Source organism: Magnolia sinica, chromosome 6 (genome assembly GCF_029962835.1).
Source record: "Magnolia sinica isolate HGM2019 chromosome 6, MsV1, whole genome shotgun sequence".
NCBI classification, from domain to species: Eukaryota; Viridiplantae; Streptophyta; class Magnoliopsida; order Magnoliales; family Magnoliaceae; genus Magnolia; species Magnolia sinica.
This window is the reverse complement of record NC_080578.1, coordinates 88,545,140-88,617,228: the sequence shown is the minus strand read 5'-3', so window position 1 is coordinate 88,617,228 and position 72,089 is coordinate 88,545,140. Positions and strand designations below refer to the sequence as shown.

The window sequence follows — 72,089 nt, the reverse complement described above, 5'->3', positions numbered from 1 at the left end:
AGGTGTGGGTAGTGTTTAGGATGGGTAGTGTTTATTCCATGGGAATTGTAGTGTGTGTGGGTGGTGTGCATGGGAACTTGTGCCTGAGAGTGGTCCATATGCTTTTGTACAAAAAGTGGGCCACATGATGAAATGCTCACAACTTTTGATCTATAAGTCGGATGAATGCACAAGACGCGTCGTTGGAATCGCAACGACGATGCGGTCACAATGGTATAGGTCTCAACTCGATCCGAGTCGGGTCTTCATGACTGGGCTCACGGATGACCGCAAACACTATCCAAGGGTCACGGGTCGCCGGGATTCGACCGGTAGGACCGCGGGATCAAGATGGACGGAATGCATACTCACACACACACATGCACACATGCGAACTCGGGTCGGGTCTCACATATGTTTAGGTTTAGGTTATAGGTTTTGGTTAAGGTTTAGGTTTAGGTTATAGGTTTTGGTTAAGGTTTAGGTTTAGGTTATATGTTATAGGTTTAGGGAATTGAGAATAGGTTAAGGTTTAGGTTTAGGAAATTAAGTTCGGGTTCGGGTTTAGGTTTGGGTTTTGAAGTTTATATTTAGGCTAAGGAGTTGAGATTAGGATTAGGTGTATGTTTAGGTTTAGGGATTTGAGTATACATTTAGGTTTTAAGTTTAGGTTTAGGTTTTAGATTGTAGGTTATAAGTGTCGGTTATAGGTTTAGGTTTAAGTTAGGTTATAGGTTAAGGTTTAGGAAAATGGAGAATAGGTTAAGGTTTAGGTTTTGGAAATCGGGTTCTGGACTAGGTTTAGGTTTGGGTTTTCAAGTCTAGGTTTAGGTTAAGGAGTTGAGATTAGGATTAGGTGTAGGTTTAGGTTTAGGGATTTGAGAATACATTTAGGTTTTAGGTTATAAGTGTAGGTTACAAGTTTAGGTTTAAGTTTGGTTATAAGTTAAGGTTTAGGGAATTGAGAATAGATTAAGGTTTAGGTTTAGAGATTTGAGAATACATTTAGGTTCTAGGTTTAGGTTTAGGTTTAGGTTTTAGGTTTAGGTTAAGGTTATAGGTTTAGGTTATAAGTATAGGTTTAGGGAAATGTTAGGTTTAGGTTATAGGTTTTGGGATTTGAGAATAGGTTTAGGTTATAAGTATAGGTTTAGGTTGGGTTATAGGTTAAGGTTTAGGGATTTGAGTTTAGGTTAAGGTTTAGGTTTAGGTTTAGGTTAAGGTTGTAAGTTTAGGTTAAGGTTATAAGTAGAGGTTATAGGTTAAGGTTAAGGTCTAGGTTTAGGTTATAAGTATTGGGATTTGAGAATAGGTTTAGGTTTAGGTTATAAGTATAGGTTTAGGTTTAGGTTATAGGCATAGGTTTAGGTTATAGGTTATAAGTATAGGTTATATTTTATAAGTATAGGTCTAGTTTAAGGCTATAAGTATAGGTTAAGTATAGGTTATAAGTTTAGGTAATAGGATAAGGTTTTGGGATTTGAGAATAGGTTTAGGTTAAGGTTATAAGTATGGGTTGTAGGTTAAGGTTTAGGTTTAGGAAATCGGGTTCAGGTTCGGGATTGAGTTTAGGTTTGGGTTTAGGTTTTAGGTTATAGGTTATAGGTTTGGGTTTAGGTTTATGTTATAAGTATAGGTTTTGGGATTTGAGAATAGATTTAGGCTAAGGTTATAAGTTGAGGTTAAGGATATAAGTATAGGTTATAGGTATAGGTTTAGGTTATAGGTTACAAGTATAGGTTATAGGTTAAGGTTAAGGTCAAGGTCTAGGTTTAGGTTATACGTATAGGCTTTGGGATTTGAGAATAGGTTTAGGTTAAGGTTATAAGTCTAGGTTTAGGTTTAGGTCTATGTTATAAGAATAGGTCTAGGTTTAGGTTTATGTTATAAGTATAGGTTGTAAGTTTAGGTTAAGGTTGTAAGTAAAGGTTATAGGTTAAGGTTAAGGTTTAGGATTAGGGTTAGGTTATAGGTTATATATAGCTTTAGGGAATTGAGAATGGGTTTAGGTTATAGGTTATAGGTTTTGGTTAAGTTTTAGGTTTAGGTTTAGGTTATAGCTTTAGGGAATTGAGAATAGGTTAAGGTTTAGGTTTAGGAAATCGGGTTCGGGTTCGGGTCGGGTTTAGGTTTGGGTTTTCAAGTTTAGGTTTAGGTTTAGGTTAGGGAGTTGAGAATGGGATTAGGTGTAGGTTTAGGTCTAGGGATTTGAGAAAACATTTAGGTTTTAGGTTTAGGTTTAGGTTTAGGTTATAGGTTTAGGTTTTGGTTTTAGCTTTAGGTTAAGGTTATAAGTTTAGGTTATAGGTTAAGGTTTAGGTTATAGGTTTTGGTTTAGGTTAAGGTTATATGTTTTGGTTTAGGTTATAGGTTTAGGTTTAGGTTTTAGTTTATAGGTTTAGGTTATAGGTTTCGGTTTTGGTTTTAGGTTTAGGTTATAGGTTATAGTTTATAGGTTATAGGTTAAGGTTTAGGTTATAAGTTTTGGTTTAGGTTAAGGTTATAGGTTTTGATTTAGGTTAAGGTTTGGTGTTCACTCCCCAAGTATAGGGTTGTGATGTAGTAATAAACTTGGTGAGACCGAGGTCGAATCCCAAGGGACTGATATCTGTACGTTATCTAAAACTAGGTAGAATTAGAACTAGACTAAGGTGAAATCTAAATTGATTGTAATTTGAGGAATAATGGTGAAATATTAATGTAAAACTTGAGAAATTTAAAGGTAGGAAACTAGGGATTCAGAGGATCCACTTGTAGAGATCAGGGAGATCTTAGGCCTATTTCAAGAACTCAACTGGACTTAGAGTCCCATCTTCATCCAATTAAAGGGTGTAACCATGAAAATCAACTGAACTTTCTTTGATATAGTTTTCAAGAGATGAAAGGTATATGAATTGGAATGGATTCCATCACCAAACCATGCCCAGGAGACAAAGTAAACAATAGAATTAAACTAGTTACCAACCAATCAACAATGCATGAAGGTTAGGAAGGGTACCATCATCCGAACATGCCCAGGGGACGATGGTGAACAACAGGGCTTCCTGACGTTATAAACATTAAGAGGAGAAAGAAATACTTAAAGCCATCTGAAATCTATTGTAATTTCAGTCACAACAAACCATTAAAACTGAAAGTATTCCTATTAATCAAACTGAAAGCAACATAAGTTCAGTCTAGCATAAATCAAAGCCATAGAGTTAGTCCCATCACGCCACAAGCTTCACCTCTTAGCCCTAGCTAAGAGGTTTAGCCTGACATGATTAGGCTAAACATAAAACGAAACAACAAAAATAAATAAAAATAAATATTACTCTCTCTCCCTCTTCTGTGCTCCACGGCTGCACACCTGCAAAGACTTGGATAGCAATTCGATTCCCACTCTTCTCTCTCTCTTTTCCCTTTTATCACAGCAGCAAGTCGGCTAGAAGAATCGAGGGCGTTGCTATGTCAGTCGGCTAGGAGTGCGAAAGGTAGAGAGTCTCTGCAGCGGTGAAGGACCTATGCAGTTGAGTTGATGCGGGACTTCTTTACGCAGCGAAACGCAATTCAGACAACCCATTTCCCTTGCTTTCCTTCTAAAGAACAAACATCCCCTGGGACAGTTTTTGACGGCCCACACAATGTACGGTTTAGATTTATCATACGGACCGTGATGGTGGCCCATCTAGATTGTCAGATCTGGTCTGTGAAACAAGGCTCGCACAATAGAGCTTGCGCAAGCATGCTCCACTACGTTTGGTGGGACCCATGGTCAGTGTCACATAGAAAATTCAGTTCGTCCACTAGATTCCCCTCGAAAAACCAGTTAGATATGGGTGATTTAAATCCGTTTCGGTGTGGCCCACATAACTTTTCTTGCTGTCGTTCGTTCCATGTTTGAACGGCTGAAAACCGGATGCTCGTTGCTTCTTGTAAATTGTCCACCTAGGTCCTGTTCAGTGGGCCTGTAAGACTCTAATGGACGGTCCGGATCGTGAAAAAGGATGATGAATGGGGCCCACTGTCAAAACCCAATCGAAAGCACGTCCGTCACGGGACATTTTTAGCACTATTTGGGTGTTTTGTACAAAAAATAGGTGGGGCTCACTTCTGATGGCATTCTCGGAGATCTACCTCGTTCATCCTCTTCTTAGTTACATGTAAGCCCATAAGTCAAAGTATGAAGTAGATCTGAACACTAGGTGGGCCACACAATCTATATGTGATGATTCACTACCCATCGTTGCAGCAAGCCTCTTCTAAGTTACGTGCATGTATGCATATAGATTTCATTATATTTACAGAATTGCCACTCTACCTTCTAGAAACGTCCATCGTTCATTCCTCCCTACTGCACCATCCAAAAGAAGTGAAATTTGACAAATATCCACCATTTTTCGTGCTCTTTCCATCAGTTCAGTTTGGGTCCAGATCTCCCAAGGATGTCCAAGATGCTTTCTTAATGGTTATTGTCTGATCTTATCCATCGGGTCACTTACACACTGATCCAAGAGCTAAATTTTGACGTGTATGATTAATTTATAGTCCTCAGGCCATATATGAAGTTTCGAGCTAATCGGATGGCGTGAACCCTATGATCTTGCATTCTGCGCCAGTTTTAGGCCTCTTTAACGTGAACGACTTTATTTTCTCGAATCCTTGGTGTGTAAATCCTTCCGTCTTAGTCCTCTGGAGTCCGTCCCCTGCTCTGATGACTTTAGAGTGTCAAATCCATGCTTTTAATATCCTTTTTCAATTAACACTCCTGATTTCATCCTTTAACAAAAATACAATAAAATACTCCATTAAGCATTATCATATACGTAAAATCTGGCAATAATCAAGGTCTGATATGCAATATTTGACCTCATCACAACCCCCGACCAGCATTTTGCTAGTCCCGAGCAAAGCATGCGAAAAATAAGTTGAGAGTTATAAGACAATCTCTAAAAACTTGAGTGATTTTTTTTTTTTTTTTTGAAACAATCAAGATACTAGAAGTCTAAGATTCATGAATGTTGGGCTTTGCATTCCCTATACTCAAGCACTCTGTAGATTTCATAACCAAGATCAAATATTAATCCAACAATCAGAAAAATTCTAAACATTGAGTTCCATGGGTGTATCGTGTAATCTCAGCTTATCATTAAGGTTCACTTCTTAATTTCATGATATTATCGGTAACCAATAAGATAATTCATGATAACCAAAACTTTCCTCACAGATCATCTTTTCATTAATCGACCTTTGATATATTTTTTTTCATTAAAATACCGCCAAGGGGAGGAATCAAATCTTCACCTATAAGGAGCAAACCTATGATGAAGACCATTGCCCACCCCTTTCCGACTGGCTACTTTGGGAAATCAAACCTTCACCTGTAGGGAGCAAACCTATGGTGGAGACTATTTGCTCAATCCTTTCAAGCTTAGTGATTACCAATTTACACATTCCATATCAAACTGAAATCTTAATGTGCAAGTGAGATGTGTCTTGTGAAATTATGACTCAATCAATGCTTAAAATTTCTAATCATAGATTAACAATTTAAACTTAATTGTGAAATCTAAAAGATACTGAATCCAAGAGTCATAAATTACCAACATTACGTATCTTGAAATTCACAAGGAATTCCAAAAAAAATTAAAAATTTTCACAATTTTTTGCTCAAGACCGAGAAAACACTGATCAGATAACCTAATCTCCCACCCCCAACCTAAAATCAACATTGTCCTCAATGTAAAAGAAATGAGCATGCAATGCACATGGGACAATGAAAGTAAAGTGATGGGAAGATAGTACCTGGATAATGAATCAAGGGAGATACTTTCCAAAGATATCTACATAAGAGCGGGTCAACACAAGAGAAAAACTAATAAGAATAAAATCCTACTTATACCACTTTCGCAGGTGCTCTCGATTGCATTTATCATATGCAACAAGCCTTTAAACCCCTAGGTTGCCCCTAGTGGACAAGTTGTAGTCTCGTGAGGGTTTGCAGCAATGTTACCCACGAACATTGAACTAACTAACTAGGAAAATGAAATAGAATGAAAATCTGGGTTGGCTCCTAGGAGCGCTAAGTTTACCGTCTATCCTAAAATAGCAAAAAGGAAACTATCCTAGTCCTATGAAAACAGGAAACCTACCTATACCTCCATCAGACTAGGAGATCAATCCTGGTAAATAGGATCAGTCAGAGGTATGGACATGTCCTCTGAATCAAATTTTTCGACAAATGGCTTTAAGCAATGTCCATTTACTTTAAACTCCTTGCCATTGTCGATGTCTGTTATCTCAACGGCCCCATGAGGATACGCAGTGACCACAATGTAAGGGCCAGTCCAATGAGATCGAAGCTTACCTGGAAAGAGATGTAATCGAGAATTATACAAAAGGACTTTCTAACCAGGTGTGAATGATTTTCCTAGAATACGTTGGTCATAAAACGCCTTCATTTTGTCTTTGTAAATTCTCGAGTTCTCGTACGCATCGTTTCGGATTTCTTCAATTTCATTTAATTGAAGTTTACGTAGCGAGCCAGCGTTGTTTAGATTGAAATTCAGATTTTTAATCGCCCAGTATGCTTTAGGTTCCAACTCTACAGGCAAGTGACAAGCTTTCTCATAGACAAGTCTAAAGGGAGACGTTCTAATAGGGGCTTTAAAAGCAGTACGGTATGCCCATAAGGCATCAGTCAATCAGATTGACCAATCCTTACGATCAGGGTTAACCGTTTTCTCTAGGATATGTTTGATCTCCCTATTGGAAATCTCAGCTTGTCCACTTGTCTGTGGATGGTATGGGGTGCTCACCTTATGAGAGATACCGTATTTCTTCATTAAGCTCTCGAATGGTCTATTACAAAAGTGTGAGCCCCCATCACTAATGATGGCTCGAGGCATCCCAAACCGCGAAAGGATGTTTTCTTTTAAGAATTTAATGACCATGCGATGGTCATTATTTCGGCACGAAATTGCTTCGACCCATTTAGTGACATAATCTACAGTAAGCAAAATATATAGATTTTCAAAAGATTGGGGGAATGGTCCCATGAAATCAATGCCCCAGCAATCAAATGCCTTGATGATAAGAATGGGATTCAAGGGCATTATATTTCGACGGGACAATGCTCCCAATTTCTGACAACACTCACAAGCTTTGCAAAACTCATGAGTGTCCCTGAACATAGTGGGCCAGTAAAAACCACACTGCAAAATCTTGGCTATGGTCTTTTTAGCATAAAAGTGACCACCACAGGCCTGTGAGTGACAAAAGGAGATGACACTCTGATGCTCATCGTCTGGCACACATCTCCTTAGGATCTGGTCTGGGAAATATTTAAACAAATATGGATCGTCCCAGAAAAAGTTGCGCACCTCGGTAAAGAATTTCTTCTTATCTTGTGCAGTCCACTGTGTCAGCATGGAACCTGTGGTAAGATAATTAGCAATATCAGCGAACCAAGGTGAATGAGAAACTCTAAACAGTTGTTCATCAGGGAACATGTCATTAATATGGGTCACCTCAAGGGAATCAGAGGTATTAAGGTGAGAAAGGGGGTTGGCCACTACGTTCTCTACTCCCTTTTTATCTTTAATCTCCAAATCAAACTCTTGGAGTAGAAGGATCCATCGTATCAAGCGAGGCTTAGAATCATTCTTAGAAAGAAGATACTTAAGTGCCGCATGATCTGTGTAGATAATGATCTTAGATCCGATCAAGTAGGACCTAAATTTATCCAAAGCGAACACTACGGCTAGGAGTTCCTTTTCCGTAGTCGAGTAATTTACTTGGGCAGAATTTAAAGTTCTACTTGCGTAATGAATGACGTAGGGCCTCTTATCTTTTCTCTGGCCTATAACCGCTCCAAGAGCATAATCAGAAGCGTCACACATAAGCTCAAAAGGAAGGCTCCAATCGGGTGGCTACATGATAGGTGCAGTGGTTAACATGCCCTTAAGCTTGGTGAAAGCTTCCTGGCATTGCTCAGTCCACTCGTATGGTGCATCCTTTTGCAGAAGATTACATAAGGGACGAGAGAGGAGACTAAAGTCTTTTATGAATCGTCTGTAAAACCCTGCGTGTCCTAAGAAGGATCGCACATCTCTGATGTTCTTGGGTGGAGGTAGGTTAGAGATAAGATCGATTTTTACCTTATCCACCTCGATTCCTTTGGACGAGATAATATGTCCAAGGACAATTCCCTTATGAACCATGAAATGACACTTCTCCCAATTAAGTACCAAGTTCTTCTCTTCACATCTTTTCAACACACATTTAAGACTTTCTAAACACTTGCTGAAAGATGAACCGAAAACTGAGAAATTGTTCATGAAGACCTCTAGATATTTCTCCACTATGTCAGAAAAGATACTCATCATACATCGCTGAAAGGTGGTAGGGGCATTACATAATCCAAATGGCATCCTTCTGTAGGCAAAGGTGTCATAGGGACATATAAATGTGGTCTTTTCCTGGTCCTCAGGGGCAATCTCAATCTGATTGTAACCCGAATACCCGTCAAGGAAACAGTAATAGGAATGACCAGCTAGCTTTTCTAAGATTTGATCAATGAAGGGCAAAGGAAAGTGGTCCTTCCTCGTGACGGTATTCAGTTTCCTGTAGTAAATGCACATTCTCCAACCAGTAGTAACTCTAGTTGGCATGAGTTCATTATTGGCATTGGCTATGATGGTGATCCCGGACTTCTTAGGAACCACCTGAGTTGGACTCACCCATTGACTATCGGATATGGGGTATATGATACCCACATCTAATAGTTTAAGAACCTCAGCCTTAACCACTTCCCTCATGTTTGGATTTAGTCTACGTTGTGATTACTGAGCAGTCTTTCGCATTATCCTTAAGATATATGTGGTGAGTACAAATCGAGGGGTCGATTCCCTTGAGGTCTACTATTGTCCATCCAAGGGCTCCCTTATGCTCAATGAGAGTAGATATGAGCATACTCTCCTGTTCTTTCTCCAGGTGGGCAGAGATCACCACCGGGTATGTCTCATCTTGACCCAAATAGACATATTTCAAATCAAAGGGCAAAGGTTTTAGGTCAAGCTTCGACGGCTTAAGGTTAGACGGTAGAGGCACTACATCAGTTTGGGGCAACTTTTCAAACTGTGGCCTCCACCGGTTAACTTCAAGTACCGGTGTAGTATCAAGCAAGGTACACGTCTCCTTAATCATGTCATCATCAAAATCATGGGAGTGGGCCAAGCATGTCTCTAGAGGGTCAGAGGTGTCGTATCTTCCACTAAAGAGTCAATCATGTTAATGTCGTGGAAATCGTCATCATCCTCTAAGTTTCTGTCGTTATTGAAAAAGATGTTTGACTCCAATGTCATATTCCCGAAGGACATAGTCATGACACCATTTCTGCAATTGATAATTGCATTTGAAGTGGCAAGGAATGAGTGACCAAGAATAATGGGAATCTGAGTGCTCATGTTATTGATGGGTTCGGTGTTCAGGATGATAAAATCTACAGGGTAGTAAAATCTATCAACTTGGACCAACACATCCTCAATTATCCCTCTTGGTACACGAACAGAGCGATCAGCATGTTGTAGTGTGGATAGGGTGGGTTTTAATTCACCCAAACCTAACTGTTTGTATACTGAGTAGGGAATCAGATTGACGCTCGCTCCTAAGTCAAGAAGTGCATGATCAATTCGATGGTCCCCGATTACACATGATATGGTTGGGCTACTGGGATCCTTGAATTTCTGTGGCACGTCTTGCTTTCAGATGACACTTATTTTCTCGGTCAAGAAGATCTTCTTTTGAATACTCTACCGTCGTTTGGTCGTGCATAGGTCTTTCAGGAATTTGGCATATGAAGGTATCTGTTTTACGACATCAAATAGAAGAATGTTGACTTTCACTTATTTCAACACCTCTAGGATATCCTGAGAGTTAGAGAGAAGTTTTGGTGCGACCAACCGTTGAGGAAATGGAGCAACTGGCTTTTCTAGAAGTTTCGGTTCTAATTTTTGTGGGGCCTCACTCGATCCATTATTGTTGTCCTCTCCTGGTTCTTGAGGCATTTTGGGCCTAACTGGAAGGGTTTTATCAATGCTCTTCCCACTCCTTAGAGTGGTGATGGATTTAGCGTGCCCCATTTGATTTGAAGAGCTGGGATCACTTATCTCGTAATGCAGTTTAAGATTGGGGAGCGGTTGTGCAGGAAGCATCCCCTTTTCTATAACTGGCATACGTGAGTCCATCTTTTGTATAAAATCTTGCATTACCTAGGTCAGCTCTTTCATGGAATTTTGAACCGGTTCTTCTTTGAGGTTTCCCCTGATTTGGATTTTGATTGAAGAAACCTTGAGTAGGAGCAGTTTGTCTATTTCTCCAACTAAAGTTTGAATGATTTTTCCAACTAGGATTGTACGTATTGGAGGTTGGTCCATTGAAAAGTCTTTGATAACTATTTACGGCATTGGATTGTTCATTCAACACTTCTCGAAAGGCGGGTATCGTAGGACAATTTTTAGTTGTATGAATGTTGCAATCACATATGCCGCAAACACTTTCATTAACCTTATCCTTCTTTCCTTCCATGGCCTCAACTTTTCTTATGAGTGTAGTCACTTTATACTTGAGATCATCCTCTTCTTTCAAGAGATACAATCCACCTTTCTCCTTAGATTGAGTCGGCCTAGACGTGGTGTTCGATTTTGGGTAATAGTCCCATGATTGTGTTTTTTTAGCAAGACTATCGAGGTAATCCCATACCTCGTCAACATTTTTATTAATGAATTCTCCATTACACATTATCTCGACCATTTGGCGCATGAAAGATGTCAGTCCATCGTAGAAAAAATTTGTGATGCGCCACGTTTCAAAGCCGTGTTGTGGGCATGAACTGACCAAATCCTTGAACCTTTCCCAACATTGGTAAAATGTTTCATCCTTCTTTTAGGTGAAGTTCATGATTGCTTTTCTAAGGGTAATCGTTTTATGATGTGAAAAGAATTTCTTTATAAATTCCCTTTGCATATCATTCCATGTGCCAATGAATCTAGGACGCAGTGAATTTAACCACGTCTTAGCCTTCTCTTTTAAGGAAAAAGGAAAGAGTCTCAGCCTGACTGTGTCCTCAGACACATTTTGAAAATATAAAGTGGCTCTGATCTCATCAAACTCTTTCAAATGTAGATATGGTTCTTCAAGCCCATGGAACTTAGGAAGGAGTTGGATAACCCCTGGCTTGATGTCCATATGTCCTGTATTTTCAGAAAAAATCATGCATGAGGGCGTACTCACCCCCGCTGGTTGTAAATAATCTCGTAAAGTATGTGGCGGGGGTGCTTGATGCACCTCATTCTCATCCTGAATGTCCTCCACCCTAGGTTGGGGTAGAAGAGGTTGGTTTTCAGCCATCACTTCAATTAACTCAGGGGATTTCGAGTGGTGTTTAGTCCTGCGATGGATAGTTAACCCCTCAACCAATCCTCCTTTAGTCAAGAGACGTCGATTGTTGTCACGGGCCCACTTGGGCATGAAACACTCACAGCCCTCAATCAAATTCGAAACCTAATCCTAAAAAGAAAGAGAGGGTTGGAAAGAAGTTACCAAATTGGAGTCCCTAAGTTAAAAAGACCTGCAAAATAAAACAAAATAGGTTAGATTCTAAAAAGAGAAGAAAAATCCTTTAAAAAGAAAGATAGCAGTAAACTGACTTCTAAAAGAAGGAATTCCTAAGAGAAAGTGAAAATTTCTAAAATAAATTAGGAAAGTCCTAAAATAAAAAGTAAGTTACTAAAAGGGATCTGAAAAATAGAAAGTAGAGAAAGAGCTTACCGAATTAGAAATTTCTATCTTAAAAGCCTACAAAATAGGAAAGTTAGTTTCTAAACAAAAATTCTACAAGTAAAAAATTTCTAAAAATAAATTAGGAAACAAAGTTAGATTCTAAAAGAGTTAGAATTAGAAAGTTACTAAAAATAAAATCTAAACTTAGAATTAGAAAGTTTCTAAAAATAAAATAAAGGAAAGATGAGTTAGTTTCTAAAATTAGAAAGAGTTTCTAAAAAGGGAAATAACTAACCTATTTTCTAAAAACAGAGGAAAGTTTCTAAAAATAAACTATTTCCTAAAAATAGAAAAAGTAAAGGAATTAGAAAGGGATTACCAATTTAAAAGTTTATATCAGGATCCTACAAAACAGAAAAACAGGTTAGTTTCTAGAAATCAGAAAAACCTAAACCTAAAGTTACAAAAACTCTAATCTTAAACTAATCCTAAAACTAGTTAATTTCAGAAAACGAAACCGTCAATCCCCAGCAACGGCGCCAAAAACTTGTTCACTCCCCAAGTATAGGGTTGTGATATAGTAATAAACTCGGTGAGACAGAGTTCGAATCCCAAGAGACTGATATCTGTACGTTATCTGAAATTAGGTAGAATTAGAACCAAACTAAGATGAAATCCAAATTGATTGTAATTTGAGGAATAATGGTGAAATATTAATGTAAAACTTAACAAATTTAAAGGTAGGAAACTAGGGATTCAGAGGATCCACTTGTAGAGATCAGGGAGATCATAGGCCTATTTCAAGAACTCAACTGGTCTTAGAGTCTCATCTTCATCCAATTGAAGGGTGTAACCATGAAAATCAACTAAACTTTCTTTGATATAGTTTTCAAGAGATGAAAGGTATATGAATTGGAATGGATTCCATCACCAAACCATGCCCAGGAGACAAAGTAAACAATAGAATTAAACTAATTACCAACCAATCAACAATTCATGAAGGTTAGGAAGGGTACCGTCATCCGACCATGCCCAGGGGACGATGGTGAACAACAGGGCTTCCTGACGTCATAAACATCAAGAGGAGAAAGAAATACTTAAAGCCATCGCAAATCTATTGTAATTTCAGTCACAACAAACCATTAAAACTGAAAGTATTCCTATTAATCAAACTAAAATCAACATAAGTTCAGTCTAGCATAAATCAAAGCCATAGAGTCAGTCCCATCACGCCACAAGCTTCACCTCTTAGCCCTAGCTAAGAGGTTTTAGCCTGACATGATTAGGCTAAACATAAAACGAAACAATAGAAATAAATAAAAATAAATATTACTCTCTCTCCCTCTTCTGTGCTCCACGGCTGCACACCTGCAAAGACTTGGATAACAATTCGATTCCCACTCTTCTCTCTCTCTTTTCCCTTTTATCACAGCAGCAAGTCGGCTAGAAGAATCGAGGGCGTTGCTATGTCGGTCGGCTAGGAGTGCGAAAGGTAGAGAGTCTCCACAGCGGTGAAGGACCTATGCAGTTGAGTTGATGCGGGACTTCTTTACGCAGCGAAACGCAATTCAGACAACCCCTTTTCCCTTGCTTTCCTTCTAAAGAACAAACATCCCCTAGGACAGTTTTTGACGGCCCACACAATGTACAGTTTAGATTTATCATACAGACCGTGATGGTGGCCCATCTAGATTGTCAGATCCGGTCTGTGAAACAAGGCTCACGCAATAGAGCTTGCGCAAGCATGCTCTGCTACGTTTGGTGGGACCCATGGTCAGTGTCACATAGAAAATCCAGTTTGTCCACTAGATTCCCCTCGAAAAACCAGTGGGATATGGGTGATTTAGATCCGTTTCGGTGTGGCCCACATAACTTTTCTTACTGTCGTTTGTTCCATGTTTGAACAGTTGAAAACCGGATGCTCACTGCTTCTTGGAAATTATCCACCTAGGTCCTGTTCAGTGGGCCTGTAGGACTCTGATGGATGGTCCGGATCGTGAAAAAGGATGATGAATGGGGCCCACTGTCAAAACCCAATCAAAAGCTTGTCCGTCACGGGACGTTTTTGGCACTATTTGGGTGTTTTGTACAAAAAATAGGTGGGGCTCACTTTTGATGGCATTCTCGGAGATCTACCCCGTTCATCCTCTTCTTAGTTATATGTAAGCCCATAAGTCAAAGTATGAAGTAGATCTGAACACTACGTGGGCCACACAATCCACATGTGATGAGTCACTACCCATCGTTGCAGCAAGCCTCTTCTAAGTTACGTGCATGCATGCATATGGATTTCGTTATATTTACAGAATTGTCACTCTGCCTTCTAGAAACGTCCGTCGTTCGTTCCTCCCTACTGTACCATCCAAAAGAAGTGAAATTTGGCAAATATCCACTGTTTTTCGTGCTCTTTTCATCAGTTCAGTTTGGGTCCAGATCTCCCATGGATGTCCAAGATGCTTTCTTAATGGTTATTGTCTGATCTTATCCATCGGGTCACTTACACACTAATCCAAGGGCTAAATTTTGATGTGTACTGTTTATTTATGGTCCTCAGGCCATATATGAAGTTTCGAGCCAATCGGATGGCGAGAACCCTATGATATTGCATTCTGCACCAGTTTCGGGCCTCTTTAACGTGAACGACTTTATTTCCTCGGATCTCTAGTGTGTAAATCCTTCAGTCTTAGTCCTCTGGAGTCCTTCCCCTGCTCTGATGACTTTAGAGTGTCAAATCCATGCTTTTAATATCCTTTTTCAATCAATGCTCCTGATTTCGTCCTTCAACAAAAATACAATTAAAATACTCCATTAAGCATTATGATATATGTAAAATCTGGCAATATCAAGATCTGATATGTAATATTTGACCTTCATCATTTGGTTTTGGTTATAGGTTTAGGTTTTGGTTTAGGTTAGGTTAAGGTTATAAGTTTAGGTTATAGGTTAAGGTTGTAGGTTTTGGTTAGGTTTAGGTTTTGGTTATAGGTTATAGGTTTAGGTTTAGGAAATCAGGTACGGGTTCAGGTTCGGATTCGGGTTTGGGAATGGGATCGGGTTTAGGTTTGGGTTTTCAAGTTTAGGTTTAGGTTTAGGTTAGGGAGTTGAGATTAGGATTAGGTATAGGTTTAGGTTTAGGGATTTGAGAATAGGTTAAGGTTTAAGTTTAGGAAATCAGTTTCGGGTTCGGGATCGGGTTTAGGCTTGGGTTTTCAAGTTTAGGTTTAATTTTAGGTTAGGGAGTTGAGATTGGGATTAGATGTAGGTTTAGGTTTAGGGATTTGAGAATACATTTAGGTTTTAGGTTTAGGTTTAGGTTTAGGTTTTAACTTATAGGTTTAGGTTATAGGTTTAGGTTTTGGTTTAGGTTTAGGTTAAGCTTATCGGTTATAGGTTAAGGTTTAGGTTATAGGTTTTGGTTTAGGTTAAGGTTATAGGTTTTGGTTTAGGTTATCGTTTTAGGTTTATGTTTAGGTTTAGGTTTATGTTTTAGTTTTTAGGTTTATGTTATAGGTTTAGGTTTTGGTTTTAGGTTTAGGTTAAGGTTTTAAGTTTAGGTTATAGGTTATAGGTTAGAGGTTAAGGTTTAGGTTATATCTTTTAGTTTAGGTTAAGGTTATAGGTTTTGGTTTAGGTTAAGGTTTAGGTTTAAAGTTAAGGTTATAGGTTTAGGTTAGGTTTAGGTTTAGGTTATAGGTTATAGGTTATAAATTTGGGAATTGAGAATAGGTTAAGGTTTAGGTTTAGGAAATCGGGTTCAGGTTCGGGATTGGGTTTAGGTTTGGGTTTTCAAGTTTAGGTTTAGGTTTAGGTTAGGGAGTTGAGATTATGATTAGGTGGAGGTTTAAGTTTAGAGATTTCCGAATACATTTAGATTTTAGGTTTTAGTTTATAGGTTTAGGTTTTAGGTTTTAGGTCTAGGTTAAGGTTTAGGTTTTAGGTTTAGGTTTAGGTTTAGGTTTAGGTTTTAGGCTTTAGGTTTGGGTTTAGGTTTAGGTTTAGGTTTTAGGTTATAGGTTAAGGTTTAGGTTATAGGTTTTGGTTAAGGTTTATGTTTAGGTTTAGGTTATAGCTTTAGGGAATTGAGAATAGGTTAAGGTTTAGGTTTAGGAAACTGGGTTCGGGTTCAGGATCGGGTTTAGGTTTGGGTTTTCAAGTTTAGGTTTAGGTTTAGGTTAGGGAGTTGAGATTAGGATTAGGTGTAGGTTTAAGTTTAGGGATTTGAGAATACATTTAGGTTTTATGTTTAGGTTTAGGTTTAGGTTTTAGTTTATAGGTTTAGGTTATAGGTTTAGGTTTTGGTTTTAAGTTTAAGTTATGGGTTATAGGTTATGCGTTATAAGTTTTGGTTTAGGTTAAGGTTATAGGTTTAGGTTTTAGGTTTAGGTTAAGGTTATAGATTTAGGTTATAGGTTTTCGTTAGGTTTAGGTTTAGGTTATAGGTTATGGTTATACGCTATATAGCTTTAAGGAATTGAAAATAGGTTAAGGTATAGTTTATAGGTTTAGGTTTAACTTAAGGTTAGGTTAGGTTATAAGTTATAAGTTTAGGTTATAGGTTATAGGTTTTAAGTTAAGGTTTAGGTTATAGGTTTTGGTTTAGGTTAAGGTTATAGGTTTTGCTTTAGGTTTAGGTTTAGGTTTTAGGTTTAAGTTAAGGTTATAGGTTTAGGTTAGGTTTAGGTTTAGGTTTAGATTATAGGTTATAGCTTTAGGGAATTGAGAATAGGTCATGGTTTTGTTGTGGGTCAAATATTGCATATCAGACCCAGTTATTGCATGAATTTACAAGCATGATACCGTTTAATGGCCTGATTTAATTGTGTTTGTGATGCAGAGTGTATTTACGAGCATGGACTGAAAATGGATACTTAAAGCATGAATTTAACGCTCTGATGACACCAAAGCATGGGATGGACTCCAGGGGACGAAGATCAACGGAATTACACGCCAGGGATCCGCGGAAATCGAGAAACTAAAGCTCAAGCGGCCTAAAAGTCAGCCAGAATGAAAGATCACGAGGTTCCCACCACCCGTTCAGCTCAAAACTCCATACATGGCCAAGGGCCCACAAATTAACCATACATGGCGAATTTCAACCTTTAGATCCCTTCAGAAGTGGCCCAACGGACAGATCAGCCCCTAAAATCTTGATTTGGGGCCCGCCTGATATCTGGATATACTCCAATTTTGGTCTCAACGCCTTAAACCACGTGTTAAAGCGGATGGACGGAGCGGATTTCTCACGATCATCACAGTGGACTCCGCATGTACAGCACGTGTACATAAGGTACCACTACCCGCGCCGCACCGGACGGTCAGCCCGATCAAAGACGGGCTGACCCATCTTCTTCTTCCGCATCAACAGTGGACGGACGTTGTCCGTCCATTTTTCATTGGTGGAGCCCATCCATCATCCATTTGGGAGATCTAAACCATCCGTACTCTCCTCAGGGTGGGCATAACCTCATCCTAGCTATCCTTATAGTCCCATGCACGTAAACACACGCAGATTTCATGAAAACGCAGGTATGGACGGTGGGAGAAAAGATCGCATGGGCCACATCGAATCCAGCATGAAACCAGCCAAATCTTAGTGGTTTTCCGACGAGAATCGAATGGTCGGAGGGGATTCTACACTGAGCATCAAAAAATGGTCAGCCAACCATCACAGCGCCGCAACGCGCAGGCTCTGTTTCACAACAGAGCCTGCGGTGGATTGTTATGGGCCACCCTTAGAAGTGATCGGTCCGATCTGGACCGTCCAGTGGACTCCCACGGGCCCTACCTCCCTCGCCTAGGTGGTGGACTTGCAGAAGAGAGCTTTAATTGGATTTCAACCGTCCAATCGGAAGACTGACGGTGAACTGAACTAATTCGTGGTTCACCACAAAGCAGATCCAAAACCAATCAGGTTTCACTGGGTTTTCGAGGGGAAACTGATGGACGGGTCGGATTTCTCGTCCAACATCAATCCAAGGCCCACCAGTCATCACAGATGCAAGACTTTAATCCTTTTTGGAGTAAACAGGGAGTCCGACTCCATTGCAAACAGGCTGCGTCAGGACTGTCGCCGCAACCCATCTCTGGTAGGACTCTGCAGCAGTTCTCGGAAGATAGCTCTATAAAGAGAGGAGGCTGGAACGTGGGGAGGGGATTCAATTTGGAAGGCTGGACGTGAAAGGGAGAGCTGAAGATCGGTTTTGGTTTTAGGCAGAAGAAAAGCTGAGGAAAAAAGAAGAAACGTGAAGCACGAGAGCAGACAGAGGAAGAGAGAGAGTATTATTTTATTTGAATTTATTTATTCAGATTACTATTTTTTTTATTTGAAGATGATGTTTATTCTTGGCTAAACCTCTTAGCTGGGGCTAAGAGGTGAAGCTTGTAGCCTGATGGGAGTTTTTTTTTACTTATGTTTTTTTTTCTGTTTAAACTGACTGATGATGTTTCTAGTTTAATCAAAGGAATGTTTATTTTGTCTTTAATGGTCTGTTGTGACTAAAATTACAATGGATCTGCAATGGCCTTGAGTATTCCTTTCCCCTTTTTATGTTTATGAAGTCAAGAAGCCCTGTTGTTCGCCATCGTCTCCTAGGCATGGTCGGATGATGATACCCTTCCTAACTTCCCTATATTATTGATTGGTTGGTAATTAGTTTAATTCTGTTGTTTATTTTGCCTCCTGGGCATGTATTGATGATGGAATCCATTCTAATTCATATACCTTTCATCTCTTTAAAAACTATATTTTCAGTCTAGTTTAGATGATGATGGCATAAGATCTCCCTGATCTCTACAGGTGAATCCTCTGAATCCCCAGTTTCCCTTCCTCTGAATTCCTTAAGTTTAGATTAATCTTTCACCATTATTCATCAATTTACATTGGATTTAGATTCCATCTTTTGCTAGTACTATATCTAGTTAGTTTCAGATCACGTACAAGTTTCAGTCCCTGTGGATTCGACCTCGGTCTTACCGAGTTTATTACTACATCACAACCCTATACTTGGGGAGTGAACAAGTTTTTTTGGCGCCGTTGCCGGGGACTGACGGTTACGATTCTCTGAAATTAATTGGTTTTAGGATTAGTTTAAGATTAGGATTTCACTAACCTTAGTTTTTTATTTATTTTTATTTGAGTTCAAAACTAACTTGTTTCCTGTTTTATAGGATCTTGACATAAGTTTCTCAATTGGTAATTCCTTCCTAATCTCTCTACTTTTCCTATTTTTAGAATTAAGGTTTAATTTTTTTTTTCTAATTCTAGTATCCTCCCTTCTGTAGGAAATAGTTTATTTTTAGAAATTAGGTTATTTCTTTCCCTTTTTAGAAATTAACTTTCTATTTTTATTTTAGTAACTTTCTAATTTTAACTCTTTTAAAATCTAATTTATTTCCTAATTTATTTTTAGAATTTTTGTTTAGAAACTAACCTTCCTATTTTGTAGGCCTTTAAGATAGAAATTTCTAATTCGGTAAGCTTCTTCTCTACTTCCTATTTTTCAGTTCTCTTTTAGTGATTTACTTTCTAGTTTAGGACTTGCCTAATTTATTTTAGAAATTTCCACTTTCTTTTAGGAATTAATTTACTGCTATTTTTCTTTTAAAGGATCGTTCTTCTCTTTTTAGAATCTAACTTATTTTGTTTTATTTTGCAGGTCCTTAACTTAGGGGCTTCAATTTGGTAATTTCCTTCCAACTCTCCCTCTCTTTCTTTTTAGATTTTCTTTTCCTTTCTTAGGATTAGGCTTTAAATTTGATTAAGGGCTGCGAGTGTTTCATGCCCAAGTGGGTCCGTGACAACACTCGACGTCTCTTGACTGAAGGAGGATTGGTTGAGGGGTTGACTATCCATCGCAGGACTAGACACCACTCGAAATCCCCTGAGTTAACTGAAGTTATGGCTGAAGACCAACCTCCTCTACTTCCACCTAGGGTGGAGGATACCCAAGATGAAAATGAGGTGCAACAGGCACCCCCGCCTCGTACTTTACGAGATTATCTACAACCGGCGGGAGTGAGTATGCCCTCATGCATGATTTTTCCTGAAAATACAGGACAAATGGACATCAAGCCAGGAGTTATCCAACTCCTTCCCAAATTCCATGGACTTGAATCAGAAAGTCCATATTTACATTTGAAAGAGTTCGATGAGATTATAGCTACATTATGTTTTCCTAATGTATCTGAGGATACAATTAGGCTGAAACTCTTTCCTTTTTCCTTAAAAGAGAAAGCTAAGACGTAGTTACATTCACTGCGTCTTAGATCCATTGGCACGTGGAACGACATATAGAGGGAATTCATAAAAAAATTCTTCCCACATCATAAAATGATTACCCTCAGAAAAGCGATCATAAACTTTGCCCCAAAGGAAGATGAAACATTCTTCCAATGTTGGGAAAGGTTCAAAGATTTGGTCAGTTCATGCCCACAACACGGATTTGAAACGTGGCGCATTACAAATTTTTTCTATGATGGACTGACATCTTCCATGCGCCAAATGGTCGAGACAATGTGTAATGGAGAGTTCATTAATAAAGATGTCGACGAGGTATGGGATTACCTCGATAGTCTCGCTGAAAAAACACAATCATGGGACTATTACCCAATGGCGAACACCACGTCTAGGCCGACTCAATTAAAGGAGAAAGGTGGATTATATCTCTTGAAAGAAGAGGATGATCTCAAGTGTAAAGTGACTACGCTCATAAGGAAAGTTGAGGCCATGGAAGGAAAGAAGGATAAGGTTAATGAAATTGTTTGCGGCATCTGTGATTGCAACATTCATACAACTGAAAATTATCCTACAATACCCGCCTTTCGAGGAGTGTTGAATGAACAAGCCAATGCCGTAAACAACTATCAAAGACCTTTTACTGGACCTAACTCCAATACATACAATCCTGGCTGGAAAAATCATCCAAACTTTAGTTGGAGGAACGGACAAACGGCTACTCCTCCAGGTTTCTTCAATCAAAATCCAAATCAAGTGAAACCTCAAGAGGAACCGGTTCAAAATTCCATACAAGAGCTGGCTCAGGCAATGCGGGGAATTACAGATTTTATGCAAAAGATAGATTCTCGTATGACGGTTATAGAAAAGGGGATGCTTCCTGCACAACCTCTCCCCAATCCTAAACCGCAGTACGAGATTAATGATCCCAGCTCTTCAAATCAGATGGGGCACGCTAAATCCATCACCACTCTTAGGAGTGGAAAGATCATTGATAAAACTCTTCCGGTTAGGTCCGAAAAGCCTCAAGAACCAGAAGAGGACAACAATGATGGATCCAGTGATGCCCCACAAAAATTAGAACCGGAACTTCTAGAGAAGCCAGTTGCTCCATTCCCCCAACGGTTGGTTTCACCAAAACCTCTCTCTAACTCTCAGGATATCCTAGAGGTGTTGAAACAAGTGAAAGTCAACATTCCTCTACTTGATGTCGTGAAACAGATACCTTCATATGCCAAATTCCTGAAAGATTTATGCACGACCAAAAGACGGAAAATTATTCAAAAGAAAATCTTCTTGACTGAGAAAGTGAGTGCCATCCTGAAACAAGACGTGCCGCAGAAATTCAAGGATCCCGGTAGCCCAACCATATCATGTGTAATTGGGAACCATCGAATTGATCACGCACTTCTTGACTTAGGAGCAAGCGTCAATTTGATTCCCTACTCGGTATATAAACAGTTAGGTTTGGGTGAATTAAAACCCACCCTAACCACACTACAACTTGCTGATCGCTCTGTTCGTGTACCAAGAGGGATAATTGAGGATGTGTTAGTCCAGGTCGATAGATTTTACTACCCTGTAGATTTTATCATCCTGGACACCGAACCCATCAATAACATGAGCACTCAGATTCCCGTCATTCTTGGTCGCCCATTCCTTACCACGTCAAATGCAATTATCAATTGCAGGAATGGTGTCATGACTATGTCTTTTGGAAATTTGACATTGGAGTCAAACATTTTTTTCAATAAGGCAGCAACTCAGAGGATGATGACGATTTCCACGACATTAACATGATTGACTCTTTCGTGGAAGATACGACACCGCTGACCTTATCCTCCGACCATCTGGAGAGTGCCTGGCCCACTCCCATGATTTTGATGATGACATGATTAGGGAGACGTGTGCCTTGCTTGATACTGCACTGATACTTGAAGTTAACCAGTGGAGGCCACAATTTGAAGAATTGTCACAAACCGATGTAGTGCCTCTACCGTCTAACCTCAAGCCGCCGAAGCTTGACCTAAAACCTTTGCCCTCTGATTTGAAATATGCCTATTTAGGTCAAGATGAGACATACCCGGTGGTGATCTCTGCCCACCTGGAGAAAGAACAGGAGAGTATGCTCATATCTACTCTCATTGAGCATAAAGGAGCCCTGGGATGGACGATAGCGGACCTCAAGGGAATCGATCCCTCGATTTGTACTCACCACATATATCTTGAGGATAATGCAAAAATCGCTCGGCAACCACAACGTAGACTAAATCCAAACATGAAGGAAGTGGTTAAGGCCGAGGTTCTTAAACTATTGGATGTGGGTATTATATACCCTATATCTGATAGTCAATGGGTGAGTCCAACTCAAGTGGTCCCTAAGAAGTCCGGAATCACCATCGTAGCCAATGCTAATAATGAACTCGTGCCAACTAGAGTCACTACTGGTTGGAGAATGTGCATTAACTACAGGAAGTTGAATACCGTCACGAGGAAAGACCACTTTCCTTTACCATTCATTGATCAGATCCTGGAAAGGTTAGCTGGTCATTCCTATTACAGTTTCCTTGACGGGTATTCGGGCTACAACCAGATAGAGATAGCCCCTGAAGACCATGAAAAGACTACATTTACAAGTCCCTACGACACCTTTGCCTACCGAAGGATGCCATTCGGACTATGTAATGCCCCTGCCACCTTTCAGCGATGTATGCTTAGTATCTTTTCTAATATGGTGGGGCAATATCTAGAGGTCTTCATGGACGATTTCTCTGTTTACGGTCCATCTTTCAGTAAGTGCTTGGAAAGTCTTAAATGTGTGCTGAAAAGATGTGAAGAAAGAACTTGATACTTAATTGGGAGAAGTGTCATTTCATGGTTCAGAAGGGAATTGTCCTTGGGCATATCATCTCGTCCAAAGGAATCAAGATAGATAAGGCAAAAATCGATCTTATCTCTAACCTACCTTCACCCAAGAATATCAGAGACGTGCGATCCTTCTTAGGACACGCAGGATTTTACAGGCGATTCATAAAGGACTTTAGTCTCCTCTCTCGTCCTTTATGTAATCTTCTTCAAAAGGATGCTCCATACGAGTGGACTGAGCAATGCCAAGAAGCTTTCACCAAGCTTAAGGGCACATTAACCACTGCACCTATCATGCAGCCACCCGACTGGAGCCTTCCTTTTGAACTTATGTGCGACGCTTCTGATTATGCTCTTGGGGAAGTCCTAGGCCAGAGAAAAGATAAGAGGCCCTACGTCATTCATTACGTAAGTAGAACTTTAAATTCTGCCCAGGTGAACTACTCGACTACGGAAAAGGAACTCTTAGCTGTAGTGTTCGCCTTGGACAAATTTAGGTCCTACTTGATCGGATCCAAGATCATTATCTACACAGATCATGCGGCACTTAAGTATCTTCTTTCTAAGAATGATTCTAAGCCCCGTTTGATATGATGGATCCTTCTACTCCAAGAATTTGATTTGGAAATTAAAGATAAAAAGGGAGTAGAGAACGTAGTGGCCGATCACCTTTCTCGCCTTAATACCTCTGATTCCCTTGAGGTGACCCATATCAATGATATGTTCCCTGATGAACAACTGTTCAGAGTCTCCCATTCACCTTGGTTCGCTGATATTGCTAATTATCTTGCTACAGGTGCCATACCGACACAGTGGACTGCGCAAGATAAGAAGAAATTCTTCACCGAGGTGCGCAACTTTTTCTGGGATGATCCTTACTTATTTAAATATTGCCCAGACCAAATTCTAAGGAGATGTGTACCAGACGATGAGCATCAGAGCGTCATCTCCTTCTGTCATTCACAGGCCTGTGGTGGTCACTTTTCTGCTAAAAAGACCACGGCCAAGATTCTGCAGTGTGGCTTTTACTGGCCCACTATGTTTAGGGACACTCATGAGTTTTGCAAAGCTTGTGAGAGTTGTCAGAAATTGGGAGCATTGTCCCATCGAAATATGATGCCTTTGAATCCCATCCTTATCATTGAAGCATTTGATTACTAGGGCATCGATTTCATGGGACCATTCCCCCAATCATTTGGAAATCTGTATATTTTGCTCGCCGTGGATTATGTCACCAAATGGGTCGAAGCGATTCCGTGTCGAACTAATGATCATCGCACGGTCATTAAATTCCTAAAAGAAAACATCCTTTCTCGATTTGGAACGCCTCGAGCCATCATTAGTGATGGGGGCTCACATTTTTGTAATAGACCATTCGAGAGCTTAATGAAGAAATACGGTATTTCTCATAAGGTGAGCACCCCGTACCACCCACAGACAAGTGGGCAAGCCGAGATTTCTAATAGGAAAATCAAACACATTTTGGAGAAAATGGTTAACCCTGATCGTAAGGATTGGTCAATTCGATTGACCGATTCCTTATGGGCATACCGTATTGCTTTTAAAACCCTTATTGGAATGTCTCCCTTTAGACTTGTCTATGGGAAAGCTTGTCACTTGCCTGTGGAGCTGGAACATAAAGCGTACTAGGCGATCAAAAATCTTAATTTCAATCTGGACAACGCTGGCTCGCTACGCAAACTTCAATTGAATGAACTTGAGGAAATCCAGAATGATGCGTACGATAATTCAAGAATTTACAAGGACAAGATGAAAGCATTTCATGACCAACACATTTTGCGAAAATCATTCACGCCTGGTCAGAAGGTCCTTTTGTACAATTCTCGATTACATCTCTTTCCGGGTAAGCTTCGATCTCGTTGGACCGGCCCTTACATTATTGTCACTATTTTTCCGCATGGGGCCGTTGAGATAAGAGATCCCGACAATGGCAAGGAGTTTAAAGTCAATGGACATCGATTGAAACCATTTGTCGAGAAATTTGATTCAGAGGACATGTCCATGCCTCTGATTGATTTACCAAGATTGATCTCCTAGTCCTGATGGAGGTATAGGTAGGTTTATCGCTTTCATAGGACTAAGGTAGTTTGCTTTATTTGTCTGGCTGAAGACGGTAAACTTAGCACTCCTGGGAGCCAACCCAGCTTTTCATTCTATTTCATTTTCCTAGTTAGTTAGTTCAATGTTTGTGGGTAACATTGTCGCAAACCCTCACGAGACTACAACTCGTCCACTAGGGGCAACCTAGGGGTTTAAAGGCTTGTTGCATACGCTAAATGCAATCGAGAGCACCTACGAAAGTGGTATAGGTAGGATTTTATTTTTGTTATTTTATTTTACTTTTGTTGGTTTCTCTCTTGTGCTGACCTGCTCTTACGTAGAAATCTTTAGAAAGCCTCTTGATTCTTTCATCTAGGTATTATCTTTCCATCACTTCTCATTTACTTATTTTGTCCCATGTGCATCGCATGCTTATTTCTTTTACATTGAGGACAATGTAGATTTTATGTTGGGGGTGGGAGATTAGGTCACCTAATCAACATTTTCTTGGTCTTGAACAAAAGTTGTGAAAATTTTAAAAATTTTCTGACATTTTGTTGAATTTGAAGTGATTTTGACAACCATCTTGGATTTAAAATTACAAGATAAGTGAAGTTGGTAATTTATGACTCTTAGATTCAGTTATCTATTATATTAGATTTCACAGTTAAGTTTGAAGTGTTAATCTATAATTAGAAGTTTTAAACATTGATTGAGTTATGATTTCACATGTCACATCTCGCTTTCACATTAAGATTTCAGTTTGATATTAAAGGGTTAACTTGGTAATCACTAAACATGTAAGGAACCAGCTTGGAAATCTTGCCCGTCATGATCACTTAAAAAAAAAGAAAAGAAAGAGAGATACCTTTGGAAAAGGTTAGGCGAATAATCTTCACCATAGGTTTGCTCCCTATAGGTGCGGATTCGATTCTCCTCTCCCTCAATAAATGAAAAAAAAAAAAACAAAAAGAAGAACTGAAAGGCAAATTCTGGTTTAAGTTTTGAGTGTCCCAAATACTGTTTTGATTATCAATGTTATCATAGAAATTATCCATTGGATTTCTTAATGATGATAAGCCGAGATTTTATTATACACCCATGATACTCATTGTTTAGAATTGTTTTAATTAATGCATAAATACTTTAAAGTTGATTAGGAAATTTATTGTGCACTTGATTCCAGGAGGAAGTAATATCCAACATTCATGCATCTTAGAATTTTCAAATCTAGATTGCTTTTTCGCTTGAGTTCATAAAAATTGTCCTGTATTTCTCAACTTATTTTTCGCATACCTTGCTCGAGACTAGCAAGATGCTGGTTGGGGGTTGTGTTGTGGGTCAAATATTGCATATCAGACCCAGTTATTGCATGAATTTACAAGCATGATACCGTTTAATGGCCTGATTTAATTGTGTTTATGATGCAGAGTGTATTTACGAGCATGGACTGAAAATGGATGCTTAAAGCATGGATTTAACGCTCTGATGACACCAAAGCATGGGATGGACTCCAGGGGACGAAGATCAATGGAATTACATGCCAGGGATCTGCGGAAATCGAGAAACTAAAGCTCAAGCGGCTTGAAAGTCAGCCAGAATGCAAGATCATGAGGTTCCCACCACCCGTTCAGCTCAAAACTCCATACATGGCCAAGGGCCCACAAATTAACCGTACATGGCGAATTTCAACCTTCAGATCCCTCCAGAAGTGGCCCAACGGACAGATCAGCCCCTAAAATCTTGATTTGGGGCCCGCCTGATATCTGGATATACTCCAATTTTGGTCCAACGCCTTAAACCACGTGTCAAAGCGGATGGACGGAGCGGATTTCTCACGATCATCACAGTGGACTCTGCATGTACAGCGCGTGTACATAAGGTACCGCTGCCCGCGCCGCACCGGACGGTCAGCTCGGTCAAAGACGGGCTGACCCGTCTTCTTCTTCCGCATCAACAGCGGACGGACGCTATCCGTCCGTTTTTCATTAGTGGAGCCCATCCATCATCCATTTGGGAGATCTGAACCATCCGTACTCTCCTCAGGGTGGGCATAACCTCATCCTAGCTGTCCTTATAGTCCCATGCACACAAACACACGCAGATTTCATGAAAACGCAGGTATGGACGGTGGGAGAAAAGATCGCATGGGCCACACCGAATCCACCATGAAACCAGCCAAATCTTAGTGGTTTTCCAACGAGAATCGAATGGTCGGAGGGGATTCTACACTGGGCATCAAAAAAATGGTCCGCCGACCATCACAGCGCCGCAACGCGCAGGCTCTGTTTCGCAATAGAGCCTGCGGTGGATTGTTGTGGGCCACCCTTTGAAGTGATCGGTCCGATCTGGACCGTCCAGTGGACTCCCACGGGCCCTACCTCCCTCGCCTAGGTGGTGGACTTGCAGAAGAGAGCTTTAATTGGATTTCGACCGTCCAATCGGAAGACTGACGGTGAACTGAACTAATTCGTGGTTCACCACAAAGCAGATCCAAAACCAATCAGGTTTCACTGGGTTTTCGAGGGGAAACTGATGGACGGGTCGGATTTCTCGTCCAACATCAATCTAAGGCCCACCAGTCATCACAGATGCAAGACTTTAATCCTTTTTGGAGTAAACAGGGAGTCCGGCTCCATTGCAAACAGGCTGCGTAAGGACTGTCTCCGCAACCCATCTCTGGTAGGACTCTGCAGCAGTTCTCGGAAGACAGCTCTATAAAGAGAGGAGGCTGGAACGTGGGGAGGGGATTCAATTTGGAAGGCTGGACGTGAAAGGGAGAGCTGAAGATCGATTTTGGTTTTATGCAGAAGAAAAGCTGAGGAAAAAAGAAGAAACGTGAAGCACGAGAGCAGACAGAGGAAGAGAGAGAGTATTATTTTATTTGAATTTATTTATTCAGATTACTGTTTTTTTATTTGAAGATGATGTTTATTCTTGGCTAAACCTCTTAGCTGGGGCTAAGAGGTGAAGCTTGTAGCCTGATGGGAGTTTTTTTTTACTTATGTTTTTTTTTCTGTTTAAACTGACTGATGATGTTTCTAGTTTAATCAAAGGAATGTTTTTTTTGTCTTTAATGGTCTGTTGTGACTAAAATTACAATGGATCTGCAATGGCCTTGAGTATTCCTTTCCCCTTTTTATGTTTATGAAGTCAGGAAGCCCTATTGTTCGCTATCGTCTCCTGGGCATGGTCGGATGATGATACCCTTCCTAACTTCCCTGCATTATTGATTGGTTGGTAATTAGTTTAATTCTGTTGTTTACTTTGCCTCCTGGGCATGGATTGATGATGGAATCCATTCTAATTCATATACCTTTCATCTCTTTAAAAACTATATTTTCAGTCTAGTTTAGATGATGATGGCATAAGATCTCCCTGATCTCTACAAGTGGATCCTCTGAATCCCCAGTTTCCCTTCCTCTGAATTCCTTAAGTTTAGATTAATCTCTCACCATTATTCATCAATTTACATTGGATTTAGATTCCATCTTTTGCTAGTACTATATCTAGTTAGTTTCAGATCACGTACAAGTTTCAGTCCCTGTGGATTCGACCTCGGTCTTACCGAGTTTATTACTACATCACAACCCTATACTTGGGGAGTGAACAGGTTTAGGTTTAGGAAATCGGGTTCGGGTTTAGGTTTCGATTTTCAATTTTAGGTTTAGGTTAGGGAGTTGAGATTAGGATTAGGTGTAGGTTTAGGTTTAGGGATTTGAGAATTCATTTAGGTTTTAGGTTTAGGTTTAGGTTTTAGTTTATAGGTTTAGTTTAGCTTAAGGTTAGGTTATAAGTTTAGGTTATATGTTATAAGTTATAGGTTAAGGTTTAGGTTATAGGTCTAGGTTATAGGTCATAGCTTTAGGGAATTGAGAATATGTCAAGGTTTAGTTTTAGGAAATCGGGTTCGGGTTCAGGATCGAGTTTAAGTTTGGGTTTTCAAGTTTAGGTTTAGGTTTAGGTTAGGGAGTTGAGATTAGGGTTAGGTGTAGGTTTAAGTTTAGGGATTTCAGAATACATTTAGGTTTTAGGTTAGGTTCACTGAAATGAGAATAGGTTTAGCTTTAGGTTTAGGTTTTAGGTTTAGGTTAAGGTTAGGTTATAGGTTATAAGTTATAGGTTAAGGTTTAGGTTATAGGTTTTGGTTTAGGTTTCGGTTTAAGTTTAGGTTATAGGTTATAGGTTTTGGTTTAGGTTAAGGTTGTAGGTTTTGGTTTAGGTCTAGGTCTAGGTTTTAGGTTTAGGTTTAGGTTATAGGTTTAAGTTATAGGTTTTGGTTTAGGTTTTGGTTATAGGTTTTGGTTTAGGTTAAGGTTATAGGTTTTGGCTTAGGTTTAGGTTTAGGTTTAGGTTTAGGTTATAGGTTTAAGTTATAGGTTTAGGTTAGGTTTAGGTTATAGTTTGTAGCTTTAGGGAATTGAGAATAAGTTAAGTTTTAGGTTTAGGACATCGGGTTGGGGTTCGGGATCGGGTTTAGGTTTAGGTTTTCAAGTTTAGGTTTAGGTTTAGGTTAGGGAGTTGAGATTAGGATTAGGTGTAGGTTTACGTTTAGGTATTTGAGAATATATTTAGGTTTTAAGTTTTGGTTTAGGTTTTAGTTTATAGGTTTAAGTTTAGGTTTTAGGTTTAGGTTAAGGTTAGTTTATATGTTATAAGTTTAGGTTATAGGTTATAGGTTATAGGTTAAGATTTATGTTATAGGTTTTGGTTTAGGTTAAGGTTATAGGTTTTGCTTTAGGTTTAGGTTTAGGTTTTAGGTTTAAGTTAAGGTAATAGGTTTAGGTTAGGTTTTGGTTTAGGTTTAGGTTATTGGTTATTGCTTTAGGGATTTGAGAATAGGTCAAGGTTTAGGTTTAGGAAATCAGGTTCAGGTTCGGGCTCAGGTTTAGGTTTAGGTTTTCAAGTTTAGGTTTAGGTTAGGGTGTTGAGATTAGGATTAGGTGTAGGTTTAAGTTAAGGGATTTGATAATACATTTAGGTTTTAGGTTTTAGTTTATATGTTTAGGTTTTAGGTTTTAGGTTTAGGTTAAGGTTTAGGTTTTAGGTTTATGTTTAGATTTTAGGTTTAAGTTTAGGTTTTAGGTTTAAGTAAAGGTTATAGGTTTAGGTTAGGTTTAGGTTTAGGTTATAGGTTATAGCTTTTGAGATTTGAGAATAGGTCAAGGTTTAGGTTTAGGAAATCGGGTTCGGGTTTAGTTTTGGGTTTTCAAGTTTAGGTTTAAGTTAGGGAGTTGAGATTAGGATTAGGCGTAGGTTTAGTTTTAGGGATTTCAGAATACATTTAGGTTTTAGGTTTAGGTTTTAGTTTGTAGGTTTAGTTTATAGGTTTAGGTTTAGCTTAAGGTTAGGTTATAAGTTTAGGTTATAGGTTATAGGTTATAGATTAAGGTTTAGGTTATAGGTTTAGGTTAGGTTTAGGTTATAGGTCATAGCTTTAGGGAATTGAGAATAGGTCAAGGTTTAGGTTTTGGAAATCGGGTTCGGGTTCGGGATCGAATTTAGGTTTGGGTTTTCAAGTTTAGGTTTAGGTTTAGGTTAGGGAGTTGAGATTAAGATTAAGTGTAAGTTTAAGTTTTGGGATTTCAGAATACATTTAGGTTTTAGGTTTAGGTTTAGAGATTTGTGAATAGGTTTTGGTTATAGGTTTAGGTTTAGGTTTTAGGTTTAGGTTAAGGTTAGGTTTTGGGTTATAAGTTTTAGTTATAGGTTATAAGTTATAGGTTAAGGTTTAGGTTATAGGTTTTGGTTTTGGTTTAGGTTTAGGTAATAGGTTATATGTTATAGGTTATAGCTTTAGGGAATTGAGAATAGGTTAAGGTTTAGGTTTAGGAAATCGGGTTCGATATCGGAATCGAGTATTGGCTTGGGTTTTCAAGTTTAGGTTTAGGTTTAGGTTAGAGAGTTGAGATTGGGATTAGGTGTAGGTTTAGGTTTAGGGATTTGAGAATAGGTTAAGGTTTAGGTTTAGGTTTTAGCTTATAGGTTTAGGTTATAGGTTTAGGTTTTGGTTTTAGGTTTAGGTTTAAGTTAAGGTTATAATTTTAGGTTATAGGCTTTGGTTTAGGTTAAGGTTATAGGTTTTGGTTTAGGTTAAGGTTATAGGTTTTGGTTTAGGTTTTAGGTTTATGTTAAGGTTATAGGTTTTGGTTTAGGTTAAGGTTATAGGTTTTGGTTTAGGTTTTGGGTTTATGTTAAAGTTATAGGTTTAGGTTTATTGGTTAAGGTTATAGGTTTAGGTTGGGTTTAGGTTTAGGTTATAGGTTATAGGTTATAGCTTTGGGAATTGAGAATAGGTTAAGGTTTAGGTTTAGGAAATCGGGTTCAGGTTCGGGATTGGGTTTAGGTTTGGGTTTTCAAGTTTAGGTTTAGGTTTAGGTTAGGGAGATGAGATTAGGATTTAGTGTAGGTTTAGCTTTAGGGAATTGAGAATAAGTTAAGGTTTAGGTTTAGGAAATCGAGATTGGGTTCGAGATCAGGTTTAGGCTTGGGTTTCCATGTTTAGGTTTAGGTTTAAGTTAGGGAGTTGTGATTAGGATTTGATGTAGGTTTAGATTTAGGGATTTGAGAATAGGTTAAGGTTTAGGTTTAGGAAATCGGGTTCAGGTTTGGGTTCGGGTTTAGGCTTGAGTTTTCAAGTTTAGGTTTAGGTTTAGGTTAGGGAGTTGAGATTGGGATTAGGTGTAGGTTTAAGTTAAGGGATTTGAGAATACATTTAGGTTTTAAGTTTAGGTTTAGGATTTAGCTTATAGTTTTAGGTTATAGGTTTAGGTTTAGGTTTAGGTTTTAGTTTATAGGTTTAGGTTTAGGTTATAGGTATAGGTTAAGGTTATAAGTTTAGGATATAGGTTATAGGTTATAGGTTAAGGTTTAGGTTATAGGTTTTGGTTTAGGTTAAGGTTATAGGTTTTGGTATAGGTTAAGGTTTAGGTTTTGGGTTTAGGTTATGGTTAAGGTTATAGGTTTAGGTTAGGTTTAGGTTTAGGTTGTAGGTTATAGCTTTGGAAATTGAGAATAGGTTAAGGTTTAGGTTTAGGAAATCGGGTTCAGGTTCGGGATCGGGTTTAGGTTTAGGTTTTCAAGTTTAGGTTTAGATTTAGGTTAGGGAGTTTAGATTAGGATTAGGTGTAGTTTTAGGTTTAGGGATTTGAGAATACATTAGGTTTTAGGTTTAGGTTATAGGTTATAGGTTTAGGTTTAGGTTTAGGTTAAGGTATAGGTTTAGGTTTCGATTTCGGTTTAGGTTATAAGCTATAGGTTTAGGGAATTAAGAATAGGTTAAGGTTAAGGTTTAGGAAATTGGGTTCGGGTTTGGGAACGGGTTTAGGTTTGGGTTTTCAAGTTTTGGTTTAGGTTTAGGTTAGGGAGATGAGATTAGGATTTGGTGTAGGTTTAGCTTTAGGGAATTGAGAATAGGTTAAGGTTTAGGTTTAGGAAATCGGGTTTGGGTTCGAGATCAGGTTTAGGCTTGGGTTTCCATGTTTAGGTTTAGGTTTAGGTTAGGGAGTTGAGATTAGGATTTGGTGTAGGTTTAGATTTAGGGATTTGAGAATAGGATAAGGTTTAGGTTGAGGAAATCAGGTTCGGGTTCGGGTTTAGGCTTGAGTTTTCAAGTTTAGGTTTAAGTTTAGGTTAGGGAGTTGAGATTGGGGTTAGGTGTAGGTTTAAGTTCAGGGATTTAAGAATACATTTAGATTTTAGGTTTAGGTTTAGGTTTTAGCTTATAGTTTTAGGTTATAGGTTTAGGCTTTGGTTTTAAGTTTAGGTTAAGGTTATAAGTTTAGGTTATAGGTTATAACTTAAGGTTTAAGTTATAGGTTTTAGTTTAGGTTAAGGTTATAGGTTTTGGTTTTGGTTTAGGTTTAGGTTTAGGATTTAGTTTATAGGTTTAGGTTATAGGTTTAGGTTTAGGTTATAGGTTTAGGTTAAGGTTATAAGTTTAGGTTATATGTTATAGGTTATAGGTTAAGGTTTAGGTTATAGGTTTTGGTTTAGGTTAAGGTTTAGGTTTTGGGTTTAGGTTAAGGTTAACGTTATAGGTTTAGGTTAGGTTTAGGTTTAGGTTATAGGTTATAGCTTTGGAAATTGAGAATAGGTTAAGGTTTAGGTTTAGGAAATCGGGTTCGGGTTCGGGATCGGGTTTAGGTTTTCAAGTTTAGGTTTAGGTTTAGGTTAGTGAGTTTAGATTAGGATTAGGTGTAGGTTTAGGTTTAGGGATTTGATAATACATTAGGTTTTAGGTTTAGGTTATAGGTTATAGGTTTAGGTTAAGGTATAGGTTTAGGTTATAAGCTATAGGTTTAGGGAATTGAGAATAGGTTAAGGTTAAGGTTTAGGAAATCGGGTTCGGGTTCGGGATCGGGTTTAGGTTTGGGTTTTCAAGTTTAGGTTTTGGTTTAGGTTAGGTAGTTGAGATTAGGTTTAGGTGTAGGTTTAAGTTTAGAGATTTCAGAATACATTTAGGTTTTAGGTTTAGGTTTAGGTTTTAGTTTATAGGTTTAGTTTATAGGTTTAGGTTTAGGTTAGGTTATAGGTTTTTGGTTAAGGTTTAGATTATAGTTATAGGTTTTGGGATTTAAGAATAGGTTTAGTTTAGGGTTATAACTATAGGTTTAGGTTAGGTTATAGGTTAAGGTTTAGGGAATTGAGTTTAGGTTATAGGTTCAGGTTATAGGTTTTATGTTATAGGTTTAGGTTATGGTATAGGTTATAGGTTTTGGGATTTGAGAATAGGTTTAGGTTATAAGTATATGTTTAGGTTAGGTTGTAGGTTAAAGTTTAGGAAATTGAGTTTAGGTTATGGGCTTAGGTTATAGTTTATAGGTTTAGGTTATAGGTTTAGGTTGTGGTTATAGGTTTTGAGATTTGAGAATAAGTTTAGGTTATAGGTTAAGGGTGTGGTCCCTGTAAATACAGATATAAACACGGCCTGCTCCAATTGGCCAGGCCCTTCCAATGCTGTCCATAGGAAATGGATAGCTCCATCATAGTCATAACAGCAGTTTCCATCTTCGAAGGACCCTCGCTTAACATCTGGATAGCTCTGATGTACATCCGGGTCTACTCCATTAATTTCAAGCAAATACAGATATAAACACGACCTGCTTCAATTGGCCAGGCCTCTCCAATGTTGTCCATTGAAAACGGACAGCTTCATCATGGTCATTACAGCAGTTCCCACCTTCCAGGGACCCCCGCTCATTCGGATAGCTCCAACGCACATTCGGGTCTTCTCCATTAATTTCAAGCAAATACAGATATAAACACGGCCTGCTCCAATTGGCCAGGCCCCTCCAATGCTGTCCATAGGAAACGGACAGCTTCATCATAATCATAACAGCGGTTCCCACCTTCCAGGGACCCCCGCTCTTCCGAATAGCTCCGATGCACATCCGGGTCTTCTCCATTAATTTCAAGCAAATACATAAACACGGCCTTTACATGAGTGAGACAAGATAACGTTACCTTTGCATAGGTAGTCAACTTACACTATGCGGTGGAGAAGGAACAGTTGAACATTTTGAATTACCAGATGCTAACTTGATCTCCACTTCTTTCATATCATAGACACCTTATTCTTTTTATTCATGCAAGCATTGATTGAGCTCTGCTCTGTTGCCAACACATGTACGGATGATCCCACAACTTAATAAGACTACAAGAATCAATTAATTAAACACAGTACTGAAAAGAATAAATTTTCTAAGCCCATACACACTTCAATCCCTTTGCCAACCACTTGCAAACATATTTGAGATCTAACGTTAACATAGGATGGGCCACATGCTTTGTATCTTCGGGCATGATAAATTACCATATAGACTTAGTAATTGAAATGATTAAATCATACAAAACATTGCACTCCATCCTAATCAAATTCCTCTTAGGAATTTCATCAAACACACCATGTGCACACCCAATCTCTTCATCCCTTGTACTGTCCTAGTACATTAGTCTTGTATAAAACAATCATCATGAGAAAATTGAATAATATAAGAATCATCAATGCATCTTTTAAATGAAAAATACTTACAGTTTGTCCACAAATCAAAAGTTCAAAAGTAGAGATTGACTAGTATATCCAAAATGAGTTCATTTAGATCTCTTTTTTTTTCAAAGGAAAGGAAAACTTAATAAGAATTTATACATCGAACTATTTTTCTTTATCAAAATTCACTAGTGGAATCTATACATTCTTCTTCTTGCAACTCATCAATCTCAACATCTTCATTTCAGACACTTAAATTAAATATGGTGGCCATCAGATATAAATGCTAAAGAATCTTTAGATCAAATGCATTACTAATCCAATCCTATGTATTACAAAATGCAGTATTTTGGTGTAATACAAGCTGAGCTTCATCAGTGAAAACAGAAACATGTAAACTGGATATGGATGTCCATCTAGGTGTAAGGCATGGCTACTAGATGTAAAACATGGAGACTCATGCAGGCATCTAGGTTAAGGTTTAGGGATTTGAGAATACATTTAGGTTTTAGGTTTAGGTTTAGGTTTAGGTTATAGGTTAAGGTTTAGGTTAAGGTTGTAAGTTTAGGTTAAGGTTGTAAGTATAGGTTATAGGTTAAGGTTAAGGTTTAGGTTTCGGCTATAAGTATAGGTTTTGGGATTTGAGAATAGGTTAAGGTTAAGGTTATAAGTTTAGGTTAAGGTTATAGGTTATAGGTTTAGGTTAAGGTTTAGGTTTAGGTTTAGGTTATAGGTTATACGTATAGGTTTACGTTTAGGTTAAGGTCTAGGTTTAGGTTATAGGTGTAGGTTTTGGGATTTGAGAATAGGTTTAGGTTAATGTTATAAATTTAGGTTAAGGTTATAAGTTTAGGTTATAGGTTTAGGTTAAGGTTTTGGTTTTGGTTTAGGTTTAGGTTATAGGTTATAAGTATAGGTTTATGTGAAGGAGATAGAGAAGGGTATATGATGATTGGAATGATAACCATACATTTCACAGCCAAACAAAAAAGAAAAATATAACTATTAATATGCAGTTCTGGCTTTTTTATTTAAGCAGCACAAGGAATAACAATAATACCTCTACGTGGTATATGGACCCTCTTGTAGGCGTTTCCCTTCCTTCATGCAATTCTCAAACCAAAGCTGGTTAACTATTTTTGTTCTCAAATCCTTAGCCAGACTATATTTCCTGAGAAAGTAACTCATCAATCTCATCACTCAAACCAGTACTATAATTGATTCCTTCATTTCAAAACCTATAAATGTGTTGTCGATTTAGACATTGTCCTAACATAACTAGCACCGGTTTGATTAATGAGCTTGATGAGTTTAAACTTCACTAATCCATGGTAGCCGCTGCTGTAGCAATAACAAATTCCATGCCCCGAAGAGGTTATCTTTTTATCACTAAAATAACAAGAAAATGTATAAGGGATAAGCTTCACCAAAAACAAATTATTGTTGCTTCTGCTTTGTAGAAACCTAAAGTTCAAAATATTAGGAGTCATGCAAATATGGTGGCCATTGTGGAACAGCAAAGTGCAAAAGCTATGATAATGGATGATTCAAAATAGTAATAATAAGTTAAAAACCATGACTATACATGCAAATATCTTGGTTTTGGTTTAGGTTTAGGTTATAGGTTATAGGTTTTGGTTTAGGTTAATGTTATAGGTTTTGGCTTTGGTTTAGGTCTAGGTTTTAGGTTTAGGTTAAGGTTATAGGTTTTGGTTTAGGTTAAGGTTATAGGTTTTGGTTTAGGTTTAGGCTTAGGTTTTAGGTTAAGGTTATAGGTTTAAGTTATAGGTTTAGGTTAGGTTTAGGTTTAGGTTATAGGTTATAGGTTATAGGTTGTAGCTTTAGGGAATTGAGAATTGGTTAAGGTTTAGGTTTAGGACATCGGGTTGGGGTTCGTAATCGGGTTTAGGTTTGGGTTTTCAAGTTTAGGTTTAGGTTTAGGTTAGGGAGTTGAGATTGGGATTAAGAGTAGGTTTAGGTTTATGGATTTGAGAATACATTTAGGTTTTAGGTTTAGGTTTAGGTTTTAGCTTATAGGTTTAGGTTATAGGTTTAGGTTTTGGTTTTAAGTTTAGGTTAAGGTTATAAGTTTAGGTTATAGGTTATAGGTTATAGGTTATAAGTTAAGGTTTAGGTTTAGGTTTTGGTTTAGGTTAAGGTTATAGGTTTTGGTTTAGGTTATAGGTTTAGGTTTAGGTTTAGGTTTAGGTTTTCATTTATAGGTTTAGGTTATAGGTTTAGGTTTTGGTTTTAGGTTTAGGTTAAGGTTATAAGTTTAGGTTATAGATCAGAATGAAAATATCGGAAGAATCAAAAGTGAAAACCCAATCAAATCAACAGATCCAAGGAAGTTTATTCAATTAAGAATCCAATGCTAACCATCTCAACAAAATTCAAGTAAAAATAAACTAAAAATGAAAGAAATTCCAACCACTATTCAAATCACATATGCAGATTTGAAGAGAAATATCATGAAATGGATCTAAGATTGAAGAAATTCCAACCACTATTCAAATCACATATGCTCAAGAAGACTACACCACATAAATAGTGAGGATTGATTGCCTACTGCTTAAAACTGCTTGACGTCATCAAGCTAATATTTATTTATTTTTCCTTCATTCACTTCTATGTGACCATATCATATTTCATCATCTATCATCCAAAAAACAAAAAGCATGTCGTTCTAGTTCAAAAACAAAAATTTCATCCTATCTACATGTCATGTTCGTTGCCAAGATATATATATTCATTTATTGTGCTGTAGCTCACCCTAAAGTTGCAAAAAAATCTTCTACCATTTTTTCTTGCTTCATAATCTTACAATTCCTACAAACTTTGGGCTTGAAAATGGTTATTTACTACTAGTTTCTGCATCCACTCCCACACCCACTTCCTACTATTTTTAGCAGCTAAGGTTCAACTTGAGTGATTAAGACCCCAATTCCATCATGATGTATCTAATTTATATCCACAATGTCCATCCATTTTTCCAGCTCAGTTCATAGCATGAGCCAAAAGATGAGTCAAATCCAAATCTTAACTGACAATTTGAATCCAAGGTCATATTTCAATGATCCAAGCTGTTCATATAACAGTCCTGTTTATAGCTGTGGGATTTTTTATTTATTTTTTTAAATCATTTACAATGAGATTGTTAACTTGTTAATCATTTAAATCATTTTGTTTTGGTTATGGACTCCAACAATTTGAATCATATATGATACCACTTTTATAAAAACATAAATGGACAATCCAGCCTACAATCCCACGCCACAAGAATCAGTGAAAATGATAATATTCACTCTCTAGAAACATTTCCAGGACCCACGGTGAAGTTTGCTTATCATCCAAACCATTCATATTATCACAAAGGCATGAACAAAAGAAAAACACGCATATCAGCTTGATCCAAGACTTCTAGGGCCCACAAGAAGTTTTTCAACGGTAGAGGATCATTTCACACTGTTACTTGTGGTGTGGTCCACTTGAGCTTTGAATATGATTCATTTTTGGGCTTAAGCCATAAAATTATCTTGTAAAATGGATGGACAGGGATGATAAAATACATAAATCAAGGTGGACCTCACAGAGATTACTCAGTACACAATACGATTCTCATCCAAAACTCCTGTGGCCCACAGGAAGTTCTCATTGGTGGGGATTCAATCTCCACTGTTTCCTGTAGTGCAATGGGCTTCATTTTCAAGGCCATTACCTAAAATGGGCTGGCAAAACAGAGATGGCATGGATATACAACACATACATCAAGGTGGACTGCATGAAATAGTGGAGATAGAAATGCCCACCTAAATCCCCAAATCCCTAAATCCCTAAATCCCCAAATCGTTTCAATTGGTATTGAGATTGACAGAGATTGAGAGAGAGAGACAGATACCTGTTGGAGTTGGAGCCCCGATCACGGTCCACCGAGAGAGACAGAGAGAGAGGATGCGCGAGAGAGAGAGAGCACCGAGAGAGACAGAGAGACGGAGAGAGAGAGAGAGAGAGAGGGGCTGCGAGAGAGACTGAGAGGACAGGGTGGAGAGATCAGAGAGAGATAGAGAGCGAGAGGAGGGGGAGAGTGAGAGAGAGAGAGAGAGAGAGAGAGTTCTCAGCTCTCTCACAGGCGCGGGCGCGGCTTATTACCAGGTTGAGTAGCGAGTTGGCTACTGAAGTGACGTTGCCAAGTTATGTGGGCCCCACCATGATGTATGTGTTGTATCCACACTATCCATCCATTTTGAGATATTATTTTAGGGCATGAGTTAGAGAATGAGGCAGATGAGAAGATGTAGTGGACCTCACCACATAAAACATTGGGGAAAGTGATTCCCACCATTGAAACTATCCTAAGGATGACCATAATTTTTTTTTGAAATCCAACCTGTTCAAAAGTTAAAAAAGACATAAAATAAGGTAAAACACAAATATAAGCTTGATCTAAAACTTTCATAGCCGTTAGAAATTTTTAACGATGGGTGTCACTGTCCCCACCGTTTTCTGTGTTGGGTCCACTGGAGCTTTGGATTTATCTTTCGATATTGTCCTAAAATGATCTCTCCGAGTAGATGGAAGGTGTGGATATTAAAAACACATCATAGTGGGGCCTAAAAATGATAGGTATATAAATATCAGGTGGACCACACCACATAAAAACCTTAACCTTGGATATCCATCATTAATATTTCATAGATACTTTGAAAATCTTATTCATTTAATGGCCCATAGTCTTATCAAAGACGAGCGGATTCCGTTAGGTATCTGTGAGTTCTGACTATGATTGTGGGGCCCACCTTGATGTATGTACATGTTTTCTATACGTTTTGTCAGCTTAATTTAAGTGTATAAGCTTAAAAATAAAGCATATTCAAATCTTAAGTAGACCATGCCATAACTCTCACTATTAAAAACTTTCTAAGCTTCACTGAAATGTTCATTTGCCACTTAACATGATGATAAGGTTATACGAGCTTAGATAAAGGAAAAATAAAAATAAAAATCAGCTTAATGTAAAACTTTCGTGGTCCACAAGAAATAATTTTTAATGGTCCATCATCATTGTTCATGTGATGCAGTTCACTTTAGATTTTTGGATCTATTTCATTCATGGACCCATAACTTAATATAAGCCGGAAAAATAGATTAACAGGCTTCAACATACAACAGATGCATCAAGATGGCCCCAAATCATGGCCTAAAGGAAAAAACGTGTTACGTAGATTTGATCGAATCGGCTACCATCAAGACATGCTGTTTGCAGCCAGTAAAACACCCCAACTCTGTAAGGCCCATAGAGCATGTGCTATCCACTCCGATCATCAGGTCCTCATGTTTACCACCCCCAAAAACTAGTATGATCCAAAATTCAGGTCCCGATGAGGCCCACCTGATGAACAGATAGGATGTGGTGTTCTTGATGGACACTGGTGTAGCACAAAAACATGGTGGACCATGGAGCTTTGATGTACGATGAGAATTGTTAAGGATTTAGAAACTGGTTCTGTCGGTCATGCGTGGCAACTATGAATGATTCCATTTTCATTCAGGGATTCATTTTCTGCTATACCTCATTGTTGATTCTCTCTCCTGCAGGGGTTGGGTACAAGTACAACTAACAATTTGATGTGTCTAAAACTTCTACAAGGAGTTACAAAACAGATTGGCGGGACGATGCATGAACTAGCTGCAAAAGTTGACGAGTATGCTCGTGAAATGATTAGTGGGTTTGGTTCAACCTTGTTTGAGGAGCTCATGGGAACTCCTCATGAGGTCGAGCTGTGTTGGCCCCACCATGATGTGTGTCAAACATCAACACCATGCATTTGATGGGTCCCCTTTAAATTACAGGATATCCCAAAAATCAACCGTGCACTTGGTGGGGCCCCACCTGAAATTTGGATGCATCTAAAACTTGGTATGAACCCTCATCCAAGGGGCACACACATAATGGATGCACTAGATTTGTGAACCATATCTATGTGGGCCCCAAAAATAATTATGAATGTTTTAATGGAGGGTAACCCCTCTAAACTTTTGTATGTGGTCTGGCCCACCATGGGATGGTGCATCTGACTGATAGGGTAGATGTTTTCTACGCATCATGGTGGGGCCCACAGAGCCATACCAAACCCCGACCGAAATTTAGGGCATGAACCAAAAAAAATGAGCCAGATTTAAAGTTCAAGTGGACCACGTCACAGGAAAAAGGGAATCATGATGAATGTGTTATATCCAAGTGGGTCTCGTCATGATGAATGTGTTATATTGGAGAGATAATTTCACAATAGGATCCAAATAATGAGGCAAATCAAAATCTTTAGTGGACCCCACCACAGAAACAGTGGAGAGAGTGAGGCCCACCGTTGAAACCTTCCTAAGGTCACCGTGATGTTTATTTGAGATCTAACCTGTTCATGAGCTAAAATAGATATTAAATAAGGTAAAATACAAATATCAGCTTGATCCAAAACTTTTATGGTGCTTAGAAAGTTTTAATGGTGGATGTCACTCTCTCCACTGTTTTTTGTGATGGGGTGACTTGATCTTTGGATTGACTCATTCTTTGGCTGATACCCTAAAATGGTCTCTCCAAATGAATGGACGGTTTGGATACAAACTATACATAATGGAGGGACCCACAAAATTTGGTGATGTCGGGCTCCCTGGGGCCCACCTTGATGTATATGTTGTATGTCCATCCAGTTCATTTTTTTTTTCAACTCATTATAGGGCATGATCTTTAGAATGAACAAATAAGATCGAAGCATAAGTGGACTACATCACATGAAAAGGTGCTCATTGACCATTAAAAACTTATGGTAGACCACAAATTTCTGAATCAAGCCTATATATCTGTTTCCCCTTCCAGGTTTCTGTGACCATATCAACAGTTTGATTGTAAATAAACATTAAAGCAGTCCACAGGCAGTTTTTAATGGCGGGCATTCAATGTCTTCGATCAAGCTGATATTTGGGTTGGATTTTAGGGTTCAAAGGCAAATATATAGATTTTAACCCATTCAATGTTGGACCCAAACTAAAAAAAAAAGATTCAGAGAGCTACAGAAGTCTTGGATCAAGCTGATATTTGATTTTTTTTCTTCATCCATGTCTTTTTTAAAACTTATTAACATGTTAGATATCAAATAAACATCATAGTGGCCCTAGGAAAGTCTCAACGGTGGGTGTCACTGTCCCCACTGTTTTCGGTGGTGGGGCCACTTGAGATTTGGATATGACTCGTTCTTTTGATCATCCCATAAAATGATCTCTCCAAATGAATGGACAGTGTTGATACAATATATACATCATGGTGGGGCACACGGATCTGACTCCTTTTTTGAATCAACGGTTAAAATAATTCATTAAAATGAATGGACGGAGTGGATAAATAACATACATCACAGTGGGCCCCTCAAGAGTTAAAAACGGAAATCGGATTGCGTACTAAGTTACTCGGTACACTCTTATCGTACTGAGTAAACTTTGTTGCTCCCACTGTGAATGTATCTGGTCTATCCACGCCGTCCATCCATTTTTCCATCTTATTTTAGGGGCTGAGACAAAAATTTAAGCATACCCAAAGATCAAGTGGACCATACCACAGGAAACGGTTGGAATAATGATTTCCACCATTGAAACCTTTATAGGGACCACAGTGATGTTTATTTCTCATCCAACCTGTTCATCAGATCACAAAAACATGGATGAAGGGAAATCACAAATACAAGCTTGATCCAAAACTTTTGTGGCCCATAAGAAATTTTCAATGGTAGATGTTTAATTCACACTATTTCCTGTGGTGTGGTCCAATTGAGGTTTGGATATACTTCATTTTTTGGGTCAAGCCCTAAAATTATTAGGTAAAATGGATGGACGGAGTGGATAAAATACATAAATCAAGGTGGACCCCACGGAGTTTACTCAGTACAATAAGGGTACTAAGTTACTCGGTACGCAATTTGCTTCTTAAAACCCTACCCCTCCCAAAACAAAAATTCAAACCGCCCCTCCCAAAACCCAAATCCCGCACCGGCCCCTCTCCCAACCCTCTCTCTCTCTTTCTCTCTCTCTCTCTCTCTCTCTCTCTCTCTCGCGCACCCGGCCAATGGTTTTCCAACCTCTCTCCCATAAGGAAATGCGCCCGGCCCTCTGTTTCCCAACACCTCTCTCTCTCTCTATCTATATCTCTCTCTCTCTCTCTCTCGGTAGGGTTTTGAAATCCCAACACTCGAAAGAAGAAGAAGAAGGAGGAGAGGAAATCATGTGAACCATCTACGATCTCTATCTCCTTAAAACAATGGGTAGTCTCTCTCTCTCTCTCTCTATGCCGATTTATGAATTTGGGGATTTAGTAATTTATGGATTTTTGATTTGATGTGGACCCTCATTTAGGGATTTGGAGATTTTAGGGCTTACAGATTTGAATGTGGACCCTGAATTGGGGTTTTTCTGATTTTACAAATTAGGGATTTTACAAGTCAGGGATTTAACAAATTAGGGATTTTAGGGCTTAGAGATTTGAATGTGGACCCTGAATTTAGCTTTTGATCTGTTTCAATATATATATATATATATATATATATATATATATATATATATATATATATATATATATATATATATATATATATATATATATATATATATATATAAAGATTTAATGAATTCTGAAAATTAAGAAAATCTAAATAAATTATATGATAAGCTAAATAATGTGATCAACTATATGAAATACCAAATAGCCTGTATTTTAGATTTCAGAATTTCCTGATTTGAGTCTTCATTTTTGTTATTTTTTATTTCCATTTTAGATTTAAAATCTCTTAATTGGTTGTTCAGTTAGTTTCCTATTTTAGTAGAAATTGTATCAATCTGTTTATGTTCTTATCATAGCATAAGTAGTCTAAAAATAGTAAATTCTAGATTAGCAATGTCTCTTGTATCGCTATCTTTGGAATTTGACTATCTAAAGACCTCTAAGGCATATGTAGCGAGGGAGTTGATGAATTTTGGAAATTGAATGGAAAATTTTATTTTCTCGTATGATAGGAATTGTTAATCTTTTGTTGAGATGCCATTAGAACTGTTGGTAAGATTCCATTAGAACAGTTTGTGAGATGCCATTGGATTGGTTTAGTGATTGTACTTATCCATTATTTTTAATTTTCCTGTATCTATGTTTGCATTCGTGAAGAACTCTTAGCTTCATGTCTACCATGGAAAGGTTCAAGATTTAGCCCGATTTCCATTTCATCACCACGGTGTATGACTAATGGGCTTTATGTATATTTTTCTGTCAAAGATCCATTCTCTATGTAACTAAAACAAGAAAAAGAAAAGAAGAGAACAAAAAAGCTCTATTCTCTATGTATTCGATGCTTAATTGAAATTGCTTCTTTTATAACCTAGGACCAGAAAGCTTGAAGGATGGGCTTTCAATGGGCCCTTTAGGGTTGTTATGTTCAGTGTTAAGATTTCATCAGGAAAAGATGAAATGACCTAAAAAAAAGGACCAAATCTACAGGCAAAGATGATGAGAAATGACCTGAAATGCAAGTCCTGGGCCTACCTGCAACAATCCTTCCTTTGATCGATGAAAACTCGGAAAAAAAAAAAAAAAGAATAGTCCTTTTCCCAAACTGACTACTCCTTGCTTTTCTAAAGGAAACTATTTTACGACTTTGATTTGTTGCAAAATGATAAATTGTTTCCCTCCTTCCATGATAGACCATGAACCAATGATCAGAGCTCAATGCTTAAGTTATAATGGAACTTTTATGGGTTTGTCCTTTAGACTACATATGGAAGTAATTTAGACAATATTTAGAATCCATGAAATTGAATTAGGCCCATTAAATGCAACTTACAGTTTGACATGTGTAAGAGCTCTCCATCTGTATATGAAGTTGAATCTTGAGTTGCAATTAGGTGGCAATAGTTGTTTACCAATGGAGTATGCCTTGTCTGGCTTTCTTTGTCTAGAGAGTGTTAGTGTAAAGTGTGTGTGTTAAGTGACTCTTTTAATATACTCATTTACAAATTATATGATATACAGGCACATACTAGTTGTTTCTGTCTTCTCTTTCTAGTTGAATAGACTATCAGACTGCTGGAAATCCTCCATGATTCAGCCAATGTGAGAACTATACTCGTTTATTTATCTTTCTAGTTAGCTCAGGAGGACCTGTAAGTAAGAGTCTTGCACTTGCTGTGTAATTTTTTCATGATTTCTTGGATGTACTTAAGTAGCTATTTGTGCTCAAAAACTACATTAAATAAAAGGGACATGACATTGATTGAGAAAGAGGGAAGAATCCCCAATATAAGTAGCCAATTTTGACACCCATTTTACTAGAATGTCAGAATTCTCATCACCTTCTCTAACAGTACGAAAATAACAAGATGCTTCCTCTAGATCTATGTCCTAAAACAAAGAAGCCCTCCATGATTCAGCTTCCATGCAAGTTGCTATTTGATCACATTTTGAGAACTTTCTTAGACAATTTGATACCATTATGTTTTTCAAGGTTTCAAGTTTGTATGACATTGTTTCCAACACTGGCATATGTCTGCTTTCAAGTTAGTTGGATTTGGGCAGACAAGACCATGCACACATATCCTCTATACAAGTGTAAAATGATGTTGTGTTTGACAGACATAGTTTCAATTGTTTGAATAATGCTTATAATGCTTAAATCAGTCCACTTGGACATGTGTTTACAATGCTTGAATCAGTCCACTTGAACATGTGTTTACGATGATTAAATCAGTCCACTGGAACATGTGTTTATGATGCTTAAATCAATCAACTCGGATGTGTGGTAATGATGCCAAGATATTCGGCAAGAACATGTGTTTATGATGCTTAAATAAATCGACCTGGATGTGTGGTAATGATGTTAAGATCAGCCCCCTAGAACATTTTCTTACGATACTTAATCAATCCACTTGAACATGTATGAATGATGCTTGACTTAGTTCACTTGAACATGTGTGAATGATGCTCAACTTGGTTCACTTGAAAATGTGCGAATGATGCTTGACTTGGTTCACTTGAACATGTATGAATAATGCTTGACTTAGTTCACTTGAGCATGGGTGTATGGTGCCTATGTTGTAATTTATAGATTTGTAAGTTAGATAATTAGTTACTCGTTTGAGGATTTCTATGAGGCCTTACATAGATATGGTGTGTTTTTGGTGGCATAGAAATCGCTCAAATTGTCCCATTTTGGACAGCTCAATGTTAGATGGATAGTATGCTTTCATATAATCTATTTAAATGTACATGCTTGATCCGCGGTCCATCTCCTCGTTTCTCTCTAGATATGTTTCTTCTGTTCTGTATCCAATGCCAAATATCTTTACGTTGTTTTAGATATTTGGCATCGGAATGTAACGTAAGATCAACTTATCTGAGAGGCATGGGGAGATGCTGCTGGATTTTCGGCGTGGACGTTTAGGTGGGAATATGAAAGTATTACAATCTATCCAACCTTGGATGAGTAACTAATTTAGGATTTAATTGTATCATCTCGAAATTGATGGAGTAGACCTGGATGTGCGTCGGAGCTATCCGGATATTGAACGGGGGTCTTTAGAAGGTGGGAACCACTGTTATGACCATGATGAAACTGTCCATTTCCTATGGACAGCATTGGAGGGGCCTGGCCAATTGGAGCAGGCCGTATTTATATCTGTATTTGCTTGAAATTGATGGAGCAAACCCGGATGTGCGTCGGAGCTATCCGGATGTTGAGCGGGGGTCCCTGGAAGATGAGAACCGCTGTTATAACCATGATGAAGGTGTCCATTCCTATGGAAGCATTGGAGGGGCCTGGCCAATTGGAGCAGACCGTGTTTATATCTGTATTTACTTGAAATTAATGGAGTAGACTCGGATGTACGTCGGAGCTAACTGGATGTTAAGTGGGGGTCCATGGAAGATGGGAACCGCTGTTATGACTATGATGAAGCTGTCTATTTCCTATGGACAACATTGGAAGGGCCTGACTAATTGGAGCAGGCCGTTTTTAAATCTGTATTTACAGGGACCACACCCTTGACCTGTAACCTAAACCTATTCTCAAATCCCAAAACCTATAACTACAACCTAAACCTATAACCTAAACCTATAAACTATAACCTAAGCCTATAACCTAAACTTAATTCCCTAAACTTTAAACTACAACCTAACCTAAACCTATCCTTATAACTTAAACCTATTCTCAAATCCCAAAATCTATAACCTAAACCATAACCTAAACCTATAACCTATAACCTATAACCTGAACCTATAACCTAAACTCAATTCCCTAAACCTTAACCTATAAACTAACCTAAACCTATACCTTAACCCGATTTCCTAAACCTATACCTTGTCCTATTCTCAATTTCCTAAAGTTATAACATATAACCTAAACCTAAACCTATAACCCTAACATAAACCTAAAACCTAAACCTAAACCTAAAGCTAAACCTATAGCCCTAAACCAAAACCTACAACCTAAACCTTAACCTATAACCTAAAACTTGTAACCTAAACTTATAACCTATAACCTAAACGAAACCTATACTTATAACATAAACCTATTCTCAAATCCCAAAACCTATAACTATAACCTAAACCTAAACCAACAACCTATAACCTAACCTAAACCTAAACCTATAACCTAAACCTAAACCTAAACCTATAACCTAAACCTATTCTCAAATCCGTAAACTTAAACCTAAAGCTATAACCTAAACCTACTCTCAAATCCCTAAACCTAAACCTAAAGCTAAAACCTAAACCTATTCTTAAATCCCTAAACCTAAACCAAAACCTATAACCTAAACCTATTCTCAAATCCCTAAACCTAAACCTAAACCTTAATGTACTCTCAAATCCATAAACCAAAACCTACACCTAATCCTAATCTCAACTCCCTACCCTAAACCTAAACCTAAACTTGAAAACCCAAACCTAAACACGATCCCGAACACGAACCCGATTTCCTAAACCTAAACCTTGACCTACTCTCAATTCCCTAAAGCTACAACCTATAACCTAAACCTAAACCTATAACCCTAACCAAAACCTAAAACCTAAACCTTAACCTAAAGCTAAACCTATAGCCTTAACCTAAACTAAAACCTATAACCTAAACCTTAACCTATAACCTATAACCTGTAACCTGCAACCTAAACTTATAACCTATGACCTAACCGAAACCTATACTTATAACCTAAACCTATTCTCAAATCCCAAAACCTATAACTATAACCTAAACCTTAACCAAAAACCTATAACCTAACCTAAACCTAAAGCTATAACCTAAACATATTCTCAAATCCCTAAACCTAAACCTAAAGCTATAACCTAAACCTATTCTCAAATCCCTAAACCTAAACATAAATCAATAACCTAAACCTATTCTCAAATCCCTAAACCTAAAACTAAACCTTAATGTACTCTCAAATCCCTAAACCTAAACCTACACCTAATCCTAATCTCAACTCCTTAGCCTAAACCTAAACCTAAACTTGAAAACCCAAACCTAAACCCGATCCCGAACCCGAACCCGATTTCCTAAACATAAACCTTGACCCATTCTTAATTCCCTAAAGCTAACCTATAACCCTAACCCAAACCTAAAACCTAAAGCTAAAGCTAAAGCTAAACCTATAGCCTTAACCTAAACCAAAACCTATAACCTAAACCTTAACCTGTAACCTATAACCTGTAACCTAAACTTATAACCTATAACCTAACCGAAACCTCTACTTATAACCTAAACCTATTCTCAAATCCCAAAACCTATAACTATAACCTAAACCTTAACCAAAAACCTATAACCTAACCTAAACTTAAACCTATAAACTTAACCTAAACCTAAACTTAAACCTATAACCTTAACCTTAACATATAACCTTAACCTAAACCTAAAGCTATAACCTAAACCTATTCTTAAATCCCTAAACCTAAACCTAAACCTATTTTCAAATCCCTAAACCTAAACCTAAACCTTAATATACTCTCAAATCCATAAACCAAAACCTACACCTAATATTAATCTCAACTCCCTAGCCTAAACCTAAAACTAAACTTGAAAACCCAAACCTAAACCCGATCCCGAACCCGAACCCAATTTCCTAAACCTAAACCTTTACCTATTCTCAATTCCCTAAAGCTATAACCTATAACCTAAACCTAAACCTATAACCCTAACGTAAACCTAAAACCTAAATCTAAACCTAAAGCTAAACCTATACCCCTAACCTAAACCAAAACCTATAACCTAAACCTTAACCTATAACCTATAACATGTAACCTAAACTTATAACATATAACCTAACCGAAACCTATACTTATAGCCTAAAACTATTCTCAAATCCCAAAACCTATAACTATAACTAAAACCTTAACCAAAAACCTATAACCTAACATAAACCTAAAGGTATAACCTAAACATATTCTCAAATCCCTAAACCTAAACCTAAAGCTATAACCTAAACCTATTCTCAAATCCCTAAACCTAAACATAAACCAATAATCTAAACCTATTCTCAAATCCCTAAACCTAAAACTAAACCTTAATATACTCTCAAATCCCTAAACCTAAACCTACACCTAATCCTAATCTCAACTCCTTAGCCTAAACCTAAACCTAAACTTGAAAATCCAAACCTAAATCCGATCCCGAACCCGAACCCGATTTCCTAAACATAAACCTTGACCTACTCTCAATTCCCTAAAGCTATAACCTATAACCTAAACATAAACCTATAACCCTAACCTAAACCTAAAACCTAAACCTAAACCTAAAGCTAAACCTATAGCCTTAACCTAAACCAAAACCTATAACCTAAACCTTAACCTGTAACCTATAACCTGTAATCTAAACTTATAACCTATAACCTAACCGAAACCTATACTTATAACCTAAACCTATTCTCAAATCCCAAAACCTATAACTATAACCTAAACCTTAACCAAAAACCTATAACCTAGCCTAAACCTAAACCTATAAACTTAACCTAAACCTAAACCTAAACCTATAACCTTAACCTTAACATATAACCTTAACCAAAACCTAAAGCTATAACCTAAATCTATTCTCAAATCCCTAAACCTAAACCTAAACCTATTCTCAAATCCCTAAACCTAAACTTAAACCTTAATGTACTCTCAAATCCCTAAACCAAAACCTACACCTAATCCTAATCTCAACTCCCTAGCCTAAACCTAAAACTAAACTTGAAAACCCAAACCTAAACTCGATCCTGAACCCGAACCCGATTTCATAAACCTAAACCTTGACATATTCTCAATTCCCTAAAGCTATAACCTATAACCTAAACCTAAACCTATAACCCTAACGTAAACCTAAAACCTAAATTTAAACCTAAAGCTAAACCTATACCCTTAACCTAAACCAAAACCTATAACCTAAACCTTAACCTATAACTTATAACCTGTAACCTAAACTTATAACATATAACCTAACCGAAACCTATACTTATAACCTAAACCTATTCTCAAATCCCAAAACCTATAACTATAACCTAAACCTTAACCAAAAACCTATAACCTAACCTAAACCTAAACCTATAACCTAAACCTATTCTCAAATCCCTAAACCTAAACCTAAACCTATAACCTAAACCTATTCTCAAATCCCTAAACCTAAACCTAAACCTTAATGTACTCTCAAATACCCAAACCTAAACCTACACCAAATCCTAATCTCAACTCCCTACCTTAAACCTAAACCTAAACTTGAAAACCCAAACCTAAACCCGATCCCGAACCCGAACCCGATTTCCTAAACCTAAACCTTGACATATTCTCAATTCCCTAAAGCTATAACCTATAACCTAAACCTAAACCTATAACCCTATCTTAAACCTAAAACCTAAACCTAAAGCTAAACCTAAACCTATAGCCTTAACCTAAACCAAAACCTATAACCTAAACCTTAACCTATAACCTATAACCTGTAACCTAAACTTATAACCTATAACCTAACCGAAACCTATACTTATAACCTAAACCTATTCTCAAATCCTAAAACCTATAACTATAACCTAAACCTTAACCAAAAACCTATAACCTATAACCTAACCTAAACCTAAACCTATAAACTTAACCTAAACCTAAACCTAAACCTATAACCTTAATCTTAACATATAACCTTAACCTAAACCTAAAGTTATAACCTAAACCTATTCTCAAATCCCTAAACCTACAACCTAAACCTATTCTCAAATCCCTAAACCTAAACCTAAACCTTAATGTACTCTCAAATCCCTAAACCTAAACCTACACCTAATCCTAATCTCAACTCCCTACCCTAAACCTAAACCTAAACTTGAAAACCCAAACCTAAACCCGATCCCGAACCCGTACCCGATTTCCTAAACCTAAACCTTGACCTATTCTCAATTCCCTAAAGCTATAACCTATAACCTAAACCTAAACCTATAACCCCAACCTAAACCTAAAACCTAAACCTAAAGCTAAATCTAAACCTATAGCCTTAACATAAACCAAAACCTATAACCTAAACCTTAACCTATAACCTGTAACCTAAACTTATAACCTATAACCTAACCAAAACCTATACTTATAACCTAAACTTATTCTCAAATCCCAAAACCTATAACTATAACCTAAACCTTAACCAAAAACCTATAACCTAACCTAAACATAAACCAATAAACTTAACTTAAACCGAAACCTATAACGTTAACCTTAACATATAACCTTAACCTAAACCTAAAGTTATATCCTAAACCTATTCTCAAATCCCTAAACCTAAACCTAAACCTATAACCTAAGCCTATTCTCAAATCCCTAAACCTTACTATACTCTCAAATCCCTAAACCTAAACCTACACCTAATCCAAATCTCAACTCCCTATCCTAAACCTAAACCTAAACTTGAAAACCCAATCCTAAACCCGATCTCGAACCCAAACCCGATTTCCTAAACCTAAACCTTGACCTATTCTCAATTCCCTAAAGCTATAACCTATAACCTAAACCTAAACCTATAACCCTAACCTAAACCTAAAACCTAAACCTAAACCTAAACCTAAACCTATAGCATTAACCTAAACCAAAACCTATAACCTAAACCATAACCTATAACCTATAACCTGTAACCTAAACTTATAACCTATAACCTAACCTAAACCTATACCTATAACCTAAACCTATTCTCAAATCCCAAAACCTATAACTATAACCTAAACCTTAACCAAAAATATATAACCTAACCTAAACCTAAACCTATTCTCAAATCCCTAAACCTAAACCTAAACCTTAGTGTATTCTCAAATTCCTAAACCTAAACCTACACCTAATCCTAATCTGAACTCCCTAACCTAAACCTAAACGTAAACTTGAAAACCCAAACCTAAATCCGATCCTGAACCTAAACCCGAACCCGATTTCCTAAACTTATAACCTTAACCTAAACTATAACCTTAACCTATATCCTGTACTTATAATCTTAACCTAAACTTATAACCTTAACCTAAATCTATTCTCAAATCCCAAAACCTAAACTTATAACCTAAACCTAAACCTTAACTTATAACATTAACCTAAACTTATAACCTTAACCTATAACCTATAACCTATAACCTATAATCTATGACCTAAACTCAAATTCCTAAACCTAAACCTACACCTAATCTTAATCTCAACTCCAATTCCCTAAACTTAAACCTAAACTTATACCTAGTCTTTATTCCCTAAACCTAAACAAATAACCTAAACCTATAACCTAGCTTAATCTTAAAGCTATTTCCGTAAACTGACTTTAGTATTTTCATTGTAGACATAGATAAGAGTTGGATGCGAGCTAAGAACAGGTTTGGCCCAGAGTATAAACAAGGGGTTCAAGAGTTCATGAAATTTGCACGAAATCGGGCAGATTCAAGGAATAAGATTAGGTGTCCATGTCGAAAATGCAAGAACATGATATCTAAGACTTTAGACAAAGTAGAGGACGATTTATTCATAGTTGGGATTAACCAGGGTTACACTTAGTAGATCTATCATGGTGAAGATATGACCCATAGAGTTGAGCCCTCTAAAGTCCTTACTGACCCAATTGTGCCGGATGACGAGGATGAAGATGTTAACGAAATGCAAGATATCATAGGGAATGTGTTCAGGGGAACAGCTGTGGATACTGATTTTGCAGCGACAAGCAGTAGCCAAGATATTCCTTCAATGGGTGATGTCGAATTAGAAAAGTTTAGTAGGTTGTTGAGGGATGCGCAACGTCCACTTTATTCAGGGTGTGAGAACTTCTCCAAGTTGAATTTTCTTATAAAGTTACTACATTTGAAGACAATAAATCCTTGGAGCAACAAATCATTTGACATGTTGCTTCAGTTGTTGAAAGAAGCGTTACCGGATGGTGAGACATTACCAAAGTCTCATTACGAGGCAAAATCCTTGGTGCGAGACTTAGGCCTTGGTTATGAACTCATACATGCATGTAGAAATGATTGTTTATTATATCGAAAAAAGCATGATAAGGCTGAAGAGTGTCAAGAATGTGGAGAGTCTAGTGGAAGAATGACAGAGCCAGGGGTAAGAAAATCCCGCGAAAGGTATTAAGGTACTTGCCATTGAAACTCAGATTGCAAAGATTGTTTATGTCTCGTAAGACGGCTGAAGATATGAGGTGGCACTACCAAAAAAATGACCAAAGGCTACAGACCATGATACCTTTTGGCTGCGGATATAAACCGTAGATATAATACTACGGCTTAAAACCGTAGCTAAAAAATGATCAAACCGTAGCTAAAGGCTAACACCACCACCCGTAAAACCACCATGGGACTGCCCCATAAGGGACTCTACGAGGCCCACTAAAATGTTTGTGCTCCATCTAATACGTCTATCCATTTTAACAGATCATTTTAGGGTAAGAGCCCAAAAAAGGAAGTAGATCGAAGGCTCAAGTGGACCACATTGTAGGAAATAGTGGAGATTAAATACATACCATTGATTGATAGTGTGGTTCAATTAGACCTTCGATTTGCCTCATTTTTGGGGTGATTCTCTATAAAAAAAATTTCAAAATGAATGGATGGAGTGGATATACTAAATACATCATGACGGACCCCCACAAATCCCTTGAGATGACTGTCCATCCCCAACTCGTTAGAAGCCATGCGAACAGCAAGGTGATGTGAATAATAGCATAAAGGCTATGGTCCGAAGGTTTTAGCTACGGTTTAAAGCCGTAGAAATAAAAATGCGGAAACAACTCACCTCGCGCGTTCCTTTTTCTTCTTCCGCCTCCCGTGAAAAAAATAAAAAACTTAAAAATTTCACCTCCCTCCCACTCTCGTGAGAAAAAAAGCCCAAACCCTCCTTTCCCTAAACATCTCCTCTCTCTCTATCTCCCCAACCCTCTTTCACGAATACTCCCCACTCACGAACCCTCTCTCATGAATACTTCCCTCTCACAAACCCCTCTTCTCTCCTTAACCATCCCCTCTCTCTCAATCTCACGAAGACTCCCCTCTCTCACGCCATAATCGACATCCCTGCTGCTCGATCGTGTCTCTTTTTATTCCTTTTTAGGTATGCAAGACCGATTATCTTCTTTTTTCTCATTTGAATATTCAAATTTCTCTCTCTTTTTTTTTGGTGGAATTGGATTGGGGGTTTAAGGGGGTATTGATTAGATTTATTGAGGGTTTGAGGGGTTTAGAGATTCGGGGTTTGTGCAGATGCTTGCGGCATTGAGCATGAATTTGGCCGTGATCCAAAACTCACGTGGGCCACATCTCGAGGGACGGTCAGGATGGAAATGGCAACCTACGGTATCTATCTATGTATTTAATTTGTTAACTCACTTGGATTTTTTGGCTATGGCTTGTCCACATGGTTGTTAGATGAATCAATGGTTCCAATTTCCAACAGCCTTTTTAAGCACATGAATGTCTTGCTTTTGTTCTTGGTTTTAGATCACTCCTTGCAGTTCTTTTTGTAGCTTCCCTTTAAGAACTTGTAGTTATGTTTCTTGCTATTGTGATTGCCAAGGCAATGAAATTTGTCGTGCTACTGACCTAACATCGCTCCTTAGACACTATTGTTGGGAAGGTTTTTTTCGTTTATCTATTAGTGGGATCCCTGATCCTCCTGCTTTTGGGTCTATTTGGCTTCTGGTTTTTATTTTCCTTTCTGTTGTTGTTTTTGCCCTTTAGCTGTTATTATTATTATTATTTAAAAAAAAAACCCAACTTTTTCTCTTGCTATTATTGCGTAACTGTTTTCTTGTGCAGCATTTTCTTTATTTTAGGTGTGCATTATACATCAATCTTTCTTTTCTTATTCTTTGCCTGTTTAGAATCCTCAGATGATGCCTCTCAAGTAAACGATGATGAAAATGCACTTATGGGTTTCTTTGATGACTCCAAAGGTAATCAATGCCCTTCCACAGTTATGTGTTTCTATTCTTGTTATGGATTTTGGTGGCTTCTGATATTTGGTTGTTTGTGCTCAAATCATCTTCTTAGCACTATGTTTTAATCTACTGTTGTGATTTATGCATCTTATGACTATGAGCACATTTATTGTAATTGGTTGTTGCTCACTTTTTAATGAGATAAAGTAACAGTAGAGAGCAATATACCATTGTCTCCTCAATGGCTGTATGATAAGCCTAGTGATATTAAGACCGGTTTTTCTGCTTCATCAGGGGTATAGTTCTGTGATCTTTTTTTAAAAATACATTTGGCTTTTGACCATTTGTTTTCTCATATTAACTTCTGATTGATGAGAGAGGAAAATGCTCTGATATTTTCAAATCTTAATCAAGCATTATCAAAGCCATGGTGGCCATTCCAACAGGAAAGATGTTCTTCATATAGATGTGACTAAAGATGTGACCAAAATTTGTTGCGTTGGAGGCATTTTTAGATCCTGATATGCAATTTATGAAAGCACAAAGCACTAGTGGTTTAATTTATTTTTCTTTTTTATTGCAAGATTGATTGTTTAGGACCCAATCTTTCCTTTTATTTAATTCTGTTGATGCTTCAGAGCCGTTCTGATTCTTGTAAAATAAGGTTTTGTTATTCATGTCTTTCCTTGTCGTCAACAACATTGTTTTGGATGAATGGAAAAGTTTTATTGAAAAAAAGGAACATAGAAGATCTTTTGCCATTCTGATTGAAGGTTCTTTATTGTCCTTCTATGAATGCAAAAATTTCGTATCAGGTTGGTCTGTATCAGAATCTGTAAAATCAATGGATGGTGACATGCAGTGGAAACTGACATGAATAGGTGCATCTTCATGTCTTCATGTCTTTAGAAAAATGGTGACCAAGAAAAATGGAAGTTGAGTTTGAGAGATGTGAAGAGTTCCATTTTCATTATTCATGTTACAATTGGTTAAAATTAATGCATTTTTGTTAGATGATAACTAGAACCTTGGTGCTCATATTGTTTTCTTCTTAATTCCACTAGCATATTGTATGAATGCTATTGAGACGCTACACATTCAACTTTAGAAGCTGAATGAAACTATTTGCAGTCTACGAGTATGTGATTCTAACCATGTGCCTGCTTCAACTACATCAGGGAATGCTTCTGGAAGGGAAGTTATGTTGGTGGCAAGCTTCACCGGCTCTGGTTTAGAAGCTATGTCTGAATTTGTGTTGGTGCAAGTTGTGAATCTGAAGTAATGGTGGAATTGGCTGCAAAGCTAGTTTATATCCCATATCATATTCAGAAGTTCCTCTTTTAAAGCATAAGTTGGAGGTTGTGGAGGCTTTCCATATCTTTGCTAATTTAAATTGCTTTTGACTTTTCTTGATCAAGTCATTTAGAATACCCAATACTGCATTCAAACCTGTTGTTTGGTTCTTTTCCATAGTTCACTTGTGTCTTTTAGTAATATTGTTGCAATTCTATTAGAAGCATTTGTTGATTACTGCAGCCCAATTATTCTATTTATTTTCTTGTAGAGTATGTGTAAAATTGTAGAGGAATCCATTCATTGATCTGCCGAGAACATAGCACTAGCCATTGGTGCACTGTGTATGGTAAGAATCTCCATATTTTGCTATTCTGTCATGTTTTACCCTAAAATAATGCATTTAGAGAGAGAGAGAGAGAGAGAGAGAGAGAGAGAGCATGAACATGACGATTTAAAAAGTGGATTCTATAAAGAAAACTTTTGTTTGTGCATTTTCCTTTGAAAGTATTTTGGGGGAATCATTGTTAATCATACGTTAGGTAATCCTATGACTGGTTGTAGACAATTAGTTCTTAGCCAAAAAAGTCAGTAGAATCGCATTTGACTATCCACCTAATGGAAGATGCTTCCACAATGTACATTGTAATGGAAGATGCTTCCATAATGTAAGATGCTTGATGTAAGGCTTAGTTTCCCAATCAAGCTCAGCGGGGTTGTAGGGCCACCATGGTGTTTGATGTTTGTATGACCTCACCCATCCAACAAGGTTCTCCCAACATAGGTTCTGCCAACATAAGAAATCGGATGCCTCAAAAAGCAGGTGGATCTAACTTTTAGATGCGGCAAGCACACGATGGAAATTAATAAACAACCACCCAAAAATCTCCACATTCGTGTGGGGGTGCATAATCTCTCTCTCGATCTCCCATGCCCCTTTTTCTAATCTCTCTCTCTCTCTCTCTCTCTCTCTCTCTCTCTCTCGTTTCCTTCTCATTTATAGTGATCTAATCAGATCTGATATTCTGTCTTCCATCTCTTTCTTTCCTTTTGTTTGGTCCGATCATCTCTATATTTTGCTTTTTTCAGCTTTGGATTGTAGGTGAAAATGGGGCTCACGTTTACGAAGCTGTTCAGCCGTCTGTTCGCAAAGAAGGAGATGAGGATTTTGATGGTCGGTCTTGATGCGGCCGGCAAAACAACCATCTTTTACAAGCTTAAGCTTGGAGAGATCGTCACCACCATCCCCACTATTGGTATCAGATCTCACCCCTGTCTCTCTCAATCTTGGATGCTGGATGGTTTTTGTTCTCTTTTTTAACCCAGTTGTGTAATTCTACATGTTTTTGGTGATTGATTGATGTCTGATCTGGTTTTCATGCTTTTGGACTCAATTAGATCCTTTCTCTACCTGTAGAATCGGAACTGGGTTGTTGAAGCATGTATGTTTCTAGATCTATTCATCTGTTTGTACAGTTAGGTTTCCTAGCTTGATTCTATTGGAACTTGTATGCATGCCATAGATTCGTACATTGTATTGTTGAAATCTGAAGATGTGCTTGTGGAGAATGAGAGATCTGTACCTGTTGGCTTTAGCGGGGGCTCTGTGTTCATGGCTCCATAAGTGAGAGGTTGGGCTCAGACTTATGCTGGTTAGCCATTGTTTGCATGGTTTTAAGACTTGCACCAACTCATTTGGTCTTGAGATGAGTTGTACTGGAGTTGGGGTGACTCAGCTGAGTCACCACCATTCATTGTAATGCGAATCAATTGCTATATCCATTGCATTTTCCTAAGCAGAAATTTCTGCTGCTGCAGTGGCTAGCTTGTTGCATGTAAGATAGACTCCTTTGTCATTGACTGGTTTAGTCTGAACAGAATCTAGTCTTATCTCTTGATCAATATTGCCTATGTTGGGCTCATGATCTTGATGAGATTTCATTCTTCTTTCCCAAAGTTTTTCTTTTCGATAACTATTGTTATAGCTATCAAACACTTTGGCTGGTTGTCTCCTTTTGTTATAACTGTTTCTTGGAGGGTGTCAACCATGATATGTTATTGCTTCAACCATTTGTTCTTCAGTTTTTTGACTGGGAACTGGTAGTTCAGCTTCAATTGATTCAATTGAATCTTCAATGCTAGGTATTTCATATCCATAATCTAATGGATATTCTAGCACACTAGTGACATATGCAATTGCTATGTTAACAACTGAGTTATATGGTCACATGTTTCCCAATCTTTTTCAAGTTTGGATTTTGTTATCCTTAAATCTTCATTTAAGGGTAACTGTAATTCTTGCATTCTCAATTGATGAGATTGCTTCATTCTTCTTCTCGATTTGGATTACTTAAATCTTCATCGAAAAGATCTTGCTAGAATCTTCTTGAAGGTCCAGCTCTCAAGCTATTTGGCCTTAATAGTCTTATGGTAAGACCATCTTGGGTGTTTAGCTTGTAATCGACTTCATTAATTTCTCCTATTTGTACAGGAACTTGTTGATGCTTGAAGTCAAACATCTATGTTTGCCCAAAACATAAAGTTTCGCCCTGGAAACAAGGAATACTTTTATAATTTTTGGCAACATAATGTCATGAAGCACGATGTTATTATCGGCAACAATTTCTGGACTGACCAAAGTAGACATACAATGGTAATTTCTAATAGTACCATTACTATTGGGAATAACATTATTTCCTTACTTTTCGGTCCACAGCCAAGTCTATCCATAGACTTTCCTTGGCTTCAGCACCAGTGCATTCATTACGCACCAGATGAACATGGTGAGATATATAATATTCAACCCACCAAAAATAGAGTTCAAGAAAAACTTCTTGAAATCAAGCTTACCCTGAAAGACAATTTCAGTGATAACCTAGTATCGGAGATGCGAAAAAGAAGCACCATATGCAATCAGATCAGTCTAATGCATGGGGTGGCTGGGGTGGTAATAGTGTGGGAGATGCGGAAAAGATGCACCAGACGCAAGCAGATCAGCCTCATGCTCACGGTGGCTGGGACAGTAATAGTATGGGAGATGCGAAAAAGCACCAGACACAGTCAGATCAGTCTAATGCATGGGGTGGCTGGAATAGTAATAAAAAGGAAACACAGGCAAGTGAATCTAAAAGACCAACAGTAGAGGAGTGTCTTGGATTTAATTCTTGGAATAGAACGGAAGTGCAAAAGAAGCAGCCCATTCAATCTGATCAATCTACTCCCTGGGGAGGTTGGAAATCAAATGATGCAGGAAATGAGAAGGTTGAAGATGCTAAATCCCAAGATGTAAATTGTTGGAACCAACCAAATGATTCATCTACCAAACCACATGTTTGGGATAAGGACAAGATGCATGGTCAATCTAATTCTGTTTGGGGTAGTCAGAGCCTAAAGGGTACCCATATGGAGAGATCTTCAGACATTGGTGGTTGGAATGAAGACAAAGGACAAGATGAGTTGAATCAACCAACAAGATCTCCTGTTTGGAGTTCTTCCCCTATTGAGAAGTCTTCAGATGGCAGCAGTTGGAAAGAAAATAGAGCACACGATTGGTCAAATCGACCGACCAGAGCTCCTGGATGGGGTTCTTTAAGTGCGGGTGACCGAAGAAACCAGAGAAGCCATTCTACCCAGTCACCTGCACCTGTGGGGCCTAATGGTCGAAATGCTAATGGGATTCTCACTGCCACTGGAAGAAGCTTGGATCTATTCACATGTGAGGAAGAGAAAATTCTTAATGATGTTGAACCAATTTCGCTGTCGATAAAATGAATTCTACATAATTCCAGCTATAATGACGGTGATCGGCTAACGGATAAAGATCAGTCCTGGGTACTCGATAATGTTTTTCAGCACCATCCTGACAAAGAGACAAAAATGGGTGAAAAGATTGACTATGTTATGGTTGGTAAGCATGACAAATGCCAAGGTACCAGGTGCTTTTTTGTTGTCTCCACAAATGGTTTTAGAGCGGATTTCTCTTACCTCAAATGCCTGGAGAACTATGTAAAGGAGAAGTACCCTGATGGTGCTGAAGCCGTCAACCAAAAGTATTTCAAAAAAGTGCCGCTCAGAGGGCATGAACCAGCAGCAAACACAGTAGCTGTAGATCCAACGCCCTTGGGAAGATAGAACAATGAGTTTGTGTAGTGGGTTTTTTACTGCGCATTGCTCATATGTATATATTTTCTGCCATCTGCCCTTCCCCAAATGTGGTTAACCTCTCGTTTGCCCCTTTTAACTACTGTATATATTCGTCATCCCTTTGATGAATGCACCACCCAATTTGGGAGCGGTTCGACCATATGGCTAAGCAGTTGGCTTCCATATGTTTAAACAGTTTTTTATAAAAAAAAAATAAATAAATTTATCAAATCATCTGAGTTTCGACTGTCCTTCTCCACCAAGTTCACAAGCAAGCCCAAAATAGCGACTAGAAAATCAAGTTCTTGATCTGCGAGATGTTTGCCATTCTGATTATCAGGATCATTGCTTTCAATTTTAGAGAATGAGTTGCTCTCTTTCATTTGATTATTTGTAGATAGGCATGCGTTAAACAATGGGAAGTGACCAATGATTAAGGCAGCCATTGTGTCCAGTCCTCTGCAATGAGCAATTTACTGACAGCAATCAGGATTCTCATTTGTTAGGTTCATCAGAACCTACAAAGAGGAAAATAAATTAAAAGTTTAAAACTTTTGAGAATTCAATTCCATGCTCTACCATGACACACAAATATTGAAGTGGGTCCCTGCTGAATTTAATAAATAAGGATATATAAGACGATAAAATAAATAGCCAAAAAAAAACCAACAATCAGGAATTGGAGGTAAAACTAATAGGCGAACATTTTACTCTCATGTAACAGTCTCAGCTATAAAATGGAAGCACAATCAAGAAATGTCATGATATTTGCCTCGTTCCTTTTCTAATCCTGAACTAATTTGGTACTCTATGGTTCAACATATTGCTAGTCTGCATGTTTTTTCTAGTTACTCTGTATGATGTTTGGCTTGTAGGGCTTTAAGGATGAGTTTTATCATTTTTTTTCCATTTTTTGAAGCTGTTATAATTTTTGAGTTTATTTTTGCTTGCAGGCTGGCAGATTTGCTCGCATATGTTGGCGTATGGCCTTACAATTCTCAAAGGTACATTCGGGCTTTGACTTCTTAGAGGTATATTTGGGCTAACAGATTTGCAGGCTGGCAGATTTGCTAGATTTGAAGCCTCTTTAATATGCTGTTGAAGCCCTTGCTGATTTGTCTACTGTCTGGTTAAAGACATTGTTGAAAATTCTTATTCTATTCATTTTTTGAAGAATTTTTCAGAGGGATTTATTGTTTTTGCTGAATGGTTAGAGATACTGCTAGATGTTCAGGTTTGGTAACTTTTTTAAGTAGTTTTTTCTTCAGATTTTCAACATCTGGTTTGCACCGGTAAGAGTTTGCTGGCTATTGTCATTTAGGCTTCTTTTCTGATTTATTTGTCCAGCCATAAGGCCCTTCCTCTCATCCTTAGTTCTCTCACTCTGTTTTGAGATTATATATGGCATCTTAGTTGACTTTTGAGGCACTTACTCCTGTTAACTCTAAGACGAAATGATTGATTGCTCATTTTGAAAATCCTGGTTTACAAATTACTACATACACCGACATAATATAGCACCAATGAAATCTATGGAGCACCGAGATGAACGGTTCTGTTCTTACAACCAGACCCATTTAGAGTTCCTAAATCTTTCTCGCTACAGATCCTGGATCCGCCACAGATGTGTATTTCTTGGCTTCTTTTTCCATCCTTTCTGTGGGCCTGGTTGCTCTGGAGGCAACCTTCGCATAAGTGTCAGCCGCGGGTGGTGGCATACGCTTTGGTAGAGGTCCTGGATCACGTGTAAGGTTTGGAGGATTGGAAGACTTGGGCTTATTAGCTCTGAGTACCGTGGCCCTTCGTCCGTCAATCCGACGGTCATTTAATACATTCGTGGCATTTAGCACATCCTGTTCGTAAAGGAAATGCATGAATGTGAAGCCTTTGGGGTGATTGGAGTGAGGACGCAGAGAGATGTAGACATTGTGAACCCTCCCGAACTTCCCAAAAATCTCACGGAGGTCATATTCAGAGCAATTGAATGGTAAGTTCCCAGTAAACAAGCTAAAACTGATAGAGGCTGGGTATCGTACCTTCCTTCTGGATCTCCCGCAGATTAAGTCTCTGCTTGGTAAGTTCCCAATGGGAGTTAGATGGTTGGATTATTTTTATTTATTTATTTATTTGTCTTGTTTTGTAGGCTTTAGGAAGGGATGAATGGGAGTTTTGATGGCCCACTCTACAAGGTACTCTACATGTATACTTGTAGCATATGTGCAATGTAGCAAAGACATTCTTACATGCTTTTTTTTTTTTTTAGAAAAAAAGTGAAGTGATTAATTTTAGGATTTACAGCAACCCAGACCATTGATTTGATGGGTTCCATCATGGATACACCATGAAGTAAGAATCTTACTTTGGTACAGTCCCTACCTCGGTTCCATCATGGATACACCATGAAGTAAGGCATCTGTTGACTGTTACCCAGCTCATTGCTGTAGGTGGCTCAACATCTTGATTGTGTTGCAGGATTTGATGTTCCCCTTACTCATCTGAGCTAGTCCCTTCCCCTTTTTAATGTTTTTTTTTTTTTTTTTTTTTTTTTAATTTATTTATTTTTATAAGTGTTATTGATTTGGATCCCCATTTCTTAAGTAGTTTTTAATGAAGGATCTAAAATTAAGCTAGGGAAGAAAGAAGATGAAGAAGCTGATGAAATATAGCAGGTACTCATTACAAGTTTCCTTTACTAGATTTGGCCAAATAGTTATTCTTAACAATGCAATTTCAATGTTATTTGTTTGAAATCTTCTTGACTTGGCATATGATTGGATCATCGGAATATCAGCAAATCCATCTTGAAACTAAGTTACCACTCACTTGAGAATTTTACATTTTTTGCTCTTAGAAACTTAGAAAAAAAATCCAAAAGATAATAAAAGTGAGTCTATCCAAAGACTAGTGCAGCCACAACGAAGTATGAAATTTTTATTTCAATGTGTTATGGTAGAAAGGGTTGGGGCTTAACTTGAACTAGGGAATTAGAATCCAGAAGCAAGCAACAAGTCGTATTGATTTTCATATCACTTACTGATCTTAAAAGGCACGTGCTAGCATTTATTTCACATATGGCATCTCTCATTGCTAATTTCTATTGGCATTTCTATAGAATCTATACTTGATATGGGATTATATGTATCAAGTTCTTGGAAGGATGTCAAATAATGCTAAGTCCATGGAAATTTTACAAAGTAATTCTTAGAGCTTAATTTAATTTCTTGAATAGTTGTTTACAAGTGATTTTCATGCCATGTTTAAATTGGTTTCATTGTTCTTGTTGCAGTACCTATGGCAGTCATTGCTTCTTTTAGGAAAATGAAAAAGCTTGTCCAAGACATTTCATTGGTTGAGGCTGCACTTAGGACCTCGTCTCAGCTTGTAAGTTTAGCATGCAGCCTCTAAGCCTTTTCAAATCCATTATCCAGTAGCTCTCTCTCTCTCTCTCTCTCTCTCTCTCTCTCTCTCACACACACACACACACACACACACACACACAATGCACGAACACACATCTTATTTCCATGGTCCCTTCACGTGCAGGTTGTAAGTTCTGATGGAAAGAAAGTGAAGCGATTGCATGCATTGCCAGATATTGACATCGAAGATGCAAAGGTATTTCTATGATGGCTTCTTGATCATTTTCACAGCAATCTGATACATGACTGCCATCCTAAAAAAGCAATAAACTTCTTAATGTGTATGTTCATCTGACTCCAAGCTCTGTTTCCCTCTGTCGGCATAATCTCCTAGGAATAGGTAGTTGGCATCTGGTGGAAAACCTCCATATTCAAACAGTCGTAGGAGGTCAGAAAATTGCCCATATATGTCACCTGCTTAGCAGTGGAAGAAGAAGAAGACAACCTATTCATTTGACTAGACAGAGAATAACAAGTCAAGAGAGCTAATATTCCAAACATTGAAATGAAATAGGAAAAAATCAAAGAGAAAAGATGCAAATCATTCATGCAGTGGAAGATGATGTGAGATAGGATGTAAGCTATTTAACTCAGGGGTTGTTTGGATGCCTGTAAATGGTTTAAGTTGTAAATGATTGTCTGTGTTTGGATAGCCTGTAAATTGTTCAAGTCCTATAAATGCAGAGCCAATCTTTCCAATGGATAGCCTGTAAATGAGATGGGTAAAATGTTGTTACAGCCTGCAAATGATTTATGGGTAAAAAAGGCATTAGAAGGGACCCCTTAGCCTGTAAATGATTTACATGTAATTCTTATTCTATTCATTTTTTAAATAAATCTGGTCTTTTTTTAATGGCCAGAGAGAGTTCTATATTACAACGGTTCTTTTAACTATATAGTTAATTTCATTTTTTTGCTGACATTGTTGTAGGTGGCAGCCATGATACGATTGGATATGAGTGAATATATGGAGCGGCAAAGAAAGTAGTTGGCAAGACTAAAGTGGAAGGTTAGTTTTCAATGGTATAAACCGAATTTCATGATGTTTGGTGCAACCAACTGCACCCTATGCTACACTTATTTTCATTGGTACAGAAATTGTGAGTAATAGTCTATCTTAAATCAGACGTTAAAAAGTCCTAAGCCATCTTAGAACATCTCAGGTTGTGTTTATATTTGTATGAGTCCCGACTTTTGAGTTTTGGAACATCTAAAGTTTGAAATTCTCATTATAGGGTATTTCTCTGTGCTTTTAATGTAGTAAAATCCACCATTACTTACTTGCATTTGTGTATTGTATGTTAATATCCCAGTACTCTCACCTGCATTTATGTATTGTATTTGAAGACATGTTTAGATGTATCCCAGAATGAGAATGAAATCGAGTATGCATCAGCTGGTGCATATTCACTGGATTGGAGCTGTTTGGCATGATTCAAGAGGCTGATATTGGTGTTGGTATCAACAACATTGAAGGCATGTAGGTTTGTTGTTCCTAAAATTAGGCTGCCCATATATCTTCCTAACTATAAGTCACATGTCATATATTTGAGCCATGCTCATACTATAGGATCTTGGAAGCTCTACAACTAGGAATAACAAAATCGCTAACTCTTAGATTAATTTGAGTTACTTGTATCCCACATATATCAACCATCACATCTTGCAAAAGTTGTTATGCTTGAAAGCTACCTCTGCAGAAATACTTTACTGGTAAATATATCCCTTGAGTTTGTGGATGATGTGATTATGACAATATATCTCATGATTTACAAGATAAGCCTATATTTTCCTCATAAAATGAGCTTATGGTCCAATTTGCTTATAATTGATTGTTCCTCAATACAAGTCTTTGATTACAGGATGCTCTTGGTGGAAATTCAAAAACAACATTTATTGCAAATGCTAGCCCATCTATTTGGTGTGTACCTATTTTCCTAGAGTTCTCTAATTTACTTTTTTATTTGTTTCATATTTAGAATTATATTTGTTTTGTATTGTGAATCACAAAGATAATTGTTTCCGTGCTTGGTTCCAGCACAAACCAGTCCATTCATCCAGTCTGGTCCAAGTTTTACATCCAGTCAGCTTTTAAGGTTCTTTGGGTTATGCCTTGTTCTTTGCGTTAGTTTTTCATGATGTGGCATGGTGGTTTCCCACTTTCCAACAGTCTAGTTTTTCATGGAAATGGTGTATTTTAGTTTTGTTGTTCATTTGTTCTGTTTTGTTGTCTTATGTGTAATATGTTTTTCATGATGTACTTCACTATAAATTATAGCTAATGCCGAGTTCTTCTTCTTTGCAGATGCTTTCAGACAACCGAACAAGCTGTAGTTGTTCATCAGCCAAGCAAAAGTCATACCCAAATCTTGCGTTGTGACTTTGTATTATTTGTGGAACTTAATGTTGTGTAACAGTTTGATTAAGTTTGTTTTGAAAACTTTAACTAGACTGTTGTAATTGTAATTGATTCATTATTGAATGAATGATTGTAATTGTAATTGATTCATTATTGAATGAATGATTGTAATTGAATGAATGAAAGATTGTAATTGATTCATTATTGAATGAATAAATGATTATACAGGTGGTAATTGAATGAATGATTATAATTAAATATAATCTTAACAGTGAGCATTAGCTACGACTATTACCCGTAGCCCTTTGTTGAAAACCGTAGCTCTTGCTAAATTCGTCATTTTGCTACGGTTCTCATTCTACTTTTAGCTACAGATAAAATCCATAACTGTAAGTAGCTTTTAACTATGAACAATATTGCTACGGTCTAATCTGTACCTAGAGATTCATTAGCTACGGCTAGTAACTGTAGCCTTATATCTGAAAACCGTAGCTGTTGCTAATTTCAGCCTATTGCTACGGTTCTTGTTCAACTTTTAGCTACAGATATAATCCGTAGTTGTAAATTCATTAATGCTACAGAAGCAACAGCTACGGATTTAATCCGTATCCACTATATCTATAGCTACGGATTGAATCCGTAGCCATAGCTTTTTGACCTATGGCTACAGCACCAATGGCTACGATCGTGCTACGGATTTTAACCGTAGCCATAGACTTTTAGCTACGGTTTTTATCCGTAGCCTTTGCCCTATTTTCTGGTAGTGTGGCATAAGGAGAAATGAGTTCATGATCATAGTACACTGAGGCACCCTGCGGACGCTGAAGCCTGGTAAAATTTTGACAAGCAACATGACTGGTTTGTAAAGGATTCTCGCAATGTTCGACTAGGCCTTGCAAGTGATGGTTTTAATCCATTTGGTAATATGAGTAGCTCGTATAGTATGTGGCCAGTGGTACTTGTGCCGTACATTTTACCTCCTTAGTTGTGTATAAAAGAGTCATTTTTCATGATGTCATTGCTTATTCCTGGACCCAAGTCACCTGGGAATGACATTGATGTGTATTTGTGACCGTTAGTAGACGATTTAAACGAGTTGTGGAGTCAAGGTGTACAAACGTATGATACATTTACAAGACAGACATTTTGATTGCATGCAGCGGTCTTGTGGACAATAAATGACTTTCCCGCATATGAAAATTATTCTGGGTGGAGCACGAAGGGCAAGTTGGCTGGTCTTACATGTGATATTAAGACTTATTCATTGTCATTGAAGCATGGTAGGAAAACGTGTTATATGGGCCATCATCGCTTCCTTCCGAGAGATCATAGTTAGCGTAGGAAGACGATGATCTTTGATGGCAAACAAGATCATAGGCCACCTCCAAAAGAGCTATCTGGAGAAGACGTGATGCAGCAACTGAGTAACATTGGAAAAGTTAGATTTGGTAAGACATCTCACTTGAAGAAGAGGAAACGTACAGTATTGGACTATAACTGGAGAAAGAAGAGCATCTTTTTTGAGTTGCCCTATTGGAGTGATCTAAAATTGCGACACAACTTGGATGTCATGCATATTGAGAAAAATATATGTGACAATGTCTTTAGAACATTGATGAACATAGAGTAGAAAATAAAAGACAGTTTTAAGGCTCGATTGGATATATAAGAAATGGGTTTAAGGAAAGAGTTGCACTTGTAACCACATGGAAATTCGTATACTATACCAGTAGCCTGCTACATGTTGACAAAACTAGAGAGAAAATGTTTATGTGAATGGTTGAGATCGGTAAAGTTTCCTGATGGGTTTGCATCAAACATATCTCGATGCGTAAACGCTACGAACTGTAAGGTAACAGGAATGAAAAGTCATGATTGTCACGTCGTTCTGCAATGCCTACTGCCGGTTGCGATTCGTGGATTCTTGAGCAAGGATATCAGTGTGGCACTAATTGAGTTGAGGATATTCTTTAAGGATTTGTGTTCGAGATCGTTGAATATAGATGTTATTAAATGACTAGAGAGGGACATTGCCGTAATCCTTTGTAAACTTGAAAGAATATTTCCACCTGCATTTTTTGATGTCATGGTACACCTAGCGATTCACTTACCACACGAGGCGAAGCTTGCAGGCCCAGTACAATATCATTGGATGTATCCGATCGAAAGGTGGTACCAATATGTTAAAATTTTTATTCATTTCATAAACTACATATATCCATGTTTTCATACGTATAACATAGTAGTTTTGTGTATAGATACATTCACACACTGAAATGATTTGTGAAGAATAAGGCATGACTGGAGAGGTCAATAGCTGAAGCATACATTGATAATGAGTGCCTTACATTTTGCTCTATGTATCTTCATGGCATAGAGACTAGATTCAACCGAGAATATCGGAATGTCGATAAAGGGCAGGAGCATGAACAAGGACTCATATTTGTATTTGCACATAACGTTCGTCCTTTAGGATCCCCGACGTTTCAGGATATGGACCTTGGGGATCTAGCAAAGGCGCGGTGGTATGTGTTGCATAATTGTGAAGAAATAGAGTCGTACTTGGAGTAAGTCTTCCCTCGATTATTATTTTCTCTACATATGATAATCTTTAATGTTTCTTGCTGATGACGTGCCATTTATGTATAGCGAACACATAGACGAGATGAAGTCCAAATTCCTCACAAATTATGATCGAATGCATCAGGATCAGTTTCCAGAATGGTTCGCCAAACGTGTAAGATTTCACATTGTATCTCACCACACTTAGCATTTTCGTTGTATTGCACATTATTTCAACTTATGAAAATCCCTAAACAATTATATTATGTACATGATATTAAATGAAGACATTGCGTATTGCACATTATTTCAACTTATGAAAATCCCTAAACAATTATATTATGTACATGATATTAAATGAAGACATTGCGCACGAGCAACTCTGCGGATGCATCTGATGCATTACACACACTGGCATGTGGCCCTGATAGATGTGTATTTAGATATATAGGTTGTATTGTAAACGAGATTTGGTTCCATACCGAAGAACGTGAGAAGTACAGGACCACACAAAATAGTGGGGTGGTGAAGGGAACAAATGAGGGGGATAAAATTAACTTTTATTACATTTTGACAGATATTATTGAGCTGAGTTATTGTATGAGAAAGCGGGTGTACTTATTTAGATGTGATTGGTGAGACATTGGAAATAAGAAGTTGGGAATACACACTAACAACTACTTTACGAGTGTAAATTTATCTTAGAAGTGGTTTAAGGACGACCCATTTGTCCTCGCCAACCAAGCCGAACAAGTATTTTACCTCGTTGACACCAAGTTAGGTGGCTCTTGGCATGTGGTGCAAAAAATAAAGCCCAGGAACGTATTTGACCTTCTCGTACCAGAAGTTGAAGATAGCGAGGACGGGAGAAATGACACGTTTAGGGTTAAAGAAGCATATCAAAAAGACGTGCCATCTAGGGATACAGGGACTGATTCAAGTGTTGATATTGATGTGGTGCAATTAGATAGAGATGATGTGCCACCTGATCATGTTGATGCCTCAATAACACGTGATATTGTTACAGATGATAGCAGTTTCATTGATGACGACGTTACGGATAATGAGGATGAAATACTGATCAATGATAGTAATGGTGAAGAAATAGCCCTAAGCGATAGTGATACAGACGACGATTATTAAATGTACACATGATTTACATGTAATTTTTTAATTCGAATAATTTATGTATTCCATATATACGTGAAAATTACAAGTCATGATTAATTCTTTTTATTGACTTGTTTATAATCCACATTTGCAGTTGAGTCAATTTCTGATCATGTCCTCCTTAAACCGGAGCGTAGTAGAATCACGCAACATACTTCATCAGCTGTTGCAGATGGATGTTTCGGTCCTATCTTCTTCTGGTAGGGCCATAAAGATACGCGGTCTGGTCGATGAGTGTAGAGTGGAATATATCGACGATGACTCAGAGGAAAGATTATGCCATCTCAAAGAAATTCCAAGGCTGATGGAGATATATAACCGCGGGAAACGAGAGATGGAAGATACGACTCTGTCACTTACACATCTGAATGGAGTCCCAAGAGACCAGATTTCTCCTATTGTGACTGGCATGTTGGCTGTAAATATGTCGAGTGCTTCACATGAAATGACATATGCTTCTAAAGCATACGATAGCTTACACAGGGAGTACTTCGGATATTTTACCTCAACGTATTATAACGAAATATGTATATTTAATAGAGAATGACAATGTATAACGGAATTTCCAATGGTTATAAATTAAAGTTTATAGTTTTATTATATTCTACCTGCATTATAGTATAATGGTCTAATCATATTTTAATCATCTCTCTAAGCGTAAGCACAAATGCATTATACCGTCAACACTACTTGTATAATGTTTTAGTATATTCCACTTGTATTGACATTGTTTAAATTTATAAGTCCGTAGCTCGCACATATTCAGTGATGGCACCAGGTGGGAGAGTACGTCGTTCGCGTACTGGATCTATCCCTTCCACCCGTGATGCGACGGAGCCACATCGCTGCCACATGTTACATCGCAGGCGTCTGATCCCTTAGTTGCGCATACCCTGGGCACTACATGTAAGTCTAGATATATATTTCTTTTAATGATTTCTGTTTATATTTAGACTTACATATTTCTTTTACAATAGCGTCGTCGACCAGCCGACGAGGATGTGGACCCACGCGTTGGTTGCTTTTAGAGCGACTTACGCGTGAGGGTAGGGTGACGGTAGAGTTCCCACAGGACTGCATTAGACCTGTTGGGAACAATGCCATGTTGTTTACGTCAGAAGTCGGTGTCTTATGCCGATCTCTGATCCCCCCCACCACTCCCCGTTGGGGAGACGTGACAAATGATGTGCGGCAATTCATCCGTCAGTGCCTTCAGGTAAATTTTAATAAATTAAAATTTATTTTATAAAAGTTCATTTACGGTTAAATTATTTTCTTAATAAGTTTATTGTCTTACTCTATTATTTACGAAACTGCAGGATAAATTTGACTTGGATTTGAGTGTTCCGCAAATCTCCCATGCCGTCGACAACATGATGAAGGAGCGGTTCAAGGATTACCACAGTAAGTTACACCGGCAGTACAAGCGGTGCATGAGCCACGAGGAGGTCGTACAGTCCGTACCGCTGCACGTGATCGATGAGAACTGGCGGATACTCTGGGATAGGTTTTCGTCTGATTCTTTTCAGGTAATATTTACAAATTTATGATATCTTAACATAATAATTAAATTTGTAATTAATAACAATGTATTATGAATAATGTATTCAGAAGAGGAGCAAAATAAATTCTGACAACAGAGGAAAGTTAAAAGTGAACCACATAGTTGGTTCAAAGTCATTTGTAAGACTTCGTCACGACATGGTAATAAAGTACTGGTAATTATTATGTTTATATATTCTTTCCATGTATTTATATTAATTCTATTGTCTTTTCGATTGTGCAGTGAGATTCCATCACTAGCCAGGAGCCCGGACCAGTAAACTTCTAC

General features: G+C 37.9%; 1 protein-coding gene, 1 long non-coding RNA gene and 2 other non-coding genes across 4 annotated transcripts in view; 3 read left to right on the top strand and 1 right to left on the bottom strand.

The window, feature by feature from the left end:
- The first annotated feature begins 10,828 nt into the window (after window positions 1-10,828).
- On the top strand, window positions 10,829-10,935 carry LOC131250325 (small nucleolar RNA R71). The gene has a single exon (XR_009173247.1). It is a non-coding gene; the product is annotated as a small nucleolar RNA R71 (small nucleolar RNA).
- A 9,139-nt stretch (window positions 10,936-20,074) lies between these two features.
- LOC131250231 (small nucleolar RNA R71) lies at window positions 20,075-20,181 on the bottom strand. The gene has a single exon (XR_009173157.1). It is a non-coding gene; the product is annotated as a small nucleolar RNA R71 (small nucleolar RNA).
- Window positions 20,182-62,852: 42,671 nt separating this feature from the next.
- On the top strand, window positions 62,853-64,409 carry LOC131249031 (uncharacterized). The gene is made up of 4 exons (XR_009172640.1): window positions 62,853-62,937; window positions 63,350-63,417; window positions 64,035-64,129; window positions 64,292-64,409. It is a non-coding gene; the product is annotated as an uncharacterized LOC131249031 (long non-coding RNA).
- A 7,222-nt stretch (window positions 64,410-71,631) lies between these two features.
- The window catches only part of LOC131249707 (uncharacterized), a 765-nt gene continuing 307 nt past the window's right edge, over window positions 71,632-72,089 (top strand). Inside the window, exons 1-2 of the mRNA XM_058250482.1 lie at window positions 71,632-71,787; window positions 71,870-71,962. Of these exons, the coding sequence (XP_058106465.1) occupies window positions 71,632-71,787; window positions 71,870-71,962 (249 nt within the window). The remainder of the gene's footprint in view (window positions 71,788-71,869; window positions 71,963-72,089) is intronic.